The sequence below is a fragment of the Bidens hawaiensis genome, unplaced genomic scaffold, assembly GCF_021521415.1.
Source record: "Bidens hawaiensis isolate Kalapana, Puna unplaced genomic scaffold, B.hawaiensis_p1.1 tig00030159_1, whole genome shotgun sequence".
Classification (NCBI taxonomy): Eukaryota; Viridiplantae; Streptophyta; class Magnoliopsida; order Asterales; family Asteraceae; genus Bidens; species Bidens hawaiensis.
Genome location: NW_027495003.1, coordinates 72277 through 144365, shown reverse-complemented (window position 1 = coordinate 144365; position 72089 = coordinate 72277).

Here is a 72089-nt window from a genome sequence, read left to right as displayed (position 1 = left end):
TCGTGTGTGTTTCGGTGAAATTCCGAAAGACTACTTGTGTAGTGATTGTCATGCGTCATCTAAACCCTAGTTTAAATGTAATGAGATATGCGTTATGGTTCGTATGATATTAAGTTTGAATTAACGGAGTTCGGATTAACGGAGTTAATCTGAAATTGACGAGTGTCACATTAACATTATAGCATACACTTACCACTTAAGGTAAGTGTATTCACACTTCACATCGAGTATGCACACAGCCCCAAAAACATACAAGGAAGTGGGGCTAGAAACTCCCCTGAACTCAGTTACGTTCACTGTTTATGGTTATTCCCTTCTTGAGCTGTGCACGGCTAACTATATAATAATTACATGTATCAATTAACTATCACTACTCACCGTATTTCTAGTTGAATTATATCCCTCAACGGACGGGGGTCCAGGGGAAGCGACCCTGGCAGCCGGGTCTAGGGGTGGCAGTCCCTAGCCGGGTCCAAGGGGCAGAGCCCCTGGCTGGGGTCTAGCTGCCAGGTAAGCTTGGAAACATTTTATTTCTATTAACTGTCTTAACATATTTTTCATTAAGATTTTAAATTATTATTTTATTCACCATCACATTTTCTATAACGAATTAAGCCTAATTCGTTATCAGATCACAGGCTAATTCGTTATCAGATCACAGTCTAATTCGTTATCTAGCACATGAACATATTCGTTATCTTTCCTTAGCTGATTCGTTATACTAGTTCGTCACCTTTCATAACGAATTGGAACTTTATAACGAACTGAACCCTTAACGAACTGGGGGTTCATTCGTCAGTTCTCCCTTAACGAACTGCTTAACAAATTGGACTAGTTTGTCATCATTTCCTTAACGAATTGACATAAGGAACTAAGGCTTGTTCGTCAAACTTCCGCTAAGAATCAAGATCCATTCGTTAAGATCCCGCTAACGAATTAGGTTTAGGTCAGAGAATGTCAGAACATTCTCTGACATAAACCCTAACCTCCTACCAGCCGACTCCCGCGCCGCCTTCGCCAGAAAACCGGGATCTTGTCAGAAAAGCGAGATCTCGCTCGTTTCACCACCATCTTCACCGTTTTTCGTCCCGTTCGATCTAGATCTGAGCTAGGGTGATCTCTAAGCTCATCTTAGGTTCGGTTTATACCCGATTCCACCCGGATCTCATGACTTCAACGGTTTAAAGGTGTCGGCTCATTGTTTCTTGACTACATCTAACGGGTTTGGATCTCTACAATATCATACTATCATTACCTCAGGTCGGGATCGATTCTTCTTCTTGGTTTCGGCTAGAGAGAGAAAGTAGGATGAGAGAGAGCTAAGTGTGTGTTTTGGTGGTGTATGGAATATGTGTGAAAAAATTATAAAATGAGAATTTAAGGTTTATATAATTATGGATCATGGGCTTAAGCCCATGGTCTCTTCCTTCTATCCCAAGTCCATAACCCATATCCATTACCCAACACTAGCCCGACCCATACTAACTCCTACTTATTTAATTATTTCCCATTAACCGGAGTAAACTTTCTCACTGACAATATATAATATAACTAATATTATTTTAGAAATGTCGGGATGTTAGATTTAGGGGTTGTTTGTGCTTCGATTGTAACATGCTTTTTTTTAGTTTTTGAAACCTTTTAGGAATATTAAGGATCAAGTTATGAGACCCTGTTCAAATTTGGTAATTTTTTTCAATAAAAGGTGAATATTTGGCGAATTTATTACCGTTTATTTGAGTTTTATTATGAAAAATATCTAAACTTCGAAAAATTATGAACTTTGGTTTGGAACTCAGAAATGTGATGCTAATATCACTGATAAAATTTGGGATCATTGGAGATGTTTAAGTACAGTTTGTACATTTGCGTTTTAACCGGGTTTTAACAGCCGAAAAATGCGCAAAAGGATATTTTGGCCAAAGAATTAGGTTATGGAAATTTAACAGGGATTATTTTACGGTATTGTTATCACTCAAAAAAATATCAGATTTCAAGAATCGTTTGTTATAAACGGGTTAATTATCGGTTATTTATAACACTTAAAAATGATTTTTATAAATAAATAGCTATGTGTAAAAATGTTGAAAATATTTGTATAAAATTTAATAGATACGATACGCTTTGAGTTTAAACGCAATCGTTAACATAAAAACGAGCATTGTAGCGTCCGTCAATCCGAAAAAGATTTATAGAACACTTATATGACATGTTTTAACCAATATGGGAAAATATTTTGGATTTTATAACCATCTAATATGTTTTTTCATTTTTGCAAAATTAAGCCGAAAAACATTCGTTTTGGCGTTGTTTGTCGCACTTGAACTATTTTTCTCCCGAAAAACCAAACCGAAACTAAACTTTGAACCAAGATCATACCTCAGGCAAGCAACGAGGAATTAAATGTAAAAGGAGGGGCCTAGAAGCCCCTCCCTTTTTACGGCCACCTACCATGGGTATTAACCCCTTAGATATTGTGTTGTATATATTATATGTAACTTGATCTATATCACAATTTTTACCAAAACATAATAAAAGCAGCAGTATTCCTTCTTAGCACAGCCAAAAAATTGAGGTTGACCATTAAATGTTTATTGATTTTAATCATGTTTTAATCAAGTTGTAGTCCTATAAACATGTCTTAATTAGTGATAATCATACTTAACCATACAAAACCTATTAAAATGACCTAAAATCATGTTTTGATCTTAAAAATGATTACTGTAACACCCCGGCCCGGATGGGCTAACGTGTCACAATAACATGGTTTCTGAACAAAAGGAAAAATTTTAAATATTTACTTGTCAAAGGCATAATACATTAGACAAGGAAAACTTAAGGTTAATTTACACACTAGTACGGTTAAAAAATATTTTATTAAGATCCTGATGTTTTATTCCTCGCTCTTAATCCCGCCCAAAGTAACCTGTTAACCTGTATACAAAAAGTTAACGGAATGAGCCAAATGCTCAGTACAGAATAATAGGCTCAAACAATTAATGATTTAATGAACGTAATTTAGATTGAACTTACGGTAAGCGATACGATGCAAAATAACCTTATTAAATAAATTAAATCGTATCATACGGAAGTACCAATGAATAAACATAAAACGTGACAATATATTGGTAGCTACTCCTGCATATTTATCACACGAGATGGCGAGTTGGCATACCCGCTATCCATATCCTTAATATTAATCCTAGGATCGATCCATACGCCTCCTAATAGCCATATGTACCACACTTGTACTTAAGAGACGCCGTGAACTGATCTCACCGTCACGGTTGGTGCACATGTTGTCGATGCCGCAACAACATGCTCGTGGGACACTCCACGAGAAGCGAAACTCAGGGTATCGGAATACAATGGTCTTATTAACATTACACATAGAAAATATATTTTTGTAACATATATCAGAACATGCGATAATGAGTATAAGTAAACATAATAATATCGCATGCCGTCAAGGTAAATTCAATGTCATAGTCAAAATAGGAAATCAACAGTAATTTAAATGAATCAAATATAAAAAGACATGATGAGTTTCCAATGTATATGAAATTATTAATGGGTTTAAAACAATAGAGTATGAAGGAAGAAGTGAGGGTAAGGATCCGTACCTTTAATGTTTCAGTATTACCGATGTGTATTAAATAGGTTGCAAAGATCTACGTACAAGTTGTATACATTTTCTATTAGAATAACATAATATTTAAACTTTGTATTGAACTAGCTTTCTGGAAATGAAAATATATGGTAGTTGTAAACCATCAAGTTTAAATAAACTAATATATATATATATATATATATATATATATATATATATATATATATATATTTCAATTAAAGATGAACTAGTTTATTAATCTTCTTATATTTTTAAAATCATAATTATGTATTACTTTTCGATATTGAAATTTTGATTTAACGGGAAGGGTTTATTTGTAAAATAATATTGTTAATAACATTTTTATTTTTGAAAGGAGTTCATAAACTTACAGAATCAGCTGCTTCATTTAATAGTTTTAAAAAAAATCATGGTTCATAACTTATGGGAGAAACTGAATAAACTAATATTAATTTTCTTGAAATAGTTTACTTACTAAAGTGGTTTAATCATTATATTTAACTTGAATAGTTGAAAATAAAAATAAAATGAAGAGGCAGCAAGGAGTACGCTAGAACACCAGATCATGAATTCATTATGCTATGTGTTTAACCAATTTAATCAAGGTTGGATTTATTTTAAAGCTGAAACAAGATTATAAAGTAACCTTGCTATTACTCTTTCTTCATCTTTACTTCGCCGGAAAATGGTTGGGTTGGCCGGAAAACCGTTTTGAGTCCTACGAGAGGTGGCGAAGTGATAAAAAGTTACTAACAAGGTGAATAAAGATAGCGTGGTTATGTTGTTGATGTTTTAGTTTGTTTTTGGTTCGCCGATGATTGCGAAGTATCGTCGGAAAATTTTAGTAGAATCATAAGTAATCCTATATGAGTATGTGTGTATATACACACACATGTAAGTAAACATAATTAAGTGGTTACCTTATGTTAGACACGAATGAAGGGTTGTCGGTTAACGTCGGTTGTGTTGTGACCTCGATCATCGTGGTTCAGAGGTGGTGGTCGGGCTGGCTATGGATTAGAGAGAGTGAACAAAGGTACTCTTTTGCTGTTTACGTTCATGTCGGCTTACCAGAAAAGGTATAGTGTGATCGGAAGGTCGGTTTGAATTCCATATGACGCTTTTGGATATTTACTCTTCACGAAAATATACCAGTTAGATAGTAGTATAAGTGTCTATTTTGGTATATGAGTGTGTTTGTTTCGATTGAGACACCATCCGATTTTCTTTTATTTGTGTTTCCTATGTTTCTTTTACACAGTATATAACTTGTTACTTAGACTATTTTGTTTGGGACAAGACTTATCAGTTTATTAACTCTCAGTATTTAGATATATCAAAAATGAGTTTTAATTTTTGCTTATTACAATTACAACCCAGGAACATATGGACTTTAGACCAAAAACACGAATTAGAACGTTGATATAATGCTTTTACGGATTAAAAGTTTGGTTTGAAACCCTAACTGAAACCCTAATTAACAAGGCTTGATGATTGATGATTTATGCTTGATTTTATGTTTTATGATTTGTAGATACATTGACTTTGTGACCAAGGACCCTAAAACTCGAACAGAGAGCTTAGCCGATCGGAAATCCGACAAGGTTTACCGGTTTAATTGTTTAGGGGTTGTTTGTGCTTCGATTGTGACATGCTTTTGTTTTTTTAGTTTCTGAAACCTTTCAAGAATATTAGGGATCAAGTTATGAGTCCCTGTTCAAATTTGATAATATTTTTAAATAAAAAGGATAATATTTGGCGAATTTATTACCATTTATTAGAGATTTATTATGAAAAATATCTAAACTTCTTGAAAAATTATGAACTTTGGTTTGGAACTCAGAAATGTGATGTTAATATCACTGATAAAATTTGAGATCATTGGGGATGTTTAAGTACAGTTTGTGCATTTGCGTTTTAATTGGGTTTTAACAGCCGAAAAATACACAAAATGATTTTTTGGCCAAAGAATTAGGTTATGGGAATTTCACAGGGATTATTTTATGGTATTGTTATCAATCAAAAAAAATATCGGATTTTTCAGGAATCGTGTGTTATAAACTGGTTAATTATCGGTTAATTATAACACTTAAGATGATTTTTATAAATAAATAGCTAAGTTTAAAATTCTGAAAATATTTTTATAAAATTCAACAGATACGATACGCTTTGAGTTTAAACGTAATCGTTAACATCAAAACGAGCATTGTAGCGTTTGTCTATCCGAAAAAAGATTTACAGAGCACTTATATGACATGTTTTAAGCAATCCGTGAAAATATTTTGGGTTTTTAACCATCTAACATGTTTTTCTTTGTTTTGCAAAATTAAGCCGAAAAACGTTCGTTTTCGCGTTGTTTGTCTCACTCGAACTATTTTTGATAGAACCTTAGATCTATAGATCTAAGATACGTTAATACTATTATTCGGATCTAGTTCATTGATTACTCTTAATACGATTATAGATTATATATGTTATATATATTTTGTAATAGGTATATTATGTATAGATTAAACGAAGTTTTGATCTAGAGAGAATCAGACAGAGTGTTGTTACTTTAATCCTCAAAAATTAAAATAAACAGAGGTATGAACCTCTATAAATAGAAGATGGATCTAATTCGTTACACATGCCGTAACGAATTAGCATCCACTTCATTACATTACATATCAATAAACAAGACATAACAAATCAACCGATTCGTTATGCCCCATTCGTCAACATTCCATGACGAATGAGAATAAACATCACGAACTACATCCCATTCGTTAAACATCTTTAACGAATGGGAGAATCAATAACTTAAAAGTCTAGTTCGTTAAACATCCTTAACGAACTAGACATACATTAACGAACTAGACTTAATATTAATAACTTTTCATTAATAAATAAAAAAAGGAGAAATACAAAGACTCGAGATGCAAAACCGTGCACTAACAGACACCCCCTCGTCTTGAGCTCTTTGCCTTTAACTTATTTGAAGCGCTTCGTCTGCCAGTCCCGAGAACTGAATTCCATGCTCCCGACATACACGAACAACTCGTTTAAACTGCATTGCTCGGTCATAGTCTTCCCGACGCTCTATCAATATCTTATTCTTGAAGAGCACGTCATTTTCAGTCTGAGTCAAATTCACGAGCCACATTGGATCAATAATCTTAATCAGCTCGGTCTTTAAACCCTTTCCCAAAACAATAATGGCCTCGTCAGTACGATTGTCATAATACCAACGGTTGAAAGATAAATACATATGTTGATTAAGCATCTTGACTGGTACACACTTCATCGTCTTTGGCGGTTTTACTTTAAGCATGAGCTTCCTCCAACCCGTTCTTGGATCAATCTTGTCAATACGTTTACGGGTAGGAATCTACGGCTTAAAGAACGTAAACCCGTGGTTCACCTTGAAAAGCAAATGTTGATGGAACCAATTTGCTTGGTGATTTCCACCACGGTTTATGAAAGGTCGACACGCGAGGGTACGAACATCCCAACGCAGTAATGAGAGAATGTCAGTAATGTTTTCATAGTACTGTACGCCGTTCTCCCATTTGATAATACAAGACTTTAATCATAATCGTAAAGCCATGAGATAATATCACCTCTTACTTTAGACACGGCTTTAAAAGAAGTCATCGGATTGGATTGAGCACGAGCAACAGCTTCCACTTTCAACTCTTTATCAACATACCTGTATGCATCAGTAATCTTACATGCTCTCTTGTCTCTATATGCAAACCATCCTTGAATATCATCAACAGATGGATCAGGCTTCGAATCCAACCTTGTGTCAACTTTCTTGCCCTTAGAGACTTTCTCCAACTGATATTCGGCTGCTTTGATGTTTTCTTCAGTAAATACAGGAGCACCCCGATCAACGTATGATCGTTGAAATAGATCAGGTATTTCTCAGCCATCACGTCCTCAATCTCGACCTCCACATCTTCATAAATAAATGACGTGTTCATTTGGATCGTTGGATCATTCCAAATTTCCTCGTCATTCTCAACCTCCACATAATTCTCGGTCTCTAGCACGTTCAGCTCATCTTCATTCAAACCCAGCAGTATAGAGATCTGTTCTCGAGTTAAGGACCGTTCGACAAACTGTCCCACTTCTATTTCATCAGCATTCACAATGCTTCTGATCACCCCCTCACCATCAATAAATATAACAGTATTAGCCTTTATCGACTCTATTGGCTTAGCATTCGTCGAGTCTTGATAAACAACCAACTGTTTGTCAACAGTACCAGCAACCCTGCTCGTACCTGCACCAGAGGATGAGCCATGAGTTTGTTTCGTCTCACTTCCCCCTGCACCTGACTCATCTGGATCTTCATCGTCATTTCTGAGCTTCTTTAATTCATCTCTTTTACATGTAAGCTGTAGACTCATGTCCTCTTGCTCTTTTATCTTCACCCCCTGAGACGTAACAATCTCACGAAGGGCTTTGGTCTCTTTTTTGGCAAAAAGAGACATAGCTCAACAGCTTTCTTTGATTGTCCATCATATGATCTTGAGTCAAACAGTCAACTGCCATTTGATTTTCATAAAGGTGAAGCAAGCTCAAAAGCATATTCATCTGTTGATCCTGTGACATAACATGAAACGTGGAGGGATCGGCTGGACAGGACCTTGAGGACGATTCAACCGCATAAAAGAAATATCCATATGTGTTGGTGGCATCATCGTCAGTGTTGGTGAAATCACCGATGTTGCAGTCGTAGGCCTTGGAAATGTAGATAAAACAGATTGTGGAATCATGTCAAGCCTAGGATCATATGTAAGTGTGGTCGTCAATCTGAGTTCTGGGGTGCTAGTAGTAAGCGGCACCACCGGTCTTTGAATAATAGACGACCCTGGAGGCTGAACTCAAAAAGAAATACCAGCACCAGCAGTCACCCTACGTTTAGATGACCCTTCACCAGCCACCTCTTTCCCTCTTCGTTTGCGTTGAGCAGCTTCAACAGCAGCTGCCTCAACCTCAACACGACGTTGGTGATCATCTCCACCTTCATCACCATCGTCACCATCATCATCATTGTTCCCACCTTGACCTTCTTCACGCTCAGAATCCGAATCATCATGGATCTAGAGATCATTAGAAGGACATATATAATCAGGATTGGATGCATGACCAATCAAGCGCTTGAATCTTGGTGAAGGATCTTGACGATACAGCTTGATCCTCCTCATTGTATCCGCTTTCATATGTTCCAACTTTAATACATCATTGTGGAGTGTAGGATTGATCACCAAGTCACAAATCGCATCTTGAACAAACAGTTGGATAAATCGAGGATACATTAAGAATTTTTTGCGTTGTTTCTCTACAAGACAATTTTCTTTGAGATGATACAAGATCATCTCAGAAAAGTTGAAAGGTTTATTCAGAATTAACGCGACGAATGCCGATTGAAGCATGATACGACATTCATCAAAACCACCTTTCCGTCCACCAAGGCAATGTATAAGAACATGTAGTAAATACTTGTATGTGGGACACAAGTATGCCTTGTTATACATGTACATCTCAAGATTACCAGAAAAGAATAATCGGCCAAATAACCCTCTAATAAACTCCTTGTGGAACTCACTCGAGACATCCATAGTATATCCAAACCTCAACATCCGCTAGATATCCTCAGTTAATATCACAACCGTTCTTTCATTCACTTCAGCAGCAATGTGATTTTCCGTCTCCATATGTCTAGCAGTATTTCAGAACTGACGGATAATGCTGAACCGAACCTCAGGATTAATTATGACATCATAGTTGATGCGTGAGAGACGGATGAAAGCCAGCATCTCCCCCAAAATATCGTCGTCAGCAATGTTTGTACCAACAAAAGCACAAATGTAATGCCTTTTGTCATACTGGAGCAGTGGAAGATCTTATTCTTGTTGTTGTTGTTGTGGCTCAAGAACAGGAGGATCTTGATCCATATTATCAGCCATAACTGATAATAAATAAACCCGAGATTTAGTAAAATGATTAATAAAAAATATTAATATAAATTATAATTTATAACAATTAAAATATTAATATATAATAATTTATAATGTCATTCATTAAATAGCCTAATTCGTTATAACGAACTAGTGGTTTGTTATGACGAATTGACTAATTCGTTATCAAGTAAATTAAACGAATTAATTATAACGAATCAAGAGTGAAAGGATAACGAATTAAAGGACAAATGGACTTTGATTCGTTATCATTGTTTATGAAAAAGTTAATTCGTTAAGCCTCAATAACTAATTGAACACGAATTAGTTTCAATTCGTTACCATATGACGAATGGTCACTAATAAAACTTATTGTTTGACTAATTAAAGTCAAAGTCAAAATTATTAAGAACACGAACAGTCAAAATACCAATCTGGATTCAATTAGAATAAGATTAACGATGTAAAACCAAATGAATGATCTCAAGGATCTCAGAAACAGATCATTTGATAGTTTGTATTGGCCATTTGGACCAAATCGTGAATTAACTTCGAGAAATAGCAGGTTATATGAATAACTTAAAAACGATTATACAATAGATTAATTAACCATGTAAATGTATATCAAAACTGACGAAAAACATTTCATTTGAATCCTCTTTACCTTGCGATTCAGAATTGATGATCAAAATCAGGTTTCATTAAGGTTGAGTTATTCTGAAAAATTTGGCCAGAGTGCCTTTGCTTAATTGAGAAGAAAGTGAATAGTGAAACGAATGGGTTTCACGAATCCCTATAAGTAACAGCTTGACACAGTTTCCAAGATAACGAATCATCTGATTCGTTTAAATTTGAAATAACGAATCAGTCGATTTGTTATCTTAATTGTGACACGTGGCAAACGAACTTTAATTTATTAAAAATTAACACGAATAAATAAAGAATTGGTCTCAATTCATGCTTAGTTCATTCTTGTAATTTGTTAAACTGTGTATAACGAATTAAGATCATTAATTACAGAGTGGCGGAAGCGAATTAGGTTAACGAATTGAAATTGTAGGTTCCCAGCCGGATCTACACAGGAGTATCTCGTAACATGAGGGTGCAGAATCCCCTACGTATACGATACGAGTGCTAACACGATGAACACGTAAGTCTCACGTAAACACACGAATATAAATGAATACTTGTTATATTGCAGAGACAATAACCAAAGACCAAACACGTAACAACAGAGTGTCACCAAAACTCAGCCTTCAAAATTACATCAAAAGAGCCGAAGTTAGGGTACTTATAACACGACAACTTCTCCTAACATACTAGGCGAAGTTGTCCTAACTTAGTTAACCACCAAGTTCGCTTAAACAGAAACGCAAACTAAAAAGTTCAACACAATAAGAACAGTATAACGATTACAGACACAAATAAACACGAGATAAATGAACTATTGCCAAGGGGGGGTCTGTTGGTGCATGATGCCAGTAGTTCATTTATCTCGTGTTGTGTCTGTAATCGTTATACTGTTCTTATTGTGTTGAACTTTTTAGTTTGCGTTTCTGTTTAAGAGAACTTGGTGGTTAGCGAAGTTAGGACAACTTCACCTAGTATGTTAGGCGAAGTTGTCGTGTTATATGTACCCTAACTTCGGCTCTTTTGATGTAATTTTGACGGCTGAGTTTTGGTGACACTCTGGTGTTACGTGTTTGGTCTTTGGTTATTGTCTTTGAAATATAACAAGTATTCCTTTATATTCGTGTGTCTACGTGAGACTTACGTGTTCATCGTGTTAGCACTCGTATCGTATACGTAGGGGATTCCGCACCCTCGTGTTACGAGATACTCCTGTGTAGATCCGGATGGGAACCTACAATTGGTATCAGAGCATTTTGCTCCTGATTGTGTGGTTCGGGATTATCACACGAGTGTTAAAATTGTTTCATTAGATTTTTCTCGGAATCATTTTACGTTGAAACACCGTTATTTTGCTCGTTTCTCATCAATATACATCACTCGCTCCTTCCCCTTACTCGCACAACCCTACAGTTCTACAGAATCAGACTGAAAAAGCAAGCCGTTCTTCCAGCGAAGTTGCCGTCACTAAAGTTAGGGTTTAAGCGAAGATATAGTTATTAGCGAAGTTACAAGGTCAGCGAAGTTGGGGACAAGGCGAAGTTAGCCAGTAGCGAAGTTCTGATAAGTTCGTTGTTCACTGTTCACAGAATATAGTGTTTGGATTTTAGGTATCGTTTTGTTTAAGTACGACTTCGGTAAACATAATAGAACTGGTAAAGCTGGAAGTTGAAGTTGGTTCAGCAACTAAAGCTCCAAAACTTCTGAAAGGAACTGAGTTTGTTGCATGGAAAGATAGGTTCGAGTAGTATGTGAAGCATCATGATGCAAAAATGTGGGTCTGCATTCAAGATGGGTACATCCCACCAACAGCTATGTTTGAAGGTCGAGAGCAGCTTAAGAAGTACAATAAGATGGAGGATGATGAAAAGAAAATGTATGAGGCTGATAGCAAAGCATTAGCTGCAATCACCATGGCACTACCTCAAGAGATTCTTCATACTTTCAGAAAGTACAAATCGGCCAGAGAATTATGGGAAGCACTAGAGAATCTTTATGAAGGTAATGATGGGATTCGTAACTCAATGTCGAAATTGTTGAAAACTCAATTCTCGGTGTTCAAAGGATTTAAGAATGAGTCACTTGACGACATCATCACAAGATACTATCACTTGATGACAGAACTGAATAAATACTCCTTGAAGTACACAGAGCCTGAAATTGTAGAAAAGCTCCTGGATGCTCTCCCACAAAAATGGGATATATACACAGTTTTGATGAGAGAAGATAAAGAGTTTGAAACTTTTGATTTGAAAACAGTGGTCAATAAGTTGCATAATTACGAGTTAAATATGATAAGGAAAGAGACTCCTACTGATCAGGTTCAGGATCCGGGAATGTATGGTGCAAAAGGGTCTCCAAACTCGAGCTCTAAATCAGAATCAACTACGTATTACTCAGGAGGTGAACCAAACTCTACTCAAGATGGTCACATGGTGATGAATATGGATGGTGACATATGCTTTGTAGCGGCTGGAAGTAGCTCGACAAAACCTCAATCCTCAGCTGGTAGCTCCTCAACCAATGCCTCTAACAAGAATTACTCACTGATGCCTATGAGTCTGAAATCAGCTGAACAACAGTTTGCTCTTTATGCCTCTTTCATCACTTCATATGAGAACTACATCTAGGGAAAGATAGTCGACCCTGCAACCTTGGACGAGGATTATGATTAGATAGATGCTGATGACATGGAAGAAATGGATCTGCAGTGGCAAATGGCAATGATTGTAAGAAGGGTGAAAATGTTTATGAAGAAGACTGGTAGAAAATTCGTTGGTGAGAGATCGGGTTTCGAAAAGTCAAAGGTTCGCTTCTACAACTGTCAACAGAATGGAAACTTTGCTAGAGAATGTACAAATGAGAGAGTGGAACAATGTTAGAACAGGCCTACTCAACAGAATGGAAGTGGTAATGAAATTAAAGCTATGGTGTCTCAACAGAACGATGGGTATAACTAGAATATACAAGTTGAGGAGGTAATTGAACAAGCAAATCTGGTAAACATAGAGAGTGGAAGATGTGACAAAGAGTTAGTGGAGAATCAAGCATACATGGCAGAAGTGAACGATCAGCTCTCAGAGGTATGTTCGGAATCTCAGTGTGAACAATGTGAGAAATTGTCTGAACAATTAAATGCTTTAACTGATCAGTATGTTAACTTGGATAAAGAATTAAAAACGTTAAAAGAGGAGAACCACTTTTCTAAAAATAAAAAAAATAGTTTCTCTATAAAAATAAAAGCTAGTGAAAAAGATATAAGAAGCCTTAAGACCACACTTGCTGAGAAAATCCAAGTCATCGATTTAAGCTATGAAGTCGTGGAAGAAAAGACTAAAATTATAGCTGAAAAGGATAAACAGATAGCTGATTACCAAGTAAAAGTGGTCGAATTAAATAGGAAGCTTGAACAGTTTAGAAATTCATCCATGATGCTTGATCATGCCCTAAGTGTTCAACGTTCCCCTATCAACAAAGGGGGGGATTGGAATATAATGAGGTTCCACCACCTTTTAATAATAATTATACTTATAATCCTTGTAATCAGTCATCTAAGAGTCTTGAAGCTGATCAGACTGTAGCGGGTAATGTGAAAATCAACACGATACCCGTTACAGTCAATAAAAGCAATACTAACGTTAATACTAATGTTAGTAACAAAACTGGTCAGACAAGTTCTCCTGTCACAAGTCAAGGTTCAAATTCTGTCAACTTTGATGATGAAGTTGTGTTACTCAAACGGGGGGAGAGTTATGTTTTTTATGAAAAGAAATCTTCTTTTAACCCTTTCGTTCCCACCTATGTTAGACAACCTGTCAGTAACACAGCCCCATCTTCTGCTACAACTTTTGAAACGAATGTTCAGACGAACACTAGTTGTCCCAACATGAGTTGTTTTAGGTGTAATAAGATAGGACACCTTGTCAATGACTGTCCTTTGAAAAGGAGACATTCTGGAAATATGAGGCCAACTAAAACTGAGAATAAAACACACTTTAAAACTGTTGCTAGTAATAATAATAACGTCTCCGACTTTAATCGTTCGAAAAATTCAAGTTTTCAAAGAAACCAATCTCAGTTTTACAAAATAAACCATAGATCAGGTAATTATGTAAACAAGAAGACTAGATACTCAAGAAGGTTTAATTGGCCTCATAACCAATTTTCTAAATATCCTCCATTCAGCTCAAATAGAAACTTCCCTCAACGGAACTTTAAGCAGTCGAGGAGTTGGATACCATTTAATCGATTTGATCAACCCAAGATCAACAGGTCTTGGGTCCCTTCTTTTTAATTTGTTTCTTTAATTGTGCAGGAACAGTCGAACAGGGCTGTAAACAACATGTGGGTTGTCAACAGTGGCTGTTCCCCGACACATGACAGGTAACAAGAAATTGTTACGTGATTGGAAAAGTTTTCAAGGAGGAAGGGTTAGTTTTGCAGGAGAAAGTAGAGGAAAAATTACTGGAATCGGTATGGTTACAAATGGTAGAATAAAGTTGGAGAAGGTAAATTTCGTGGAGGAGTTGAAGCACGATCTCTTGAGTGTCTCTCAGATATGTGACAAAGAATACACTGTGCATTTTACCAAGGATGAAGCTCTCGTGCTTTATCCCAGTTTTAAGATTCCAGAAACCTGGATTGTGATGAAAGCTCCAAGAGAGAAGAACACATATTTAATGGGCATGCGGTCAACTGAGATCGCAACGGAAGAATCTTGTCTAATGTCAAAAGCATCAGAGTCTGAGTTGGAACTATGGCACCGAAGGATGGGTCATATCCATCTTTGAAAGATGAAGTATATCGCCAAAAATGGACTGGTACTTGGGTTTCCTTTAAAAAGTTTCAATTTTGAAGATCAATGTCTGTCATGCAAGAAAGGAAAACAGCATAAGAAACCACATCACTCCAAAAGGGTTAACTCAATTGTCACTATTCTGGATTTGCTTCACATGGATCTGTTTGGTCCTGTAAATGTCAAAAGTCTAGGTGGCACGTCATATTTCTTGGTTGTGACTGATGATTACTCGCGTTACTCATGGGACTATTTTCTAAAGACAAAAGATGAGACAGTTCAGTTGGTGATCAACTTGATTACCAAAGTAGAAAATATTGTTGGGGGAAAGGTCAAGTTCATCAGGAGTGACAACGGCACAGAATTCAAGAATTATCAAATGGAGATGTTCTGTTTGCAGAAAGGGATTGAACATCAGTTTAGCGCACCATATACTCCGCAACAGAATGGGGTAGCTGAGAGGAAAAATAGAACTCTAATTTAAGGAGCCAGGACTATGCTGGTAGATGCTAAACTTCCCGTGGTGTTCTGGGCTGAGGCTGTTGCCACAGCCTGCTATATCCTTAATCGTGTTTTAACTGTTAAAAGATTGAATAAAACTTGTTATGAAATTATGCATGGTAGAAAGCCTAACTTGAAAGGTCTTGAACCTTTTGGGTCCCCATGTTCGATTTTAAAGACTAACTCAAAGTTCGGTGAGAAGGCTGACGAGGGTATTCTCGTAGGCTACGTTGTTGGGACACCCAATAGAAGAGTCTTTAACCTATCGAACAACAGGGTTGAGGTGGTCTGTAACACTGACATTACCAGTTATAAACCACCAAAGCCAAGTATGGGACCGGTAGAGGCTTTCGACTATGATAAGTTATTTAAATCTTTTAATTTGCCTTACTTGGATTTTGCAGGGACAGAAGAAAGAATGGCCACTCAAATGCTATTCGATGAAGAAGAGACCGTCATACATCATCCAGAATGTAGAGAAAAGCACACTACCACTCCAAATGCCGTTGAATCGCCTGCTATCTCAAATGAAGAAGACTTTTTCAATCAGTTTCACACTCAACACAACTTAGGTGAACTCTCTTCGAATCTTGAAGAAAACTTACAAGTGGATCCCATTCAAACGACTAAGATCCACAAGAATCATCCCCTGGAGAATGTGATCGGTAACCCCTCTGATGGTGTGCGAACCAGAAGAAGTGTGGAGGAAAACACCTGTGTGTATGCAAGCATTAGAGACTCTGGTATTATGAATGAATGCTTGTATGTTAGCTTCATTAGTCTGATTGAACCAAAGAACTATCAGATGGCATTAAAGGATAGCTCGTGGGTAGAAGCCATGCAAGAAGAATTGGCACAGTTTAACAAAATGGAAGTATGGCGGTTGGTAGAAAAACCACGAGATGTGACTGCAATCGGTACTAAATGGGTTTTCAAATGCAAGAGAGATGAGAAAGGGGTAATCATTCGTAACAAGGCAAGATTAGTTGTCAAAGGGTTTAACCAGCAGGAAGGGATAGACTACAATGAAGTCTTTGCTCCCGTGGCAAGATTGGAGGCAATCCGATTGTTCCTGGCCTTTGCTGCACACAAAGAGATGAAAGTGTTTCAGTTGGATGTTAAAAGTGTGTTTCTTAATTGAAAATTCGATGAAGTGGTATATGTCGAGCAACCTCCGGATTTCCCTGAACCAGGCTTTCCTGATCATGTGTACAAGCTCAGCAAAGCATTATATGGACTAGATCAGGCCCCACGAGCTTGGTATGCAACTATGTCAGATTACTTGCTAGAAAATGGATTTGAGAGAGGAAAGATCGACAGTACTTTGTTTATAAAAAGGAATGGGAGTGATTTTTTTCTTATCCAAGTCTATGTGGACGACATCATCTTTGCTGCCTCAAAAATCTCTATGTGTCAGGAGTTTGAAACAGTCATGAAGAAAAGGTTTGAGATGAGCGTCATGGGGGAATTAACTTTCTTTTTTGGGTTAACAGGTAGATCAGAAGAAGGATGGCATGTTCATTCATCAAACTAAATATGTCCACGATGTCCTCAAGCGTTTTAAGATGGACGACTCCACCCCGTTTGACACTCCAATCTGTGTGAATCACAAACTGGGTGATGATTCAGAAAGTGATGACAATGTGGATCCCACTCAGTATCGAGCAATTATAGGTTCTTTAATGTATTTAACTGCTTCTAGACCTGATATTATGTTTGCAGTTTTTCTTTATGCTCGTTTTCAGGAAAACCCCAAGGAATCACACATGAAGGGAGTGAAGAGGATTTTGGTGTATATTAAAGGAAACCCAAGTTGGGTCTCTGGTACCCAAAAAGAGGAGAACTGGATTTTGTAACATACACCGACTCTGACTATGGAGGATGCAATCAGAACAGGAAGTCAACAACCGGTGGATGTCAGTTTCTTGGAGGAAGATTGGTGTCGTGGCAGTGCAAGAAGCAGACCTCTGTAGCCATATCCACCTGCGAAGCAGAATACGTGGCAGCATTGAACTATTGCTCCCAGGTTTTATGGATACAAAAACAAATGCGCGATTATGGTCTGAATTTCACTCAAACTCCTATTTGCATTGATAACACTGCTGCTATCTCAGTAACTAACAATCCCGTTAAACACAGTAAAACTAAACATGTTGACATTCGTCATCATTTCATATGGGATTGTGCTGAGAAGAAATTAATTGTCCTTGAAAAGGTTGATTCACTGGATAAATTTGCCGATCTTTTTACAAAAGCGTTTGACCGATCCCGTTTTCAAAATATTGTTGAGCTTAATGGGATGATCAATCCTGAGTAACCTTGTTTTCCTTGTGTTTTTATTTAAAAAAAACATCACTATCGCTGAAAACTATGTCGGTAGCTTAAGTTTGAAGGAAATATTCCTGAATATGTTTGGTCCTTACATCTACGTGTAGACTATAAGGATAGCCATTAACCTAATAACTGAAAGCGACCGGGGCAGTTATGATGGGTTTTATTCCTTCGCTGAAAATTAGTCGGTCATACCTAGTCGGAAGGACACATATTTATATGTGGTTGGTCCTGCTGATCCACTGGATCTTCGGGATAGCCGTTTACCTAAAGACTTTGACTTGATTGGGGCGTCTGAATTAAAATTTTTTTTTGAGGAAATGATATACTTTTTCAGTCTAACTTCGCAAGAAGTTTCAATATTGGTGTTAAAAGTGAAACTTTTTGATCCACTGGATATTCGGGATAGCCGTTTACCTAAAGACTTTGACTTGATTGGGGCGTCTGAATTAAAATTTTTTTTTGGGGAAATGATATACGTTTTTAGTCTATAACTTCGCAAGAAGTTTCAATATAGGTGTTAAAAGTGAAAACTGATCCAACCTTGGAAAGTGATAGATAAACTGATTTTGTGTGCCTAACCGGTGAAGTTATTAGGCCTAAAAGACTCTAGAACAGTCATTGTTTGTTATGGTAGCTTTCTATGGTGCGTAAAAGCAGAAGTGATACAAACTAAAACTACTCGATTTACTATGGAGAGTCATTTTGAAATGTGCATGTCTCCACATATATCTCTCCGAATGATAGGTAGAAAAGTGATTACCCAGTCATACACGAGCCTGTAAGTGTCTTGATCCCCCACGAAGATTGTTTTAGTTCTCTGCAGTGATCCAGATTCGGGACTTGCAGGCATTCGTTATAGTTAAAAAAAAAATCTTATTATCGTTAAGTCTTACGAATATTATTTGTTCTCAAATATCAAAGACATAGCATCAACCGAGTTTTGTGACAGCAATTTGAAAGTGTCGAAGAGACGACTCGTGCATAATGATTGATCAGACACTACGGGTCGAAGTCAAATCGGGGTGATCTGGGGAAAGCCAAATACGCTTTGAGAATAGATAGGAGGCATCACAATTTCTCAAGTGATGTCCATCTAAAATTTGAGCTTAACTGAACTTAATCCGTATCAGAGAAGCAATGAAAACCATACTAAGTCTTATACCTGCCTACAACCTGTTTCTCTATGTCAAAATAACGCTGAACATGGATCTTTGTGACAGCCTCTTAATCAGTATGATTCCTGTTTGGATCTTTTCTAAAAACATGCTGGGTTTCTGCAAGACTGAAATTTGATCCTGTTCCTTTATTTAATATTGGTTATGATGTTTGAATTATGGTTAATCTTCTTTAAAATCTAGGTTACTCATTTTGATCTTTTTATTTCAAATAGTTTTTACATTAACCTCGCTGTGACGAAGTTATCAAACAGGCGAAGTTACTATAACTTCGCCCCTAGTTTTTTCAGAAAGTATATAAGGAAGACATGGGTCAATGTTGGTCAAACTAAAACTCTAAACCCTCGGCGAACTTATTCCTCTGAATCAACTCTCTAATAATCTGCTTTTTGTCTAATAATAAGGTTCGTCGACATCTATTGATTCATAATTTACCAGTTGCCTTTGTTAATCGGTCCCCTAGTGTCCGATTCTGATCGGGTTTTTGAATAACCCTAAACACATTAATATTCCTTGGTTTTGGTTTGTTTTGATGATACTTGGACCTCCGTAGCCCTAATCTATCACTCCTATATCAGTTTTCTGTCTCTGATTGTTCTCATTTACAACTGAAAAGTATCTGGTGTTAGGCTTTGTTTGTGTAGCGAAGTTGCCTATTAGCGAAGTTATCTCTAACTTCGCTCACTCATTAACTTCGTTGCTTTAAACATATTGATCACAACTTCACGGGTACGCTAACTTCGCTACTCACTTGCTAAGAGAAGTTACAACCTGAGTAAACATATGTCTAACTTAGCTCGTTTGTTGTGCAGATATGGCTGCTGTGGCAGGTGCTGGTGGCATTGGTGGTGATGAAGGCGGAGATGATAAAAGATAATTTTTTCCAGGTCACAACATGTATATCACCTTGGATGCGGATGGTCGTGGAACTAATAACTTTCGTGAGATCATTTTGTTTCTCATTCGCTCACGTATCTTTCATGCCATTACAACTACTCTACCGATATCTCTAACGAACATTGAAGATTTCTGGACGACAGTTGAATATGACTGTCGGGTTGAACCTCCGGTGATGCGTGCTACTGTGAACAATCAAGTGGAACAGTTCTTGGCAAATCAGATCAGGGAAGCCTTGTAGTTCGGGGTTGAAACCACTGAGGATCCTACTGAGTTTTCAGCTTCTTTCAGGACTGGAGCGTTTCTTCGTATGGGTTATTCAGGTCCGTTGGACGATTCTCAAAAAAGAAAGGGGTTTCTATTGGACCAGTGCCGTTTCCTGATGCATGTGATGATTGCGTGCATGTCTGGTCGCAAGGCTGGTACAGATGTTATGGGTGCGAAAATGCAATCTGCAATGGCTGCACTGACTTACAACAAGCCTTATAGTTTCAGTCAGATGGTATTTTATGAGATCGATCGTCAGCGACGAGCATAGGCACGGGAACGGTTCTTGATGTAACCAAGATTCTTACAGATGATTGTCAATCATGTTGCTCCTAATCTTCCACAACATCGTCCTATCTCCAACATTGAAAGTATAAGCAAGAGAATCTTTGCACAGTGTGGGTCATCTAGTGCTCGTAGCAAGCTTGAACTTCGTCCAAGGCACACTGCATTGTTTGGGTATTTAGTGAATCCTGATTATGTTGCTCCTCCAGAAGATGATTTTAATGATCCAGTACCACAACATGCTGATATCCCTCAACCACCTCCTGTGGTTCAACCACCACCCGTGGTACAACAAGCACCTCTTGTTTACCCTGTTGTAGCTCCCGAAGAACAATTTGATCTTGCGTTGCCTTTGAAGGGCAAGGTTTCTTTGATATGGAAAGGGTTAATCCTGCTGCTGAAGTTCAAGCCTTAGTAGTTAATGTTTCTGGTATACATATTCCTATGGTTGATCCATCTGTGGAGGATTCTAAGGGAACTATATCTGATTCCTCCACTGATGACGTTGTTGAAGCACAGCGAGTTCTTGCCAGACAAGAAAGAATCCATGGCAAACGAAAGAAAGACTCAGATGATACTGACTTGGATTATGAGGAGGACATGTATCGTTTGGTATGAAGATCAAACAAGGCAAAAGTTGGTGAAAGTTCAAGGGCTGTCTATTTTTCCCCGCCATCGTTATCTTGTATGTCTATGTTACCTGCTTCTTCGGCTGTTCCATTGTCGGTGACCTCGAGTGTACCTTTGGTGCCCGTATCTTCACCATCTAGTATAGCTCCATCTACGGTACAGATTTCAGCACCGGAGATTGTTTCGTTGCCACCACCTACTCTCACTCCAACTGAAGTGGTAGCTATGTTTGTTGAGTCTATGTTGGTAGCTACCGCCGGGTTGTCTGTTTCGATTTCACCCTGTGCTACTATACAGCCTACTTCTAGTATTCTTGTAAGCTTGGAAATTCCACCACCGTATGCTCAGGATACCTCCCACATGAACTTTGATTTTGATCCAAATTTGTCTGATTCTGAGAGGATTGCGGCTCTTGAAAGGGTGGTTGCTGAACAGTCGAGGGTAAATGTTATTCAGATTCAGGCCATTAATCGTCTGGTGGCAGAGAATCAACTTCAGACTGCACTACTTCTTGAGCATGGTAAGTTGTTTGATCAGCTGAAGCAGTTCTTAGCATCTCAGGGGGAGTCGAGTTACAAGGGTGATGAGTTAAGAACGAAGAAAAGACAGGACAGAGTCTATTGGAGCTTCCACATGGTCGGGCAAAAGTCGTGTATATTATTATATTATTTGTTTAATTTTAGTTTAAATATTATGTGAACTTTGGTACCTCAAGCGTGTTTATGTGTTTCAGGATACTTGACGTTAAGGACGCTTATCAGGATGAATTAAGGGCTTGGAACGAAGATATAGAAGACTCATGATGATTGGCACGCTTTCCTAGGCAAAATAAATGAAGAAAATAAAGAAAATTCGGTCAGACGCCTTTAGCGCGGTGCTAAAGGGTCCTGATGGTGATGTCAGCGTATCTCTAAGATCATCAGAATTTTGAGTCTTTAGCGCGGCGCGAAAATCACACTCCTGGGATGTTAGCGACGAGCTAAGATCCTCCTGACGGGAAAAATAACCCTAACTTTGATATAATCAGTTTTTCAGCCCCCATTCGACCTATCCTTCATTCCTCCAACCAAGTACAAGCCCTAGGACGATTTTCCACCATATCGAAGCCTCTGGTTCGTTCGTTTATCGTATGCTTTCATCCTCTCATCAGATAAGCGAATACTTCGTGATGCCGATGTCAGGCTAAACCATTGTATTCACTTTAGGCTAGGGTTTTGTGTAAACTAACTTTGATCAGATTATATGTTTTGAATGAGTATGAACTTGATTGATTGTTTTTAATCTTGTTTTACATTATGAATTGATTGTTTAAACAGTTTATGATTTTGATTATCAAACTTTGCATCACTTATCTGGTTGTGTTCATCACATGTAGGGTTAGCTCTTATGTCATTGAACCAGTAATCGTTAGTTATTGCATAAAATTAGTTTTCTTACATTAAACTGGTAATTGGGTAACCCGGAGTTCAGTTGTGTCAACAATTCGGTTAGGGTATCGTTTGTCCTCACAACCCAACCGTTAGGTTTAGTAATTACTGCGCAATTAATATTAAAGGATCTGTGATTAGTCGGTTATCACTTTACCTGAACCTGAAGTGAATCTTCTCTCATAATTGTTTAAAGCTTTAAAAGTAATCGTGTGTTCTTATAATCATCTTTACAAACTGCTTGACATCGACTGTCCGCTTTAGTTAATTAATTAATAATCATGAACTTTACTTGCACTTTCCACTGATTCCCTGTGGAGACGACCTTACTTACCCAAACTAGTTATAGGTATTTTAGTTTTATAAATACTTGTTTTTTATTAGAGCACGACATCTACATCAAAATGGCGCCGTTGCCGGGGAATCAACACGCAAAGTGCTAGTTTAGCTTAGTTTTTAGTTTTTGTTTTTAATTTTTCTTCGTTGATTTTACGGGGGGTGTTAGTGTCTTTGTCTTTGCTGGTAACTTCACAAGTTGATGCAGACGAGATATTCCCGTGAGAAGGAGCCGCTCCAGTTTGATCCCGAAATCGAGAAAACAGCAAGACAAAACTGAGCAGCTCGAAAACCCATATTAAACAAAATACCTGAAATCAGAACACCAAAAGAAGAGACTATGAGTACCCGAAACAGAAGGGACCCGAATATGTACCAACCAAATAACCAACCAAATAACCAAGAGCAACCAGTTCCACAGAACCAGAACGTTAACCGTGTCAGAAACCGTAATCTGTTCAACCGAAGAGATGTTAACCGTAATCCCAGAAACATGGATGACAACTTGTCAATCAGATCAGCTCCAGTGAACCGTCAAAGACAGAATTCGTGCACGGGTGGAAAATTGGCACATAGGGGACGATTTTGGTTACGATTCTGAGGATGTGGAGGAGCGTAGAGATGACCGGATGGGTCGATATCAGCAACAAGATCCCCGTGATGAACAAGAAATCAGACAGAATCATCCATAAAATCAGAGAGATCGATCACCCAGACGGCAACAACACCATGAACAACCGTATTATGATTTTGATGATGGAGTTCCAAGGGCATTTATTCCACCGCCAGTCAGAGGCGTTCAAAGTCACTTCATTCCACAAGTGGCTACGAATCCTCTACCAATCATCATTCCAGTCAGACGGGGAAGAACTTTTTCGGTAAGGCAGAACAGTTTAACGGGATTACCAACATTTCATGGAAAGGCTACAGAAGAACCATACTTACACTTGAGTGATTTCAACTCGATATGCGCACTCATCTCGCGTCAAGGTTTTACTACGGAAGAGGTGAAGATGGTAGTTTTCCAGTTCAGTTTGAAAGACGCGGCAAAGCAGTGGTTTTTATCGTTGCCATCAGCCAGTATTTTCACTTAGGGGGATTTGGCACAACAGTTTTTAGATGAGTATTATACCCCCAGAGAACCACAGAGGCCCGCAACAACATTCGAAACTTTCAGCATATCACAGGTGAAACCTTCTATGAATCATTCCAAAGGTTTAAACGATTGTTGAGGACTTGTTCACATCATGGGATTGCCTTATGGGAATTGATAAAGGCGTTCCATGATAGTCTCTCAAATGATGATGTTCGTAATCTCCAAGCCACCACGAATGGATCGTTTCTTGCAAATGATGAAAACGAGGATTGGGGACATTTGGAGAGACACACGAGTAATTCGAAGAGACAAGCACAGTCGAAAAGGATGTCAAAAAGATCAGTGGTAAAAGCAGTTGAAAGTCATGGGTCAGATGATAGAATGGATAGACTGGAAAGGAAGATGGATAGGTTGTTGGTTGCAGGTGTACAAGGAGTCGGAAAGTCGGGTAAAACGTATCCGGTATGTGAAGGTTGTGGTGAATTAGGACACGAGGTTGCGAGTTGTGGGGTTGTGCAAGATGAGGAAATTGAAGAAGAAGAGGTTAACTATGTGCATGGTGAAAGGAAATACAATAATATGAACTTAAATACTTATCATCCGGGCCTCAGGAATCATCCAAACTTCAGTTATGGAAATCCGAACACGCAACAGAACCCGAAATTTCAAGGTAGTTTTCAGAAGACAGGTTATCAGTCAAACCAGAAACAGTATGGTAACAGTTCGGGAAGCGGTGAGAGTGGGTACAATCAAAGAGATTCGGGGGGTTACAATAAATGTTATCAAAAGAGTTATCAACAAGGGCAAGGAAATTCTTCGGTTAACAAAGAGGAGTCACTTAAGGATGTGGTGGAGTTATTGAAACAAATGAAGGCAGATCAAGAGACTCAGAATAAGGCATTGAATTGGAGGTTGGAGCTTTAAGAGAAGGCAAATGCTGCGAGAGATAAACAGGGGAGTCAACTGGCTGAAGAAATGGCGAGCCTAAAGAGAAATCCATCCAAGTTACCGAGTGATACTTTGAAGAAACCTAGCCATCAGAACAACAGTTCTTCAAGTGAGAAGAATACCCACGTTAACCAGGTAAGTACCCTTAGGAATGGTAAGGTTTATGATAACGGGGTAAATCCACCATCCTCCTTTGTTGAAGGAATGGTGGAAGATTTGGGGGAAAATGGGAATAGTGATGATGAGGTGGAAACTGCACCAATAAATACACCGAAAAAGTCTATTAATAAAAATTTAAACGAATCGGTAAAGGAAAAAGAAACACCAAACGCCAAGGAGACGGGTCCCACGGGTAAAACCGTTCCATTTCCTCAGGCATTGGTGAATCCCGCAACATCATCACTGAAAAAGAGGGGCCCACAACAGGAGGAAATGTGGGAAGTCTTTAAACAAGTAAAAATTAATTTACCCCTCATTGATGCTATTAAACAAGTTCCCGCATATGCTAAGTATTTGAAGGACTTGTGTACTCAAAAGCTAACTCATAAAATGCCCAAACAAGTCGATTTAACGGCAAATGTGAGTTCGGTTTTGACGGGAATCCTCCCGCCCAAGCTACAAGACCCGGGAACGTCAATAATACCCATTCAAGTGGGCGATTTTAAAATGATGAGGCCGTTATTGGATCTTGGAGCCGGGGTGAGTATTCTCCCTGGAAGCTTATATGACCAATATGATTTTGGTCCACTTAGAAAAGCTGACACCACCGTGGTGTTGGCTGATTTGACACTTAAGCTTCCTAGGGGAATTGTTACTGATGTAATTGTTATGATTGAGGATTTTTATTACCCGGTTGATTTTTTGGTTCTAGACTATGTCACAGTTGACCCAAAACGGAAACCGAACGTGATTCTCGGTAGGCCCTTTTTGGCAACTGCAAATGCTTTAATAAACTGTAGAACCGGTGTAGTTGACATGGCTTTCGGGAATAAAAATCTTCGGTTAAATGTTTTTTCAAACGTTTCTAACCCTCTGGTGAGTGATGAATGCTTCGCAGCTGAAATCATTAACGGGTTGAATCCTCATGAAAATGAGGAAGATGCCACAGAAGAGTGTGTTATTTGTTGCAGGTCAGCAGTAGAGCATTCACATCAGTTGAAGGAAGAGGAAAGAGCAGTTGAACTTTATGCTGCAAGTATCGGGAAACCACTATGGTCTCAACAGGTGGAGAAACTACCGGACACTATTGACTCCAAATTGAGACCTTCGCTTGAGAGTCCTCCGGTAGTCGAGTTGAAAGAACTCCCAAAACACCTCAAATATGTGTTTTTGGGAGAAAATGATACGTTACCTGCCATCATCGCCTCAAATTTAAAATAAGATCAAAAAAGGGCATTGATGGTGGTGCTGAAAGAACATAAGGCTGCACTTGGGTGGACGATAGCAGACTTGAGGGGAATTAGTCCGTCTATCGTGATGCATAAGATTATCACGGATCCCGAGGTGAAACCCGCACATGATGTACAAAGACGGTAAAATCCGAACATGCTGGAAGTTGTGAAGAAAGAAGTTTTGAAATGGTTGGACGCGGGAATTATTTTCCCGATTTCGGATAGTACTTGGGTGAGTCCAACACAAATGGTTCCGAAGAAAGCGGGTATTCAGATAACCCGTAATGAGAGAGGTGAGGAAATTGCTACCCGACCAGTAACCGGGTGGCGAATTTGTGTTGATTACCGGAAGTTGAATGCTGTGACATCCAAAGACCATTTTCCTTTACCGTTCATTGACCAAATCATCGAAAAATTATCAGATCAGAAATTTTATTTCTTTTCAGATGGCTACTCGGGGTACAATCAAATTGCTATTAACCTCGATGACCAACATAAGACCACTTTCACGTGTCGATACGGTACTTTCGCATTTAGGCGAATGCCTTTCGGCTTGTGTAATGCCCTGGCCACCTTTCAAAGGTGCATGATGAGTATCTTTTCAGATATGGTCGGGGATTCACTTGAAATTCTTATGGATGATTTTTCTATTTTCGGCTCGTCTTTTGAATCATGTTTAAATGAATTAACAAAATTTTTAAAAAGATGTGTGGAAACTAATTTAGTCTTAAGTTGGGAAAAGAGCCATTTTATGGTACAAGAGGGAACGGTTTTGGGGCATGTCATCTCGAGTAGGGGGATTGAGGTTGACCGGGCTAAGGTTAATGTTATATCTAATTTGCCACGTCCTACTAATATTAAGGGAATCAGGTCATTTATAGGACATGCCGGGTTTTACAGACGGTTTATAAAAAATTTTAGTGTCATTACAAAACTGTTGTGTAATATGCTTTTAAAAGATGTAGCATTTGTTTTTGATGAAGATTGCTTAAACGCTTCTAATGTGGTTAAAAACAAACTGGTTGAAGCCCCGATCTTGATGTCACCCAATTGGTCACTTCCGTTTGAAGTTATGTGTGACGCGAGTGACTACGCGGTCGGGGTTGTTTTGGGTCAACGGGTGGCTAAGAAACCCGTTGCCATATACTACGCGAGCAAAACTCTTTCCGATGCTCAAATTAATTACACCACCACGGAAAAGGAGTTGCTAGCGGTAGTATATGCGTTGGATAAATTTCGATCTTATATTTGGGGAAGCAAAGTTGTTGTGTTTTCAGATCATAGTGCAGTGAAATATTTGATGTCAAAGAAGGATGCGAAGCCGCGCTTGATCTGATGGATTTTGCTACTTCAAGAGTTTGATGTGGAGATCAGAGACAAGAAAGAGAGCGAGAATGTGGTCGCGGAGCATTTGTCCACATTAATTGGAGAGGAGGAAGAAGATGCTAGGGACATCAATGAGTCATTTCCGGATGAACAACTATTTTCTGTTTCAACGTTACCTTGGTATGCTGACATTATTAATTTTCTTGTTGCAGATACAGTTCCTGAATTTTAGCCCAAGAAGAAGAAGCAACACTTCTTGTCACACGTAAAGTATTACGTTTGGGAAGACCCGGACCTGTTTCGGGTGGGTGCCGATCAAGTGATGAGAAGGTGCATTCCGGAGGAGGAATTCAAGAGTGTCCTATACCATGCTCATTCGTCACCATGTGGTGGACATTTTAGTGGACAAAAGACGGGGCATCGTGTCTTGACTTGTGGATTCTACTGGCCATCCCTCTTTAAAGACGCAACTGAGTTTGTTAAAAATTGTGTTAAATGCCAACAAATGGGTGGCATTTCAAAGAGAGACGAGATGCCCATGCAACCGATTCTTGTTGTCGACATCTTTGATGTTTGGGGGATTGATTTCATGGGCCCGTTCCAAAATTTTTACGGGAATTTATATATTTTGGTGGCGGTTGACTATGTTTCTAAATGGGTAGAAGCAATCGCCACCAAGACAAAAGACCATACCGTTGTTTGCAAGTTTGTCCAATCAAACATATTTTCACGATTTGGTGTTCCTCGTGTCATAATCAGTGACGGGGGTTCACATTTTAAAATTTTTAATTTTGGCAAATTGCTTAAACGGTATGGCGTTAACCACCGCATTGCCACTCCATATCATCCTCAAACGATTGGCCAAGTGGAGGTTTCCAATAGTCAAATTAAAGAGATTTTTCAAAAGACGGTAAGACCTGATCGTAAAGATTGGTCAAATAAATTAAATGATGCATTATGGGCTTACCGTACGGCTTTTAAAACGCCTATTGGAACCACCCCTATCGGTTGCTTTATGGGAAGGGATGTCATTTACCTATTGAACTTGCCAATCGTGCGTTATGGGCGGTTAAGAATATTAATCTAGATTATGAGTGTGCAGGTAAGCAAAGGAAGTTGAACTTGTGTGAGTTAGAGGAGTTGTGAGACGAAGCATATGAATGTGCATCAGCTTATAAAGACAAGATGAAAAGAGTGCATGATGCTAAGTTTAGGAGAAAGACATTAGAGGAAGGTCAAAGAGTGTGTTTGTGCAACTGACGTTTGAAATTATTCCCGGGAAAATTAAAGAGCAAATGGACGGGACCATATCAAGTCAAACGAGTTGGTAAAAATGGTGAAGTGGAAATCGAAGATTTGATGATCATCTGAGACAGGTTGTTAACGGACATCGATTGAAGCCATATTTAGAAGATACAGACTTGAATAAAGAAGTGCACGAGTCGGAGGTTTGCTTCATTGCAGACGAACCGACGTATTCGGTTGAATAAGAGCCAAGAAGTGTCTAGATATAGACACTAAATTCAGCGCTAACTGGGAGGCAACCCAGCTCTGTAAGTGTATCTTTTTGTATTATGAGTCTTGTTTTTCTAATCGTTTGTCTCAAATGTTCAGTATAATGCAAAGATTGAGTGTGGGGAAGACGCAAAGCAGGGTTTTTCGGGTGTGTTAGTAAGAAAAGTATTAAGTAAACAGAGTGACAGGTAAGTATTTTAAGTTAAAAGGTTAAAAATGGCTAAGGAATTCAAGAAAATGAAAAGTTTTGAAAGATAGAAAAATTTTTCAACATAAAAAAATGGCCAAACTTTCTGTGAAAAGTGCGTTTAGCACGGCGCTAAAGTCACCAGGGTGAGTCCTTAGCACCGCGCTAAGGTCTATTGTTAATTAAAAAAAAATAGATTTTAATAATAATGAGCACAGGTGGGACCCACCACCACCAATACTTTCTTCTTCTTCCCTTTCAAAACAAACGACCACACACACACACACCAAACCCTTCATCATCGCCGGCCACCTTTCCACCACACCACCACTGCCGTTCTCCATCAAACTTTAACCCACCAACACCGCACCACTGTCATATCTCTTTCTCTCCTCCACCACCGGAAATCCCACACCACCTCCACCCCCCCCTGTTCCGACCATCGCACCACCGTCTCCACCCCACCTTCACGCCGCACCACCACCACTATCCTCCGCCATCCTCTGTCACCATCTCCCCCACCCTCCATCTACCTCCGCCATACACTGCCTCACCTACCAAACTTCCGCCGTACACTATCGCCGGCCCTACACCACACCAGCCCCTGCCACCGTTCCTTTTTAATATCTTGTTCAACCGAACCCAGGTAAAAGTGCGAGTCATTATGATTTGATTATGTACTTGTTTTGATTTTTCAGGTTAAATGGGTGTCGAGTGTGAATTGTATTGAATGAAAATTTGTTGATAAGTGAGAACCGGGTTATATGGATTTGTGTGTCGGGACGAGTTTTTAGGTGTAAAAATCATTATTACGGTTCTATGGGTTGGGGTGTCGGGCATGCTCGGGATAAACAAGTGATAAATTAAAGATAAAAACAAGTGTTTGAATGAAATGTGTGTTTTGTCGGGTTTCAAATGAATACGATTATCTCGATTTGTGCGGATTTTTGAATGTGTCGTGACGAATTTTTGAGGTCGGATATTGCCCGGGATGGTAAACTTTTGAATGCAAATATTTGAATGTCGGGACAAAGTTTTGTAAACGTTTGTTTTAGTTCGTTGTCGTGTCGATGGATTGTCGGGAATTATTTTTATTAGTTGAACTTTACACGAGTAAAATGGTTAATCACCCGTACTTAATCTCAATTCGGGTTGATAAAAAGAGTTTTCTAAGCTTATTACTTGCATTCCCGACAATCTTGTTTTATTTATTTTTCTAGCTTTATAATTAATTGTGTATATATATAGTAGTTATGGTTTTATCGTAGTGACAATCGCGACCGAAACGCTATACGGTTGTCAATACGACTACGTGTGACCCGAACTGATTATTGGAATTGTTATTTAGTAGATATGTCACAAAAACAAAGTGGTTCGAGACCCGCGAGGCGAAAGCGACCCTGTAGGCAGCCGGTGTTTGACCCGGTAGCGCAACAATATGGTCGCCGTATTCGTTATGAAGTGGAAGAAATCCCGATTGTGGAGGAGTCGGTTGATGAGATTATGGGTGAAGAGGATACCCCACATATTATATTGAGGTTAAGTTTAAATACCTCGGAGAGGGAAATGTACGATAGGATCTCGGATGTGTCACTATTACGTCATCGTACGTTTGATTGGGATTTGTTGGGAACCTTGGTTCAAGTCGAGAGGGTTAGGACTTTGTTGGGGCCATGTTGGGCCACGATATTGAAGTTCGACAAGGAACAATATGTCGAGTTGGTTCGCGAGTTTTATGCTACATTTCGACACAAGAATGATGATTTCAATGTCGAACATACAGTATCGTTTTCATTGGGGAGACAGTTATTTGTGATGTCTGTGACGAGATTTGCGGTACTTACCGGGTTGTATACTGCGGAGTAGGTGTTGTCGCGTGCTTTTACAGAGAGTGTTCGGGGTTATACTCAGGGGACCCGACGGTATTGTATTACAGCCGCTGATTTGGCTACTTTTTGGTCTACTATTGCTGAGGGCCCGCATTCTAGTAACGCGGACTCATCTGCCATTCGGGATCCCGTTCACAGGTATATTCATAGAGTTATTGCTTCCACTTTCGTTGGACGTCAGTCGAGTCACGAAAAGTGTAGCAACCTGGACTTGTTATGTTTGTATAGCATTATTGGCCAGTATGACGTTAACCTGGCTACCCTTTTATTATCATCTATGAACTAGGGTGCACGTCGTCCTGAGGCTGTGTCGACTAGGTTGTCTTTGGGGCCCATTATCTCACAGATTGCAGCGTTATTGGGGTGTTTGAGAAATATTCTGATGACTATTTGACTTTGGGACCGGACACAGAGGTTGTGAATGTAGCTGATGCACGGAAGGCGGGTATTTGTACGTATGATGATCCTCCACGTCTGGTGGAGGCACGTGTATCAGCTGGGGAAGGCAGTAGTTCACAGAGATATCAGATTGAGAGACCACCTGCTCAGCCCCGCATACAAGCACCACGGCCGACCCGTCTATCACCACAGCCACAACCGTTGACTTTAGAGTATGTGTATGAGAGGCAGCTGGCGATGCATGAAGAGAGTCAGACTTGTTTTCGTGCTTTATTTGATCATTTGCAGGTACCGATTCCAGACTGTTTGAGGCCATCTTCTGACATGGGTGGATCAGGTTATGCTGGGCATGATTCTAAGGCAGGAGGTTCGGGCACCGGCGAGGCCGGTGAAGAGGAGTAGTTGATGATGGAAGCAGTAGCAGTAGCAGCCGGTTAATTTTAGGTTTATCTTTTATTTTTCCCTTATTTTGTTTTTATATCATGATGGGCTGTACTAAACTTAATATACTTAGGGGAAAAGTGACTAAAGGGGTAATCGGCTTGGTAATATATGCATAACTTTTATAACTGCTGTTGTTTATTTGTATTTTTGTGTTGTATTTGAACTTTGTGGGTGTAGTTCATTATAAACCCTCATGAGACCTTACTCATCCACCCGGGCTACCGGGGAGTTTAAAGGGCTTGTTGCATACGCTAAATGCAATCATGATTCCTACGAAAGTGAGTTAGGTTTTTTAACAATTTTTCTAGTTTAACAAATTTAATTATGAAATTTATATAACTTGGCTTGGTAATTAAAATTAACGGTTTTGCAAACGGTTTAAAAGACCTATCCTAATGGTTGTGAGAAGCGTGCTTCTACACGTGTGAGAGTTTGCAGATACTGTTGAGTGAATTGAGGAGCCGGGTTTGTTGAGCGCAACCAAGAGTATATTTGAGTGGCTTATTTTTCTGATCAGGTGATTTTGTTTTCATAATTCTTTTTGTTTTATTAGTTTTATTGTTAAAAGTGTAATTGTATAGTTGTATAATTTCTAAGACCATCACATTAAGCCCGGTTTTAAAATTTTTTGTCGGAAAAATTTTAACCCCGTCCTCGTTAACGTTCTTTTAAATGCTAAATTTTTAACATCGAGGACAATATTAACCTCAAGTGTGGGGATGGGGGAAAAATTAAAATTTTGCCTTATAGTGCCTTGACTGTGCGCAAAAGCCGGAATTGTAAATAATTTATTGCTATTATTAATGCCAAGTAGAGTTCTTTGGTCATGGTCAGTTTTTAAGCTTCTCGAAAGTCTTCCCATGCAAATGTTTTTTCAAAAAGAAAAATAAAATGGACCGTTTAGATGGGGTTGACGAGTCATGGGGACAGGTACACATGTTTTTATCGGCAACCTTATTCCTCTGGTACGTGTGTGAGTTGACCACATATATATAATACACATATAATACATAGTATATACATATGTTATACGAGTGCCATTATAGAGAGTAACCAGTATGTCCATGATATCTAGAACTTGGTTGTCTCATGCATTTCGAGATCTTAATACCACCACCTGTATGGAGAAATAGGACTGTAGAAACTCACATTATAATGGCCTTTACATATAAAAATAAAAAAATAAAATAATACTCCCTACCCTACATTATCCGCTAGGAGCCAACTTTGTGCATTTTCCCTTTCGTTTGTTTAACCCACATTACAAGCCGTGTTTACCTTGGCCTTTATTATTTTTAACCCTGTGGATGAAATTCGGTATATCAAGAGTTGTATATAAGTTGTTTGTCGATCATAGTACACAATGTACGTATGTCTCGATTCAGTGGTTTGTATATATTGATGTTAGTATTTCTATTAAAAAAAATAAAGAAAAAAAAAGTTGGAAAATCAAAGAAAAGCTCAAAAAGAGTCATGTTTGAGTTAGTGTCATCTGTAAATAATAGTGAATGAGTTGTTTGTTTGTTTGTTTGAATAAATTGGGTGTCATCCACCATAAGCTACTAAATAAATTCGCTTCCACACCCTAACCTAAGCCACAGCAAAACCCTTAGTTCTATTCTCTATGCAACCGGTGGATAATGGGTGGAGATATGACTTGCTTCCAAGCTTATTACATTGTGTTCATACTTGGTATAGAGGGCAGAGAGATACTAGCACATTTTTTGCTAGTCCAGATATTAAACCGAGAGGAGAGATGTTATATTATGAGGGGTATGACCACGTGTGCCTTAACTGGAAACAAAGTACACTCGTTTGGGCGGTTCCATAGTTTCAAATTGTAACATTAAATTATTTGGTGGGTTATCAACCTTGACAGTGTCAGTTCTTGGGAATTGGGTATGACCTTATACCTCACTAGTATTAATCGTGGTAATTTATGAATTCTCGATTGAGGTGTATGTGTTGCATGAGAGTTTGCTTGAGGGCAAGCAAAAGATAAGTGTGGGGATGTGATGGTCGGGCAAAAGTCGTGTATATTATTATATTATTTGTTTAATTTTAGTTTAAATATTATGTGAACTTTGGTACTTCAAGCGTGTTTATGTGTTTCAGATACTTGACGTTAAGGACGCTTATCAGGATGAATTACGGGCTTGGAACGAAGATATAGAAGACTCATGATGATTGTCACGCTTTCCTATGCAAAATAAACGAAAAAAATAAAGAAAATTATGTCAGACGCCTTTAGCGCGGTGCTAAAGGGTCCTGATGGTGATGTCAGCGTATCTCTAAAATCATCAGAATTTTGAGTCTTTAGCGCGGCGCGAAAATCACACTCCTTGGATGTTAGCGACGCGCTAAGATCCTCCTGACGGGAAAAATAACCCTAACTTTGATATAATCAGTTTTCAGCCCCCATTCGACCTATCCTTCATTCCTCCAACCAAATATAAGCCCTAGGACGATTTTCCACCATCCCGAAGCCTCCGGTTCGTCCGTTTATCGCATGCTTTCATCCTCTCATCAGATAAGCGAATCCTTCGTGATGCCGATGTCAGGCTAAACCATTGTATTCAATTTAGGCTAGGGTTTTGTGTAAACTAACTTTGATCAGATTCTATGTTTTGAATGAGTATGAACTTGATTGATTGTTTGTAATCTTGTTTTACATTATGAATTGATTGTTTAAACAGTTTATGATTTTGATTATCAAACTTTGCATCACTTATCTGATTGTGTTCATCACATGTAGGGTTAGCTCTTATGTCATTGAACCAGTAATCGTTAGTTATTGCTTAAAATTGGTTTTCATACATTAAACTGGTAATTGGGTAAACCGGAGTTCAGTTGTGTCAACAATTCGGTTAGGGTATCGTTTGTCCTCACAACCCAACTGTTAGGTTTAGTAATTACTGCGCAATTAATATTAAAGAATATGTGATTAGTCGGTTATCACTTTACCTGAACCTGAAGTGAATCTTCTCTCATAATTGTTTACAACTTTAAAAGTAATCGTGTGTTCTTAAAATCATCTTTACAAACTGCTTGACATCGACTGTCCGCTTTAGTTAATTAATTAATAATCATGAACTTTACTTGCACTTTCCACTGATTCCCTGTGGAGACGACCTTACTTACCCATACTAGTTATAGGTATTTAAGTTTTATAAATACTTGTTTTTTATTAGAGCACGACATCTACATCAGTTATGCTGAATCGAAGAAAGGTATTATTTGCTAGTTGTATGATGAACAGTTAAAGTTGTTTGTGATAAAGCGATATGATGGGGTTCAATATTTTGCTAAGGCATTGAGATCGCTTAACACTTTGCTTGAGTGTGAAGTGAAAGATTTGGCTTGGTTGAGATTGATAAATAGAAGTGATGATGACTTTGCGTGATGGGTTGGAAAGATTGTGTAGAAGGAAAGTGTGAAAGATAAAAAGTTTGAGCTTCTGAAACCTAAAAAGGGGAAGCTGATTGAAGATAAGGAACGTGGAATGCGGGCTGATGGCAAGCCCTGGATGGTGATGTACAAGTCGATTCGTTGTTTGAAAGAGGGTCCTATGAAGCTAATGCCCCAGGATGTGTTGAAGGATCTCAAGTGTTGGTATGTTGATTGTCAAACTGCCGAAGCTGTGATGGAAGATGAAGACGAACAAGAGATCCTGAGAGTGTATGAACCAATGCACTTGGTTAATTTGTCTCAAGCTAACTTGCAGGTACTCAATGACAAGAAGATTTTTTATATACCTGCGTGTAAAGACGAAGCAAAGAAGTACCAGAGGGTGGTCTCTGTCTGTGTGAGACAGGGCGTTCATGCTTGAAGACGGTGGGTACGTGATTTTTGGATTACAAGACACGTGAAATATGTTAGAGATATGAAGCTACTGCCAAGGGGGAGTTTGTTGGTGCATGAGGCCAGTAGTTAATCGTTATACTGTTCTTATTGTGTTGAACTTTTTAGGTTGCGTTTTTGTTTAAGCGAACTTGGTGGTTAGCGAAGTTAGGACAACTTCGCCTAGTATGTTAGGCGAAGTTGTCGTGTTATAAGTACCCTAACTTCGGCTCTTTTGATGTAATTTTGACGGCTGAGTTTTGGTGATACTCTGGTGTTACGTGTTTGGTCTTTGGTTATTGTCTTTGCATTATAACAAGTATTCCTTTATATTTATGTGTTTACGTGAGACTTACGTGTTCATCGTGTTAGCACTCGTATCGTATACGTACGGGATTCCGCACCCTCGGGTTACGACATACTCCTGTGTAGATCCGGCTGGGAACCTACAGAAATGTAATTCATTGTAAATGACCCTAATTCGTTATTCATAAATAACGAACTAGATTTATTTAATTTTAAATTGAATAAATAAATCAATTAAATAAAAGAATATTTAAAATAATATATAAATCAACGAAATCCCGTATCCCGATGATCAAATATCTTAAAAACCTTTACCCATGTGGTAAATTGTAATATCTTAACGTGTTTTACGTTCCAAAACACTTAACTTAAAAATGATTAAATAATATGTAAAAGAAAAATAAAGTCTTTTTGGTATTTTGTATTTTTGTTTCATAATATTTACAAGTAAAAATATTCGAAAATAAAACATAAAACAGAAGATAAAATATTTTTGTGTTTTTGTATGTTTTTCAAAAGCAGTACATATTTTTTTTGACGAGTTTAAGCAAAGAATCATATTGACCAAATTGTCCTTTCATCACAGTTTTATATTTCTGCGATATTATGACTAGTGTTAAGTCGGTCATTGATATTGTTGTCCACTTAAATATTACAACAAACTTTCAAGCGTTTCTGTGATATGATTAAATGTTCAATTAGAGCACAGAATATCAGAAACTATCAGCCACTAATCTCGGTTCAAGCTTAATTTGATTTTTACTGTATCACCCCAACTTGACTTAAACCATTATATTGTCGATCAAAATTTGAGTTTATAGAAATTTTTGAGCAATGCATTAAGTTTTCTTTTCTGTGAGTGAGTATGCAAGAGTCCATTTGTTGGCTTACATACATTGTATCCCCTGGGGTCCGTTTCTTACTGGTATTGAGACGCACGCAAGGGAGGAAAAAATGTATGACTAACAGCGGATTTTGATCAAGTCAGTAGTTTAAATTTGTACGAGGTACAACAGTGATCAAGTTTAATGACTTTGGGTTCGCTCTAAAGCGAATGAAATATTCATGCATATGAATACCTAGATGGTTAAGCCACATAAATACTCACAGTGTCCAGAACCCTAATGCTTGTTATTTGCTTTATTTTATTTTTGGTGATCAAACAAATAGAAGGCTTGTATTTCTGCCATCCTTACCAAGATTTTTGTTAGAGACTAACACCTCTTTCAATTTGGCAATTCTTTATGTTTATATCACATACTTTACTATAACAGCTTGTTTAAGACCTATCAATGCACCAGTGCAATTAAGCACTCAGTCTTTTAAGCTTATTTCTTTCTGGACATTGGACCAAAAGTTCAATGTACTATCATTTTCTCTTTTTTGCTTCAAAACTCAATTTTGAGGAGTGTTAAAAATAAAAATTCAATTGCCCCAGTCATATTAGAGATTAACAGATATCCTAACAATCTACAACTAGATAACCGGACCAAAACATGCAAGCATGTTCCACAAACTTCAATAACTTATATATTTTTCAGCGAGAGAATAAAGTAAAGCGTATAACACTCGCCCCAACTACATTTCATTGTCAGGTAAATGACTATCCTAATTTTTTTTCAAGTAAACATCAGGATCAAACATATACACGTATATGTCCTTCAAATGTAAGTAATTGACATAATATTCAGCGAACGTATGCAAAAATCTTTTTGGTTTTTCTCTGTACATACTTAGAACACAATCTTTTTGTGTTTTTTGATTTTTATAAAACACAATAAAACTTCACAATCTTTTTGGTTTTTCGTATTTTTCTATACAAACTGAAAAACACAACATTATTGGTTTCTCAAAATTTTTAATGTTTTTGGATTTTCAAAATATTTTAAACAGGAAAACACAATATTGTTGACTTTTTCAAGTTTTTATAATGTTTTTGGGTTTTATCTATACAAACTAGAAACAAAATACTTTTGTATTTTTCTATTTCACCCCCAAAATCCAAAACAAAATAAAATAAAAGAAAAATAAACCGAAAATAAAGATAATTATCCTTGTTTCAGGATATCAGCAAGGGTGTTTAATCCATTTAAACCAAGCAAAAAGTTAAAACGTGTTTTGGTAAATGCCTTGGTAAATAGATCGTCTTTTTGAAAATCGGTATGTACTTTCTCAAGATCAATTAATTTCTTTTCAAAACAATCCCGTATGAAATAATATCGAATTTCGATATGTTTCGTTTTAGAGTGTTGTACGGGATTTTTAGTGATGCTAATGGCAGCAGAGTTATCAATTAAAATTGGAGTAGTACGAAACTTCAAACCGTAGTCGCGCAGATGTTGTTGGATCAAAAAAACCTGTGAACAGCAACTCGAGGCTACCAGATATTCTGCTTCAGCGGTTGAAGTGGAGACCGTTTTCTGCTTCTTACACTGCCTGAAAACAAGGCGGCTTCCTAAGAATTGACACCCTGCTATATTCGATTTAAAATCAATCTTGAACCCTCCATAGTCTGAGTCAGAAAATGCGGTGAGTTCAAAATTATTGACATTGGGGTACCATAACCCGATGTCAAGATTACCCCTCATATATTGAAGAATACGCTTGACCGTTGCCAGGTGAGTCACTCGGGGACTTGCTTGGTACCTAGCACATAAACAAACTGCAAACATTATGTCAGGTCGAGAAGCAATAAGATACATTAAAGAACCAATCATAGCTCGATAAAGGGTAGGATCGATGGCATCCTCCAATTCATCCGGTGATAAATTGTGACCCACGGGGAGAGGAGTTGAAGGGATTTGTTCGGCAGTTATCTTAAATCGGCTCAAGACATTGTTCACGTACTTAGTCTGGTGAATAAAGATTCCTTTCTCAGACTGATGAACCTGCAACCCTCAAAAGAAGTTCATCTCTCCCATCGAACTCATTTCATACTTGGTTTGCATTGACTTCTAGAATTCCTTACATAACTTGTTATTTGTTGACCCAAAGATAATGTCGTCGACATATATCTGAACGAGGAAAAGATCATAACCAATATTCTTTTAAAATAAAGTGTAGTCGACAGTCCCTTGCTTGAAGCCGTTATCAGTCAGGTGAATGGGCAAGCGTGCCATACCAAGATCTCGGGGCTTGACGTAGACCATACAGGACCTTGTTTAAATAGTAAACTCGGTCTGGATAATCAGGATCTTAGAAGCCAGGAGGTTGTAAAACAAACACTTCCTCGTGTAATTTTTCGTTGAGAAAAACACTTTTCACATCCATTTGATAGACTTTGATATTCTTGTAAGCCGCATAAGCCAGAAAGATTCATATAGCTTCCAATCTTACAACCGGAGCATATACCTCAGTGTAGTCTATACACTCTTGCTGATGGAAACCTTGCACCACTAGCCGTGCTTTGTTTCTCACGATCACTCAACGATCGTCCTTTTTACATTTTAATACCCACTTAGTCGGAATAGGTTTCTTGACTCTTTCAGGTTTATCGATAAGATCCCGTACACCCAGTCGGTTAAACTGTTGCAATTCCTCTTACATTGCTTTTACCCAAGAAGGATCTTCAAGTGCCATACGAGTCGTCATTGGCTCTACTTGGAATAAAAAACAAGTGTATTTGGCAATATTTACAATTCCAAAGGAATGTAAATCCGCATAAGCACATAATACATTAGTCTCACTTGAAGAAGCAACTTGATGACGTGTTTTCACAACCACATCATGTTCCCCAATGAAGTTGTCCTTTGGATGACAATTATGAATTCTAAGAGTGGGATTCTAAGGAACAACAGCGTTGTCTGTTAAATTAGTGAGATTCTTCTCAGCATCATGAGACGATTCACCAATCTCATGTGTTTCAGGAAATGGAGCCGAGGAAGAATCAACAAAATGGCCATCATCAGATGAAATCGAAATCACATCAGATGTATAAGGAAGATCATCTTGTGAAACGTCAACATAAACAGAACTAGAAGATCTTGGAGGTAAGAATTGATCTTCTAAATATGCACGAACCAAATCTTCATCCGGCTGATCCTCCATTTTAGTAAAAGAGTTAAATAAACTCACATAATCAAACATCCAATCCGGACCTTTTCCTTGGGAAGGTGTGGTGTACCGTTGACAATCAACATGGTACCACTCCTCTACACATCCCGAGGTAAAGTTAAATACTCTCTTCTTAGGTGATGCGTAACCCAAGAAATAACCTTCAATAGCTTTTTCTTCGAATTTTCCCGCATCTTTCTTCAACATAGTACAAGGATAACCAAATGGTTCCAAGTACGTTAAATTAGGTTTTCTCTTGTTCAGAAGTTCATAACTCGTCTTTTGAAGCCTTTTCACAGTCAAAACACGTTTGAGTGTATAGCAAGTAGTATTCACAGCCTCGTTCCAGAATTGAACAGGAAGCTTAGAATTTGCAAGCATAGTTCTTGCTGCTTCAATCAAAGTTCTGTTTTTCCTTTCAGCCACCCCATTTTGTTATGGTACATAAGGAGCACTATATTCTCGATGAATTCCCTTTTGAACACAAAAGAAATCCAACACATTTTTTCTGAACTCCGTACCATTATCACTTCGAATTCGTCTCACATTTAATTTACATAGTGATTCGATCTTGGTGATTAAGTTTTGAACCAGAATGGGTGTCTAATCTTTAGAACTCATAAATAAAACCCATGAATATCTTGAATAATCATCAGTGACGACTAAACAATACCAATCCCAGTGATAATCGCACGATTCACAGGACTGAACAAATTCATATGAAGTCGTTCTAATGGAGTGTCAATGGTATTGATTAACTTTGATGGGTGTGACTTCTTCTTCTGTTTGCCATTTTTGCAAGCAACACAGTGGTTGAATAATTTAAAATGTTTCAAGGAAACACCCTCAACCAAGTCATTAGCCATTAAATAATTCATCTTTCTAACACGAATATGTCCCATCCTTCTGTGCCAGAGAATCGTATCCTTTTAAGTTGCCTGAGATACAAAACACGTTTCCACAGAAGTTGATACTTTAGAAGACATGTTTGACACATAAATATCATTCGATCAAGGGGATCGCATGACAACCATGTCCTCGGGAATGACGTATCCTGGTTTCAGAATCAGACATTCTCTATCATTAAATACGGTAGTGTATTTCTTATCACAAATTTGTGACACACTTAATAAATTATGATCAACCTTATCACAATAGTTGACTTTTTCAAACGTGATATGCCCATTTGAAACTTCACCTTCTTGTGTTAACATACCCCCAGAATTCCTAGCAAAAGCAACATACCCTCATTGAATATTTCTAACATTTCTAAGGAGATCAAGATTTCCAGTAATATGACGAGAACATTCACTGTCCATTATCCAGTTCTCACCAGAAATAGTCTTGGATGAACCCTCGTTAATTTTGACCATAAAAGCAAAAGCAGTTGGTTTGCATCTCACATGAATCATCAGAATCAGACTCAGTATCATTGTCAGAAGATAGCTCATTACCCCTTTTCACAGAAGAGATTCTATCTTGACTACGAGGACCAGTATACTCCTTCTTTGGAAAAATGTCCAAACTCTTGACAGTTAAAGCACTTAACTTTCAGCTTATCATAACCAACTTTCTTGTTTAATGATGGAAGATCTTTTCCAGTTCTTTGCATGAACTTCTTCACTTTTCTTACAATCATTGCCATATTCCATTTTTAATCCATGAGCTCCAAATCATCAGGATCAATTTGGTCATAATCTTCATCAATTAACTCACTTGTGGCAATTTTACTACCAACCAGATTCTCATAGGAAGTCATGAAGGCACACAAAAACGCAAAAAAATTTTCAGCATCCTTCATGTTTACATTCGGCGGTGCTGAGAATTGATTTGCAGTAGCCGAATTCCAGAACCCCCAGATGAACCAAAAGCACTAGATGATCCATAACTTCCAGAAGTCAAGAAGCATGCACGTGGATCACTATAAATTTTTGTTGCATTTTCACTTTTATTATGAGTGAGAAATGCAGTGATCGGTGATATTGTTGAACTTAAAGGCATACTTCCATCATAAAAAGTTGGATCTTGACTTTCCTTAGATGACTTTTGACACTAGATCATATTCTCGAGCTTCAATCTTTTGCATAAATTCAGAAGCTGTCAGATCTTCATTTTTGAAATAATTATTCTCTTTCAACACCATTAAGAAAGTTGAGTATGAACTAGGTAAAGCACCTTTACTCGTATCTATCTTATCAGATTCAGAAGGCTCAATCTTTAATTTGTCCATTTCAACAATTAGATGGTTAAAACGAGTTGTCATTTCTTCAATGGTTTCACCTTTAAGTAAATTAAAATTTCTGAATAGAAACTTTAACATAACTTTCTTACTTTTCTCAGTATTACCCATACTTCTCATTTGGACGTGTTGAAACAAAGAAGCACTAATCTTGATGCTACCAACTTGATGAAATATGTTATCAGGTAAAGCCATAGTAAGAGTCGAATACGCTTTTGTTTCAATCTCCAAAGTCTTCTTTTCCTCTTGAGAATATTGTGAGATAGCTTTAGGAGTAAAGCCAGTAGTTTCATCACCTATCATAGGTACAGTATATACCTCATCAAGACAATAAGAACAGTCAGGATAAACAGAACAAAGATGAGCACGAAAACGAGGTTCCCATTTTGCAATGTCACTAAATTTCATCAGTCATGGACATTTGGAATGAGATCCGATATCCGTATCCAATTGTAACATTTGTTGCATGAGTACATTTTGAGAAGCTAATGCATACAAACCAGCCATTGTAAATAACTAGTTCAACGTTAACAATAATTCAAACTTCAAGGACTGAATTTGAAAAATTTATAATGAAATGTGAACAGGAAATATAACGAACTAAAGGAACAGTACCACACGAATTAGTTTATAACGAAGTGATAACAAATTACTAATGAACTGAGTCAACGAATCAGATTAAGTTGACGAATTAATCTCACGAATAAGATTAACGAACCAGAACTCAAAATAACGAATCAGAGTAACGAATCAATGATTCAACTTAACGAATCAAGGTAACGAATCAATGATTCAAGGTGACGAATCAAAGTAACGAATCAATGATTCAAGGTGACGAATCAAGGAGCACGAAGTAGCTACAGTTGATAACGAATCAACTAAAGTTAATTAACGAATCAAGTTGTTAAAACGGTTATAACAAACTTTGCCACGTGGCACAAGTTTGTTAGAGATTATATTAACGAATAAGACCACTTTCTTGACGAATCAGAAAGCACGAATTAAATTTTATGAAGAACTTAATGACGAATTACTTAAAAGTAACGAATCTTCAACAGATGATAAAGATCATCAAATCTTCATCATCAATTTCCAGAAATCTGGAAATTTGATGAACTCACGAAACCAAATCAAATCCGTAATACTTCCTTAATACAACACCAAATCGTCCAACCAATAGCTCAAATTACTCGTACACTCTTCGTGAATCCAAATCGCAACATCTCGTTCACTAACTTAACCAAATCCGAACACATTTGAGCCAAACACACACTCTGTTTCGGACTAACTTAGATCCAAATCATAAACAACTCAGATCCATTCCAATTACCAATTCCACTCAACCACACAATCGTTATACCTTACCGAACACAAATCCACCTTAAATTAATCCATTAACACTCAATTCAGATGTCAATTCAAACCAATTCAAAAGTAAACTAAATAAACACAACCTTATATTGATAATCCGTCAATTATCAATCTATATTACCAGATCAAGAGCAATTCGAACACCGAAAGCTCTTATACCACTTGATAGAACCTTAGATCTAGAGATCCAAGATACGTTAATACTATTATACGGATCTAGTTCATTGATTATTCTTAACACGATTATAGATTATATATGTTATATATTAGTTGTAATAGGTTTATTATGTATAGATTAAACGAAGTTTTGATCGAGAGAGAATCGGACAGAGTGTTGTTACTTTAATCCTCAAAACTTAAATAAACAGAGGTATGAACCTCTATAAATAGAAGATGGATCTAATTCACTACACATGCCGTAACGAATTAGCATCCACTTCGTTACATTACATATCAATAAACAAGACATAACGAATAAACTGATTTGTTATGCCCCATTCGTCAACATTCCATGACGAATGGGAATAAACATAACGAATTACATCCCATTCGTTAAACATCCTTAACGAATGGGAGAATCAATAACTTAACAGTCTAGTTCGTTTAACATCCTTAACGAACTAGACTTAATATTAATAACTATTCATTAATAATTACAAAACGATAGATACAAAGACTCGAGATGCAAAACCGTGCACTAACAACTTTTCTCGTGAAAAACCGAACCTGAACTAAACTTGGAACTAAGATCATACCTCAGGCATGCAAACCGAGGAATTAAATGTAAAAAGAGGGGCCTAGAAGCCCCTCTCTTTTTGCGGCCGCCTACCATGGGTATTAACCCCTTAGATATTTTGTTGTATATATTATATGTAACTTGATCTTTATCACAATTATTACCAAAACATAATAAAAGCAGCAATGTTCTTTCCTAGCACAGCCAAAAAATTGAGCTAGACGATTAAATGTTTATAAATTTTAATCATGTTTTAATCAAGTTATAGTCCTATAAACAAGTCTTGATTAGTGATAATCATGTTTAACCATAAAAAACCTATTAAAATGACCTAAAATCATGTTTTGATCTTAAACATGATTACAATCCAGGAACATATGGATTTTAGACCAAAAACACAGATTAGAACGTTGAAATAACGCTTTTACGAATTAAAAGTTTGGTTTGAAACCCTAACCGAAAACCTAATTAACAAGGATTGATGATGGATGATTTATGCTTTGTTTTATGTTATATGATATATAGATACATTGACTTTGTGACCAAGGACCCGAAAACTCGAACAGAGAACTTAGCTGATCGGAAACCGACAAGGTATTAACGGTTTAATTGTTTAAAGGTTGTTTGTGCTTTGATTGTGGCATGCTTTTTATAGTTTTTGACACCTTTCAGGAATATTAGGGATCAAGTTATGAGTCCCTGTTCAAATTTGGTAATTTTTTTCAATAAAAGGAGAATATTTGGCGAATTTATTATTGTTTATTAGAGTTTTATTATGAAAATATCTAAACTTCTTGAAAAATCATGAACTTTGGTTTGGAAATCAGAAATGTGATGTTAATATCACTGATAAAATTTGGGATCACTAGAGATGTTTAAGTACAGTTTGTGCATTTGCGTTTTAATCGGGGTTTAACAGCCGAAAAATGCGCAAAAGGATATTTTGTCCAAAGAATTAGGTTATGGGAATTTACAGGGATTATTTTATGGTATTTTTATCACTCAAAAAATTTATCGGATTTTCAGGAATCGTTAGTTATAAATGGGTTAATTATCGGTTAATTATAACACTTAAAATGATTTTTATAAATAAATAACTAAGTGTAAAAATTATGAAAATATTTTTATAAAATTCAATAGGTTTTAATTTTTTTTACAAAAATTATCATAATTATTTAATTATATAAATAGTTATTATTATTTAAAGATTTAAACTATATATGTTTTGACAAAACCGGCAGCATTATGTTTAACGAACTGATTGGTATGTCAAAACGCCAAATGTGGTTAAATATCATAGTTTTGAACTAATTTGATAAACAAGAACTTTTTACGAGATTTCCGGACTGTTCAAGTGGATTGTACATGTTTTGTGTAATCAAACCCTTATGAAAACGAAAACGAACCTGACGACCAATTCGTATACCGAAACCTAAACTTTCTTTTATAAAGATCATTTTATCCCACAATATGTTTACTTAAGTTTGTGTGATCTTACCTATTTCTGAAACGCTGTGAACGATCAACTTGGTCAGGCACGGTTGACAATGAAACTGAGCCAAGTGTGTTTTTGAACATTTCTTAACGTACAACGTCACAATCTAAGACTACTGACACGTTCTGCGGGTAACAGCTATACCCAGACTAGATAAACAGCATGATTTAGTTTAAACAGTATACTAGTATTAAAAGTACTATACCGATTAAAGGACTCAAGCTATAATTGAGGCACGCTAGTTACTGATACATATTACCAGTTCGAACTACGATAAGGTGACTTTCACGACCACACTTTCTAAACTTTTTTACAAAATTTTGGGGTGGAAAGCATTTTTACATATACTTATGTAATTGAAAACTTGTAATGATGTGAATTATCTAAGTACTAACACTTGAAAGTCCCCACAAACACAAGTGATTAACTTCGTGCCGGTGACGTGTGGATAGTACTATCGGTTTGACAGACCTAACTGACAAAGCAGGTGGGGTATGCCTGAAAATGTTAAACCAGTTGCACATTGTCATTTAAACTTGTTACATTGTGCTATGTGGTTTTAGACATAGTACCTGTCTGGGGCAAAATGGTTGTTAAATGTCAACGGGAGTGCATGGGCAGGTGTGGCCATGTGTTTTTAGCTCGTTTCGGTTTCACTTGTGGCTTAGTATAAAAACATCATACACATGCATACAGACATACATACATACGGTGAACTTTACAAACATGTATATTGGTTTTTGTTCGTACTCGTGAAACTTGAAATTCACCAACTAGACGTAGTTGACCCATTTTAACATGCTTTTCAGTGAGCCAAAATGATTTGCTTACATTCTCGGTGTTAAGAGTGAAATTGAATTGCTGTAGATAGACACAAATATATAATAAAGAATAAGAAGCCCCAAGAGCTGGTTTTGTGTTTTTCGCTTAGTTTATAAACTCAGTACCAACCAATGTAATATAATGTAAATTAGTTTTAAATTTTCTTTATAACAATGTGGTTGATACCAGAGGTGTCTGTTACATTCCCGTATTACGCTTCCGCAATTACCTAGTCGGGGTGTGACATGATATCGCGAACTTTCTCTTCGAGGGTTCCCTCCCTATGAGGATGTCTCACCAACAAAAGAAGAGATTCTTTCTGACGTAAAATTCTACATCTGGGACAACCCATTTCTTTTTCGTATAGGTGCTGATCAGCTGGTGAGGAGATGTGTGGATGTTGAAGAGGGGTGGCGGATTTTGAGCCACTGTCATCAGGGACCGACATGAGTTCACCATGGTGCTGTCTTACTGCTAAGAAGGTCTTCTATTCTGGATTCTATTGGCTTTCAATTTTCAAAGATGCTCATGCATTCTTACAATTTGCGACCGATGCTAACGTGTCGGTAACATCTAATCTCGAAATGAGATACCCCAAAATGCTATTCAGAGTTGCGAGGTTTTTGACATTTGGGGTATTGATTTTATGGCCATGTTCCCATCGTCTAGAGGGAAAAAGTACATACTCGTGGCAGTTGATTACGTCTCCAAGTGGGTCGAGGCCAGAGTCTTTCCCACTAACGACGCTCGAGTTGTAGTGAAATTTCTAAAAAACCTATTCTCATATTTTTGTGTACCAAAATCATTGATCAGCGATCGAGGTACTTACTTCTGCAATGCAGAGATGGAGAAGGCGTTGCAACGTTATGGGGTCACCCATCGGCTTGCGACTGCCTACCACCCACAGACCAGTGGACAAATAGAGGTGAGTAGGCGGGGCATCAAACGCATCCTCGATAAAACGGTCTGAATTAATCGAAAGGATTGGTCCAACTAATTAGATTATGCTTTGAGGGCTTTCCGTCCAGCATACAAAACTCCAACCAGTTCTACACCGTTCCGGATGATTTATGGGAAATCCTACCATCTGCCTGATAAGTTGGAGCACCGTGATTCTTGGGCACTTCAAACAGTTAACCTCGGTCATTCGACTGCGGGAGTTCTGACATGAGGTCTAAGACTCACTCAAAAATAAACCAAATACAACTAATTAGATATCGGTAAGTGGGTATCGAACACAAGGAGTTTGTGGAAAATTTGTTACTAAGTAACTTTGAAATTTATATATATTAAACTAAGTGCAGAAAATAAATTCAAAGATTTGGTTGTTTGGTTTGATTAACAAAAAGAACTAAAAACAATTTACCGAGTTTAAATCAATACCAGAAAATATGTCTTCCCTCGGTTTTATGTTTCTACGAATGCCAAAATAAATGTTTAACTGAGATGAACGATAAAGATATAGTTCGTGCTTATGCAGAGATTGTGATAATTGAAGACTAAGTACTTGGATTGTAAATGCAAGGTAATCACTCAAATATCAATTAGATTATTTAACCCCGAATCCCTCTCGATTAATCTCGATTGCTTACAGAACCAAGAACTGACGGTTTAGAACACGAACTCAATAAAATAACAATATAACAATCAATTCATAACACCATAATAATGAAATCAATAAGATCAAACTATTATCTCAGAAATTGCATAAACATTCAATCAACATTCATAAAGAAACCTTACAATCAGAGGGGAAAACACAAAGACAATTAGCCAAGCATCATTAGGTTCATCATCCTTTCGATTAAAGTAATCATACGTATCAAAAAACCCAACTAATGATTACCAATACCAAACTATTGTTCTTGCACTCCCAAATTCGTCCCTAGGGTACTCTTGATTGATAGATAGATGAAAAAAAACCCAAAAACGGAATAAAAACAAGGGAATTCGGCTTTTACTATCTCCGGACCGTGGCCTACGGTGCCCACCATGGCCCATGGTCCAGTTATGGTGACCAGGGAAGCCACGGTACGGTGGATTCTGGTGTTTATGAGCTGAGTTGACCGTTGGCCACGGTTTGACCGTGGGCCACGGTGGAACACTTTCTCAATTTCTTGTTTTCTTCATATCTTTCTCGTTTCAACTCCGTTTTCTTTGCCGTTTTTGCCCACGTTCTCGTGATTTCATCCTCTATGTCCTCATACCTGCAATTATATGAGTAACCATAGTAAACTAATTCCATGAAATTAATTGGTTAAGCATATGCCTTTATTCTTTTAGCTCGCTTAACGACTTTCCTACGGTTCACCCGTCACATTCCCACACTTAAATGTTGCTTGCCCCCAAGCAACACCTCAACAACAATTTTTCATTTTTAACTTATAACCACCAAACATACCAACAATTCCGGTTCGGTCAAGGTCCCTAGTCATACCTTATTCCCTCTTTACTATAGGTTTGCACTAGTATCCTTGATATTATATTTAACCATAGAATTCTAACCAAACCTAACATGATTTCGGTTTTTACCCATACATAACACGCCTTCACACATTAACCCTCTTCTTGATGATCATTCACACATTTTCAACTATAACTAATTCTCCCAGCATACGCTAGTACAATCATCAAATCTCCACCTGTATAAATGTTTTGACACAAATTCAACTCAAGAAGGCTTAAAACGGATTATAACGGGGCTAGAAGTAAGGGTATGGAAATGGAATATTGAAAGTATTTCAAACGATCCGATCCGGCTTATTAAAAACAAACTAAGTAAACAATGAAATAAACAACTATATACACTACTAACTTCTCTTTTTCTCTTTTTTTTTCTTTTTCGTATGAGGCCCAACCCCCAAAAACCCACACTCGCACTCATCCAGACGAGGCTTTAACCTAATTGCCTCTATCACTTTTGCACTCATGCCAAGCTAAGGTCTCAAAATGCACTAATTGCACAAGTTCTATCGAAGAATATCAACTTTCTCACCAATCTTTACTTTCTCAATGCACAAGTGTAAATGGACATGTTATGCAGGTTATTGTACCGAAAACATGTTAACCTTGACTAAAACACCTAAAAAGGGACCAAAACCTCACCCCACCATCTTACCACTTTCCAGTTTTCTTTTAAATTCAAAGAAAAACACTTTTTTTTGTTTTTAGAAAAATTTTGAAAAAGAAAATTCCCCCATCCCCACACTTGGGATACGTTTTTCTCAATGTATGGTTTTGAGAAAATAAAAACAAAGACACTAGTAAGTAAAACTCCACTTCCTTCCATGAAAAACCTGGGTTGTTCCCTACACAGTGTCGAAGAGAATTCTATTGAATTTCCCCACACTTGGTTTTTGCTAAGATGATAGCTTAAAATACCACTAATAACAAACAAACTAGAAATTATAATTCAAGATAAAAAATAAAATATATAAAATTTACAATTACCACCTTTTTGAAACTTTTCTAACATTCAAGGTGGGTGACTGGCCCATTCCCGTGCAGCCTTGTCGTTATAAGAACGCTCTTTTTCAAGAAAATGTTGCCAGTCTTTCGGCAAACCAGGGTCAGGCCCGAACATCCTCATCCTCCACAATGGATCATTTAGGTTAGGTGGATATCTCATTTTCGTCTTCCTTGGTCTGCTACCTTTTTCTGCCACCTTCTCACTCAGTTGATGCTCAACTTCTTTCTTCTCAACTAACCTGTCAATCACAAAACACTCCACTTTCGTGTGATCCTTGCTCAAGGATACACACTTGTTAACAAAATCCACCTTCAGGCTTTCCTTGTCAACTAAAGGGCCAGCCCTATTTTCAAATAATAATAACCGTTATCACGATTCCCACACTTTATTCCCAGTGTCCCCTTAGCACAATCAATCACTGCAAGTGAAGTGGCAAGGAAGGGTCTACCCAATATGACTGTGGGTTGCGTGTTAGTTATATTTTTAGCATAATCAAGCATTAAAAAGTCAACTGGGTAACACAAATCCTCCATATGTAACATCACATTATATATCATGCCTCGGGGAAGTGCATGGGTTTGATCTGCTAAAACCACAGTGGTGTTTACTTTTTGTAGCAGACCAAACTCATATTGATCATATAAACTACCAGGCATGATACTAACACAAGCTCCAAGATCTAGCAATGCCCGATCATTTTTAAATTCACCAATTTGGATTGATAAAAGGGGCACTCCTGGTTCTTGAAGTTTATTCGGGAAAGTATTATTATCAACACACTCATCCCTTATTTTGGTTAATTTGTCATTTAAACTTTTATCACAAGAAAAATTTTCACAAAAAGATGTTTCATTCGGTTTTAGTTTAGAGTTATTTTCAAAGATTGTTTCAAAATTAACCACATTTTCAATCTCATCACTAATATCTTCCACCACCCCCTCAACAAACTGTGGTGTTGGATCACTTTGAACACTAGAAATTTCAAAATTAGGTAAAATACTTACCGCATTGATATGCACGTTGTTCCCCTTTTTTAAGCTCGAGCTGTTTTTCTTCAAATTCTCCACATCGGTTGCAAGTTGACCCATTTGAGTGGTCAACGATTGGATGGCTTTGTCACGGACATCATCCTTTTGCATTCGAGCTTCATCAAGTTGATTTCCCCGTTGTATGTCTTGTTGCATCATCTTCAACATGTTCATGACTTCATTTCCACTTGATGAACCGCGTACCCACTTTGACCGCCACCCCCTTGACCTTGGAACCCTTGATTATTCTCGCCATGAAAATTAATTTGATTGTTATATTGTTGGCGAGGAACATAATTTCCTTGATTCCCTTGGAAATTCGGGTTGGATTGAGTAGTCGGATTTCCATAGCGAAAATTTGGGTGATTTCTCAAACCGGGGTGATAAGTATTGGAGTTCATATTGTAATTCCTACCACCTTCCCCTTGAATTGCATTCACCTCTTCCATTTGCATGACCCAACTCGTTACAATTCATACAAACATCAATTACTTGATTAGTTGTTTGTACCCCCCTTCTTCCACGGCTTGTACTTGTGGTCTTCCAATCGTCGGCCTTGCTCTTCTTCCGGTTTGAGCATTTCTCATAGAAGTGATCGCCATTTGTTCCAAATATGCCCAATCATCTTGTTCATAATTGGTACCTGATGTGTTGTAAAACACACTTAATTTCCTTATCGTTTTATCATGATTTAATTGCTTTTTAGTTTAATTATTAAGAGGTTTAGCTTGTTTTTGCTTAATTTTACAAAGATGGATGTTTACTTGTAGGTTATGAGTTTTAATGAATAAAAGTGGCAAGTTTGAAGACTCTAGGGGCTTATTTGAGCAACTTTGAAGACTACAACTCAAGGCCCGACCCAAGCCCACAAGTTAGAAGCCTTACATGCATAATATATTAATTAAACAAAAGAAAAAAGAACCCTAACAGTCCATCAATCCTGAAATCAGCCCCCAACTAGTAAAAAAATAACCCTAAAAGTTCCATTCAAGAGGAAAAATTAGTTTTTTGCAATTCTTGAGCCAAGGGAAGAAGAAGGAGGCTAAGGACAGTTGTGGACAGCAGCTACGGGTCATATACATTCATAATCTCAGCCATATAACCCTAAGTAATCATCCATAAACTTTGTCCTTTGTTCAAGAACCCTAACTTGTTAAGTTTAAGCTTTTTATTGGATTGTTTTGCAAGTAATTTGAAGTTTGACTTGTGTTTGGTTGTTCTTGATCATTGAATGAGTTTTATTATGTTTTGGTTGAGTTATTTGATGTTTATCTTAACTATATGCTGCTGTCCAAAATCAATGTTAGGCTAAACTAGTTAGTTCTACCTAGGTTAGATGATTGTTGTTAGGTTTTAGTAAGTAGTTTGGATTGTTGATGATCATGGCTTAAATTGTTAATGTAAAGTTTGGTTTAACATTGAATTAGGTTGTGTTTAGTGGCTGTGAATTTGTTAATTACACTTATAAACCTCTTGCTTTAATTGATTGAATAAGTTTTGATTGATTGTTGCTTGTTAGGACTCTTTACTTAGTGTTTAGGGTTTGTTTGCGGGTTGATCAACCGTAAGGTTTAAGTGAGTGTTTTAATTGAATATAATCAGCGGGTAGACACCTTCCATGAGACCGAGAGGTGATAGGAAGTAAACTCGTCTCATAGCTTTTACTTGTTAGGATTAGGATCGCGCGAGAGCGGGTTCGGTTCTTGTCGGGTTTGGGTTTGTGAGCGATTAGTTAACCTAGTTTAAGTTAAACTGAATTGTTCCTCTATCCTTGGTTGCGTAGTATTCGTCTCCATTAGGGTAGTGTGTCGGTGAGACCGAGAGGAGAGTCGGCATTAGAGCACGTTAACAATTCGTCACCCGGTTTGTTCTTAAAATCAACTAAGTGTAGGTTAGGGCTTGTTAGTGAGACCGAGAGGTAATCTAGCTTCCTGAGTGAACCTTAGTTATGTCATTCTTTAGGAACCGGTGCCATGAGATTCTACAATCCAATAGCTTACTATACCTTCAATATGATTCTTACCTAGGTAGACGTTTTCTCCGATTGCAGTAAAGTTTCCAAGTTTCGTCAAGAGTTTCATTTAATTAAGTTAAGTTTAGTTAATTAATTTAGTTAAAGTAAGTTAGGTTAAGTAGTTAATTATATTAAAAATCATTTAAATATTATTAGGTGAGTCTTGGTTAGGGTTAAGTATCATATACGTTTTCAAGTGTCCTTGTGTTCGATACTCGGACTTCCTTAGGTCTATACTATTAGTGATCGGTACACTTGCCGGTTGTGTGTGGATTCGTTAGGATTTTCGTTTAATAAATTAAAGCTTAGTTGTGAGTCATTTAGAAAGAGCATCATTATACACACATCAGTATCAAATGTACCATTTGTGATCGACCTCAAATCCCGTTCATCTTCCATACTCAAACCTTCATGAAACGCATTCAATAAATCCCATAATGCAATACCATTATGAAGATAATTTTTAATCATCATGTTACACCTCTCAAATGCCTCATGAAACATCTCCTCCGATTGTTGGTGGAAGGTTCTCAAACTCCTTCTTTCATCATTGGTCTTTTGGGTCGTGTAGAATTTTTCCAAGAATATTTGTTGCATCTCGGCCCAAGTATAGATGGATGCGGAAGGCAATGTGTAAAACCATCTCTTTGCCTTGTCTTCCAACGAAAATTGAAATAAGACCAACTTAACCTCATCCGATGTAAAACCTTGACCCCCAATCGTGTTGAAAATGGAGTCATATGCCTCTAAGTGAAAATAAGGTTCCTCCGTTGCTAGACCCTAATACTTCGGGAGACTTTGAAGGGAATTGACTCTCACCTCAAATGTACTCCCTTTTTTATTATGAGGAATAACCACCGGAGACGGGTTATTAGTAATTATCGGTCGGAAATGAGCTTCAATACCCTTTACCATCTCTCTTGCATGTCTTCTTGGTACCCCCATTGGTACTCTCGGTTGACCCATTTGCTTGTAAATGGGCCTAGGAGGTGCAAATTGTTGAAACTGTGGTTGGGGCATTTGTTGTTGAAATTGTTGATCTTGTGGTTGCCCTTGTTGTGGAGCTTGTAGTTGTTGAATAACCGGTGGCGGGAGAACTTGTTGAACAACTGGTTGTTGTTGAGCTTTCTTTTGAACAACCTGTGGTCGTTGTCTATTAAGCTCTTGCACCGATTCCGGTAGTTGTCATTGACCAGAGGCAAAATTTCCCAGATTTACCCTTTGACTTCCATAACCTCCCGCATAGTAACCTTCCACTTCATACCCCTCAAATTCATTATCAAACCCGTACCCGTAACCGTCACCTTGTGTTCTTGAATGTTGCATGAAAGGTGTGGGTTGATATTGGTAGCTTGATTGTGATTGTTGAAAGGTTTGTTGTTGATTTTGTTAAGATAATCATGCACCAAAGGTAGGAAAAAGGTTGGAAATAGATGGCAATGTGGATGATGTTGAATAGGTGTACTGAACAGTTATGGGTTCGGTTATGTGGGTTGGTAGCAATTCCTTGATGTTGTAGGTATAATAGTAGTGATCGGTGGATGTGGAATTGGTGGAGTTGTGGTTGGGCTTGTTTGACCCGAAGTGGGAGATAGTAAATCCATGGTGCTGTTTGATGCGGTTGGAGAACCAAGAAGCTTGTTATCCCCAAGTAGGACTCAGTTTCTCCGAAGTGTTCTGTCAGTCTCAGGATCGATAACTAGAGGTGATGACCTGTTAGAGCCTCTGGTATGCATACACCTGTAGGTACCAGCACACCAACACAACCAGCGTAAACCCGAAAATAACAAACAAAAACAAATAAAGCTAATACACGTTGCGCACTACTCCCCGGCAACGGCGGCAAAATTTGACGTGAGGTTGAAGACTCACACAAAAATAAACCAAATACAACTAATTAGATAGCGGTAAGTGGGTATCGAACACAAGGAGTTTGTGGAAAATGTGTTACTAAGTAGATTTGCAATTTATATATATTAAACTAAGTGCTATAAATAAATTCAAAGATTTGGTTGTTTGGTTTGATTAACAAAATGAACTGAAAACAATTTAACAAGATTTAAATCAATACGATAAAATATGTCTTCCCTCAGTTTCAGGTTTCTACGAATGCCAAAATAAATGTTTAACTAAGATGACCGATAAAGATATAGTTCGTGCTTATGCAGAGATTGTGATAATTGAAGACTAAGTACTTGGATTGTAAATGCAAGGTAATCACTCAAATATCAATTAGATTATCTAACCCCGAATCCCTCCCGAGTAATCTCGATTGCTTACAGAACCAAGAACTGACGGTAGAACACGAACTCAATAAACTAACAATCAATTCATAACACCATAATAACGAATTCAATAAGATCAAACTATTATCTCAGAAATTGCATAAACATTCAATCAACATTCATAAAGAAACCTTACAATCCGAGGGAAAACACAAAGAAAATTAGCCAAGCATCATTAGGTTCATCATCCTTTCGATTAAAGTAATCATACTTATCACAAAACCCAACTAATGATTACCAATACCAAAATATTGTTCTTGCACTCCTAAATTCGTCCCTAGGGTACTCTTGATTGAAAGATAGATGAAAAAAAACCCAAAAACGGAATAAAAACAAGGGAATTTGGTAGTTACTATCTCTGGATCGTGGCCCAAGGTGCCCATCGTGGCCCATGGTCCAATTATAGTGACCAGAGAAGCCACGGTATGGTGGATTCTGGTGTTTTTGAGTTGAGTCGACTGTGGTCCACGGTGGAACACTTTCTCAATTTCTTGTTTTCTTCATATCTTTCTCGTTTCAACTCCATTTTCTTCGTCGTTTTCGCCCACGTTCCCCTGATTTCATCCTCTATCTCCTCATACCTGGAATTATATGAGTAACCATAGTCAACTAATTCCATGAAATTAATTGGTTAAGGATATGCATTTATACTTTTAGCTCACTTAACGACTTTCCTACGGTTCACCCTTCAAGTTCACCGTTTCCATCAGATACATGAGTTAGAGGAACTCCGCGATCATGCATATGCACATTCGTATAATTATAAGCTGAAGACCTAAGAGCTGCATTATAGGAAGTTGAGAGGCGATAAACAATTCAAGTGTGGGGACGTCGTACTCTTGTTTAATTCCCGAATCAAGTTGCATCCAGTAAAGTTACGTTCTCGACGGTATGTACCATGCATAGTTAAGGAAGTCTTCCCATATGGAGCGATCGAAATTGAAGACAATAATGGGAGCTTCAAAGTTAATGGTCACTGTCTGAATCAGTTTATTGGTGAGAAGGTGAGCATGGAGGAAGGCGAGGTTTTGCGCCTTAAAGCATCTTTGGGTTAGACATGAGAGAGGGATCAGGCTGAGGACCCGTTAAACCAAGCACTCTCGGGAGGCAGCCCGAATTTTTGATTTATCTGTTTTTAATTTTTCTTGTTACTACGGATCCTCCTAATTGAAGTCGCTCGTACTCATTCTCCATTCGAGCAGCTAATTTTGGGGGTATTCTATTTGCTACATATCTTTCTTTAGTTATGTACGCCGCAATATGCGAGCGATTTTGCTCAATTTGGGTTATATCTTTCTGCATGATAGCTCTGGGTGGCGTTTTGGAACTATTCTCCCGAGGTTGCGGCTGCGAATGAAATGCTATACGACCGTTGTTACACATGTTATGAAGACATGCACATAAACCAGGGGAGTATCACGTTCTTTTATTTTATTATTTCCTTTTGTGTCTAGTTTCTTTTATTTTATTTTCTTTTCCTAATGCTCATCGAGGACGATTCGTCGTTCAAGTGTGGGATGGGAGTTTATTTTACTTAGTTGTAGGAAAAAATATATAATAAAAAATAAAAAAATATAGAAAAATTGTTCAAAAATCTAAAAAGATTTTAAAATTTTTTTCCCCTTGTTTTCAACTTTTTTTTTGTATTAAACAGGAAATGATATTAACTACTGATCAATATCATTCTTGAATTCTTAAAAGAAAATCAGAGCATATAATTTAGGATGTGTCGGTGGGTTCAGCTCTTTAGTTGGTATAAACAGTACATGTTTGACTTTAATTGAATCTTAATGTAATTGAACTTTAGCTGGATGAGTTAAAATAATTTTGGGCTGAAAGCATGGGTCATACTCAAGCCTCATGTTTGATTTGATTGCTAAATTTTTATGAAAATCTGAATGCTGAAATACGATGCTTTGGTAGGTTTAACTTTAGGGTATACTAGTTAGCCCATGATAAAAACATAAAAAAATGTACTTCTAGTTTTAGTGGTAGACACTTCACAGGTTTATGGTTTTATAACCTTAAATAATGTATTGGTGGGATGCTCCAGGATTTGGAGACTATGGGTCGGTATACGGTATATCATCTGGGTATTCACATTGCCTAAGTGGATTTGTGAGTATTTAAACAAGCTAAAAATAGCAAACCCGCAATTTATTGCCAAATCATAAGTTATAAAACTTGATCACTCGTGCTTTAAAGTACAAATTATATTACAGACTTGATTAAATCACAATGTTAGCCATATGAGGTCTCCTTGCTCGCGTCCTATAACCATTAAGAAACAGACCACAAGGCTCACATCATATGTAAACCCACAGATGAATTCGTGTATACTCACTGATGGTGATGGTCCTGGGGTGTTGCTTTATAACAGGGGTATGCCATGTAGTGGGGAACACTAGCTAGTTAGTTCGTAATTGCACTTAATTGAGTACCTAAGTGGCTGCCTAGTAGACCTTAATGCTTAAATTTATGTGGATAAACAATATCATTGATCGTCTCAGTAATGCTTAAGAGGTTTGAGTCAACTTAGGGTGGTTCGGGGTCGGTAAAACCAAACAAAAGGAAAAAAAATATATTATTATTTTTTTTGGCTTCCGCTAGTTCATATAAACTTAAAAAACTGGCAAATGTTATTTTTTCTCGTTGCGTATGGAAAAGGACATGGATTTAAAGTGGACCAAAACACTGGAAATCGTTGTTAATGTTTTGATAATGTTTTTGAATATTGAAAGAAGTCAAGAGTTGAGTTGCTATCATCTATCGGTTATGATCTTGTGCATACTTTTTTTATGGAACGAAAAAGGTTTAAGTGTGGGAATGTTTGTTGTGCTATGAAATACACACATATTCGCACTTTTTTGATCGAGTTTTTCATTATGTTTTAGCGTTTATTTATCCATTTTTGATAGTGTTTACATGTTTATGTTTGATGCTTGATCATAAGTGAAGAGAACATGGAAAACAAGTCATAAACTGAAGGATATCAAGGAATTTCATTTGCACGTTTTTTTGTGTTAGAAACTCATGGTGTTTCTCTCTAGGGGAGGCGATTTTTTTCCCCTCTCTAGTCCGCCCCTTTCCTCCATCACATATCTCATCCATGGCTTCCAATCTCCTCTTGAGATTTGGATCTCGAACAACCAGACTTGCTTGCAATCTGTTTTGTTCAATCATGCAATCCATAGCATGATGCCAATCGATCTAGATATGTTCTCCATCGTTACCCAGAATTAGTTTCTGGTGCTAGGCAACCGATGGTGAGATGTGTGAGTATCTCCGGCTTGTATCCCTACAGAGGGTGGGAGGCGAGTTTGATTGGTTCCTTGGAATTACTCGATCATAGTCTTGACTATGATGTCACTCGGCCATTCTTTGGCTGTTACCCAGGTTCAGTTTGCTGAACTTGGTGCTAGACCACCGGAGACAAAGGGATAGGTTCGGAGTTTGAGAGAGACTTATTGTTGCTGGTATTTGTCTTGTATAAAGACCGACAACAATCCTATCTTGCGTAGGATGTCAATCGGCTATGGAGACGTTCAAGGCTGTTACCCAACTATGACGATGGTTGGTGCTTGACAACTTGAGCGAATTATATGAAGAGGTGTTCTTGCTTTTTCATCCGGCTTCACGAGGATCATGGTGTATTATTTGGGAGTCGTGATTTTATGCATGGTATGAACCACTCTTATTCATTGAGTTTTCCTTGATGTTATGCTTGGCCGTCTTTATTTTTTGGTGGTAAGAACTGGAGGCATCACGCATGTGTGGGCTTAATCTGGGTGTCGGAGTATCGGCGCCATGTTGTTCTTTTGCTTGGTTTAAATTGATTGATATGCTAGGTAGTTTTCGTTGGGGATCCTGGTTTGATTGGGTTTTGGTTGCATATTATGTTGTTTATCAAGGGATTATGTTTCTTGTTCATCGTTAATCCAGATTAACTAGGCTGACGTTCTTATTTTACGATCAAATCCATTGTGGCTTGGCTTTCGACCACTTATAGTTGCTTTTGGTTTTTCCTGGATTTAGTTATTGGTGTTCATATGATAATGCCCTCTTGATCTTATGTTCTTTGGATCTGCAAGTAGTCTATTTCTAGCTATGAGATTTGGTTGACTTTACTGCTTTGATCATCTGTGAGCAATGTAAGGGTTTCGGATCTTGTTTATGGATCCGGGTTGGATGGTGTAGGTTGGAGTTGATTTGGTTGTTTATCCCACCATTGATGCAAGAATTGAATTTCCTTAGTTTTTGGGATTGAGGATATTTGAATTTTTTGCATCATGTCTTGATCTGATTTGGATGCTCTAAGATTTGGTTTGTGTCCTGCTATGACTTTCCAATCTAGCTCTGGGCGTTTGTGATTATTGGGCCTGGTGGAATGTGGGATAGCTCTAGCAGGGGAAAGACGTGGGCCAAGTCACGAGTGATGGTTTTCTTTGAACTTGGCTTTGGAACATGCAAGGCAAGGGGTTGGGCCTGGCCCAATTCAGTTTAATGCACATTTGCTTTCTTGGGCGTGGCTTTGGGGCATGATCTAGCTTTGTTACTCGGATGGCGTGTTGCTTTAAATGGAGGGTTTTTGGGTCTCTCATGCTTGATGAACTAATGCCTAAGTAAGTAACATATTTCAGTGTTCTCTAGAAATGGAGTGAAATATATTTGGGAGTGGGACCAAATTAGCATCTAGTACTGTTGAGGAACGTGTTAGTTAACTGCTTGGTATCAGTATTCTATCCCGTTTATGTGCCTTAGAAATGGGACCGGGGTTGGATCCATTTATGAGAATGGATTGGTAACTAGTAATTGGGTGAGGCTCCTTTACATCTATTTTCCTTGCCGGGGTGGGCCGTATATTTGATCTGGTCAGCTTCTACGCTTGTCTGGAGGATGATTTGGAGATTGTTGGGCTTATTCGGTTATGTTTCTATAATGTATGAGTTTGAGTTGGATATGAAAGGTGATTTTGATATGGATATGGAATTGGTTTGGGCTGCAGAGTTTGCATGGGATCCTTTGCTGGGCTTCTGGTTGACAGGACTTCGCCCCACTTGTTATGGGCTGCAGGTTAAATTATTTGGGCTTGTGGGGCGTGGCCCCGTGCAAAGTTTCATCTAGCCGATATGTAACACTCTTGGTTTTGGGCCTTTTTTTGGTTCAAGATGGGCTGAGCTTATCTGTTGGAGGGGGATCTGGATGCTTATCCGATTAGTTTAGGCCTAGTCAAATGTTTGGTTTAGCTTTATGTCTCAAATTGTATGCCTTCGGGCTGAGTATTATGTTTTCATTTGTGGTCTGCCCACTCAAATGTCCAGGAGGGGGGAGATGCACTAGTCTGTAATCATTTTTATTTCTTTAGTAAATTTTACCAAGGGAAATGCCCTTTTACCAAAAAAAGTGAAGGATATCGTTCACCCGAGGATCGAACCAAAGACGATGCGCGTATACGAGTTTTAACGAGTAAAATAAACGAAAAACGAAGAATAGGACGTCCAAGAACCTGGCCGCACTACGCGACCAGGTCAACCTTGAAGCCCACGCTATGCAACGTACTACATTAGCCCAGCTGCCCAAAATCATCATGGCCTGTCTGTTTTGTCCTCTAGTGAGCTGGTCCGACCGGGTTTTTATTATATTGGCTTTATTAACAAGTTTAAGTCGTATATATATATATATATATATATATATATATATATATATATATATAACCCTATAACGAATACATTAACATTCCAGCCACCAAAGAAGCCTGAGGGACGATGAATTAAAGAGGAGAAGTTGTCGGTTTGTTGTTTGATCATTTTCTGTACGGTTTGGAGTATTTTAATGTTTGTAAGTTCGTTTTGAAGTTTTAAACCTTAAGACGAGTTTCAATCAGTTATATTTGAACATGTTTATCATTTATATCAATATTATCTGTTGGTAGTTTAATATGATTGGTTAAACTTGCTTGAATCACCTAGGTTTGATGTTTAACGGTTAAAATTAACTAGTTTGGGGTTACTTAACAAGTGGTTGATTGTTTTTCTAATGTCAAGTTCATATTTTATGATTTAATCCCATTTATATATGTTGCCCTAGATGTGTTTCAGGTTGCATGTTTCCCTTGTGATTGATTATTACATGAATAGTTATATATAGTCGTTAATTGCATAGTTCGGTTAATACTTTGTGTGTTGATTGAATGTGATATATGTATCATTACGGTTTATGTTACTTGATTCATTTAAATCAGCAGATTAACCACCTTTGAGTTGGACCAAAACCTTATGTGTCGGCTTATCTTGCTTGTTAGTTGATCGGGTTAGTTGTTGCGAGACCACGTGCGGTTTCTCCCACTGTCAGCTAGGTTAAGTTTGTAAGTTGAGTTGTTTTATCCTTAGTGTTGAATTACCCTTTTTCTTGTAAGGCCCCGTCACCGGTGCCCTACATTTCATGTCGGATTTACTCATAAACATAGTTCTACAAATCAGAGTTAATTAAAACTTTCGCGGAAACGTTAACTTCAGTTATTCGATACAAGATATAAAACTTCTCTTTAAAACCATAACATAAAACATCATATTTAAAACACCATTTCTTTCATCTTCTGATGCCAACCGTTCAGTCCATGCCATGTGTCATCCTCATGCTTGCTTGTTAAACCTATTTACCTGCGTGCATACTAAAAGTAAGCTACGCTGAGTGAGTTCTAGTTAATCATGCAACATACAATTCACTCTCATACAATTTTTCCCATATCCGAAGATACGTATTATTACCTTATCCTTGTATAAATATCCATAAGAGGAACGTCACGTAATATCTATAAGGGGCCATTACTATTACCCATACTATATATATTTTCCATAGGAGGAACTCTCTATATACTTTCCATAGAAGGAACACTATACTATCCATAGAAGGAACACTACACTATCCATGGAAGGAACACTATGCTATCCATAGAAGAAACACTACGCTATCCATAGAAGGAACATTATACATTATCCATAGAAGGAACTCTATATATTATCCATAGAAGGAACACTGTATATAAGTTATTATTTAATGTCCATGCAAGGAGCTAATCACTTCCCTTGACAATCCGTGAAATATCCGAAGATTGTTCACGTACCGATAAGCAATCATTCGTATCTATCACATATATCATACATGGAATACACTTACCACTTAAGGTAATTGTATTAAAATTTCACATTGAGTATGCACCCAACCCCGAAAATATAACAAGGAAATGGGGCTAGAAACTCACCTGAACTCGATTACGTTCACCGTTAATGGTTATTCCTTTCTTGAGCTGTGCACGGCTAACTGTATAACAATTACATGTACCGATTAACTATCACTACCCATATCATGTTTCTAGTCTAACTATAACCCACAATGAACAGGGGTCCGGGGTCAGTGCCCCTGGAAACAGGGTTCTAGGGGCGGCAGCCCCTAGCAGGGTCCAAGGTCATCTTGGAAAAATTTTATTTCCATTAACTGTCTTAACACATTTTCCATAAGGATTTTAAATTATCGTCTAATTCGTTAACTCGATCGCTATAACAAGTTAAGTCTAATTCGTTATCTGAACACAGCCTAATTCATTATCTGCGCGTGATCTCATTCGTTATGAATTTTCCTCCATTCGTTATATGGTTTGGTCCGTCATCTGGTTCGTTATCTTTAACATAGCGAATTGGGTAAGTAACCAATCATTTGATTCGTTATAGCAAACTGGATGAGTAACGAATCACTTGATTCGTTATCTTATCATAACGAACTTAGTGAGCTAATTCGCTACCTTGACATAACGAACTGGGTGAGTAACGAATCACTTGATTCGTTATCTTGATCCGTTCATCATAATGAATTAGCATCTATTCTTATCCAAACTTTGACTAAGGGGTCAAAGTCAAAATTGATAAGAACAGACGCAGTCAACCCTCATAGATATGCAATTAAACCTTTAATTCTTAACGAAACAACACAAATATGGTACCATTGAACTCACATTCCAAGTGCCTACAAACCTCAAACCATCAATCATCCAAATATTAGGTGTACATGGTGCGGTTTACACACATATATATACGGATTTTTAAACAATAGATTAACCTATCAAATATTAACGAATTTAAGTGGGGTTTGTTGCGTTGGATTCGTTCTTACCATACTCAAATAGATCTATGATTTCTACACTAAATCCGAACTTAAACGTAAAAGTTCTCGATATAAACATACCTTAAATGAGTCGGTTTACGAACACGGTCTAGTATTGATGTTGTTTTGTTCGTCATAACGTTCTAGCACCAACAAGCTCGGGTTTTCAGCATCGGATCTTGGCTCGGGTTATAGGATAATGTATGTGTGTATTTTTCAAGGTGTAGGCTATGGTGTAGAAATGGATAATAGTGGAAATGATTAGGGTTTAAGGAGTATTTATAATCCCTTAAGCCCATGGACCTAAGGCCTATCTTTCCTTTTTGGTCCATATTAATTACCATTCAATTAGCTTACTTAACCTTCCATCTCTATTATTTTATTAATGCTCTACTAAATCAAGTAAACTTTTCCATCATAGATAAATAATATATAAAATATTATTCTTTGAAATTTCGGGATGTTACATTTCTCCAAGGTTTATAATAACTTTCCTTAGCGATTCTTGTAGCTTAAACATGGACCAAGTGTTAAGCTATTAGGGTGCTTAGAATAAACAACCAAGAATTAAAAGTTAACTAGACGTCGTTAGGGTTTTCTGGTAAAACTGACCGTAGGGACCTAGTTACCTTAGCCTTTCCTATGTTAGCTCATCTTTAGAGCCCTGGTTTCAATCACGATTTAGCACCTGAGCCATTCTACATGTAACGCCCCGTTCCCGGTGCCCTACTTTGGCGTTGGATTTACTCATAAACATAGTTCTACAAATCAGAGTTAATTAAAGCTTTCGCGGAATATATAGAACTTCAATAAACGTTTCATGTCATTACAACAACTTGACTTAAACAAACATCTTCTATCTTTCGTAAATAAACATCATTCATAAATATTTCGTAAATCCTCGGATGCCAGCTTCTAATTCACTTGCCATGTGTCCTCTTCAAGCTAGCCGCCTCATCCTACTCACCTGCGTGCATACTAAAAGTCAGCTACGCTGAGTGAGTTCTAGTTAATTAGACAACATACAATTCATTCACATACTTACGTAATTATATATCCAAAGATACATAACTTCATATTTACTTACATACTTACATACATACATACATTCATACTTTCTTTAACTCTTACATACATACACACTTTCAATCATACATATACGTTTTAAAGAGCATTCCGCCCTATAGCCTTCGCATATATTATTAGGGTATGTTCCCTACATTTGCCTATATTATTGGGGTCGGTTCCCTACATTCGCCGATGTTATTGGGGTCAGTTCCCTACATTCGCCGATATTATTAGGGTCGGTTCCCTACATTCGCCGATATTATTAGGATCGGTTCCCTTTTTAACCATACCTCTCATTCGTCATATAATCATACATACCTTTCTTTATATAATCATACTTTCATATATACTCATTTCATTACATACTTTCATACATACATATTATATACTAGGCATACTACATATTACTTTTCCTATCGATTCGTGCAATATCCGAAGATCGTTCACGCACCGACAAGCATTCATTCATAACATTCATACATACTATCACATTAATCATTATAACATATGCTTACCTATTAAGGTAAGCGTATTAACGTTCACATTGAGTATGCACAAAGCCCCGAAAACATAACAAGGAAGTGGGGCTAGAAACTCACCTGTCTCCTGTTTCTTTCTAAGTTAATAGTGATTCCTTTCTTTAACTGGGCTCGGCTAACTGTATATCAATTATATATGTCAATTATCTAATCCTATACTCTTCATTTAAGTTTCACAAGAAATGGTTAAGTTTGGTAGATTCTAATGGCCTTGTAAGGCATTGTATTTGAATGGGCGTGTATTCGAATATAACTTGTATTCGAATACCCATGTATTCGAATAGGGTTGCATTCCAAATATCAATGGGATTGTATTCGAATGGTAATCTATTCGACTACATCATGTATTCTAATGGTCATATATTCGTATACACATGTATTCGAATGGGCATCTATTCGAATACATCATGTATGCGAATGGACCTTTATTCGAATACAACATGTATTCGAATGGCTCATCTCATTTGAACACTCTCGTATACGAACACCACTATATTCAAACACCCCTTGTATTCGAATAGAACTTGATTGGAACTTGTATTCGAATTGCCCTCATTTGTACACCCTTGTATTCTAATACTCTTGTATTCGAATAGAAGAGACTTGTGTCTTTCTGTCTGTCTTTCTTACGTTTCTTTCAAACATTGACAAAGTGTGTTTGTACTCAAATATTACCCACATTTGAACACACCCATTGTGGTCTTGCATTCGAATGGTTGCCATTCGATTACGCCCACTGTGGCATTGTATTGGAATGGTAGCATATTCGAATACAACCACTATAGGTGGTTATCACCTTTATTTAAACATCCATTCGCATATATAAGTGCCGTATAACCTTCTAACGTTTTCCTTTCCGTTCCAGACCAAGATCTAGCTTTATTAGCAATAAAGTTTAGACCTTTATTGATTTCAACCCGTTTTAGCTAGATCTAGGGTTTCTAAGTGAACCGTATATACTCACGAGTTCATTTAGTATACTTTAATCAACAAGTACATTTTTATCACATAATAAGGTCCGATTTACTATTCTGCTAAGTTTCATGCAAAACCGACTTCGTTTACCCGTTCTTTTCACAAACCGAACACTACTCGTTTTACCTAAAACGAACCAAATAACCCGTTTACTATCAAGTTCATTACTTTATCAATAATCATGACCCGATATATCATCCTACCAAGTTTCATGCAAATCAGTGCACGAAAAGAAAGCTTTTTTTAACAAAAACGTACCTTTGAGGTTTTTGTCTGAAATCACTCGAGAAGCCCAAAACCATATCAAATGAACTCCAAGTTGAGTGATTCAAGCGGACACGGAACTGTCTCGCTGAGATCTACCAGCTCCGCCTACCGCCGTTGCCGGAAGCCACCGCTACAGTCACCGGAAAACAGAAACAGTTGCCGGAATCTTCATTTTTTTGCTTTTACGGTTTTGCTGACAAAATCCAGACTTCTCGACCTCTGATCGAATATCTGATCACTGAGAATCTTCCTTTATATTCCATGAACACTCAGTTAAACTTTGAGACCGATCCGACGGTTAGATCTCCTGGAATTGTCATGTATTTGTGAGTGGTTTTTCTTAAAAACGGGAATTGAAGAAGTGTGTGTTTTTTATGGTGTAGGCTATGGTGTAGAGATTGATGAAAATGGAAAGGATTAGGGTTTAAGGGGTATTTATACATCCTCAAGCCCGTGGACCTTAGGCCCATCTTTCATTTTTGGTTCATAATTAATTCCATCCAATTAGCCTACGTATCCTTCCATCTTAATTATTTTATTATTTCTCTACTAATTAAAGTAAACTTTTCCACCATAAATAAATAATATATTAATTATTTATTCTTAGAAATTTCGGGATGTTACACTGCATCCGTTAGATCATCCTACCTATGTGATTCGCTTTCCTATTATCATTAAATCCCGTTAAGTCTTCCAGTTAGTTTTGTTAAGTTAAGTTAAGTTAAGTTAGTATATACTAATTAGAATAAAACATATTAATATAAAATCAATTAAGTATTAATAGGTGGGACATGTATTAGGGTTTATAATCTGAGTCGTTCTCGCGTGTGTTTGAGTTCAATATCCGTACTTTCCTTGTCTTTGCTATACGCGACCGGTACACTTGTCTTTTGTGTGAACTAGGATAGATTGTTTGGTTTTAAAGCTTAGTTGTGATTCGTGTTTATTATATATATATTGTTTCGCACATCAAAGGATCGTTTCATCTCTTTTCTTCATATGTCTTCCAACAGCTTGATTGTTGTCTGTTCCTTCAGTAGGAACATAAGGACCTTTTCTGATCGAGTTCCATAATTTAGTGTCGTTGTAGCAAACAACAGCCTCATACAGTACCTTCCACTTTATATAATTTTCTTGACCCTACAATCTTAGAAACATGTTAGTAGACACTTCTTTTTTATCCATTTGTTTGAAAATATATTTGGAATTTTTAATAAGCTTTTGAGATTAAGGTTACTGAAAAATATTTAGATTTGAGGATTAAATCCCTGAATCTGACGAAAAGATATGGATTAAACCAAGACCTAGACTCGAAACAAAACAAAGTCAATATAAAACTGATATTAGAATACTTTTAAACCTAAAATGATTGTAGATCTGAAGAATGAAGAACAGAACAACTGACGTTACTATTCAATGTAACAAATCCGCTTACGTCATCATCTTCAACCTTAAATCAAAATCGATTCAGCAAAAGCTTCACAATCAGTCTTCAAAGCAAAATGATGATCTTCACAAGAGCTAACATAAGCATTGATACCACTTGTCAGGATCGAATTTCTCACTATCAAACTCGTAACCCACAAATAAATGTTGACAAGACGGATTATGAAATAACTAACTTGAAAACCCCTTGATTATTAAAGGCGGAATCAATAATAATCAGGATGTTGCTTTTAATAACACAATTCTAACAAACACGCCATAAACTCAAAAGATTTCCATTCGTAGTAATCAATGAAAATACAAACGAAATATCTTTAGGGGTTCTAGGTGGTAAGTCAGGTACGACTGCTTTTCATACAAAATATTTTGTCTACTTAGAAAAGTGTGTAATCAGCCGTTGTCATAAATATGACATAGTATTTCCTTATATAGCCACACATGAGACCTTCTAGAAACCCTAATGACGGTTAAAACGTATTCAAATGTATTCCAAATTATTACAAGTGTCAAATAGGTCTTCGAGTAAGCTTTGTCTTTATCGAGCAGACCTAGTAATCTATAAGTGTGCTTGAACAGACTTCAATCAGACTTCAATCTTCATGATATAATTAAACTTTTCTCAAGAATATCCCACGAGCAAACTTGTTCTTCATGGTCTCTTCAACCTTTTGTCAAAGCCTTACTCTAGCAAACTTAGTATGCTTGGGTGCTGTAGCTAGCTCGAGATTGAACCTTGCTCGTAGTAGTCCTTATAATAGTTCCTTTAACTTCCAACAAGTGTGCTTGAGATCATATTATTGGATCCTTGCTTGATCAACCAAATTACTTTGTTTATGCTTGGATAAGTCAAGGGTTTGCTCTAAGACAAACCTTGCTCGACTGAAGAACAACATTGCTTGATGAAGTGTAGTTTGCTCGAACTAAACACTTAGAAGAATTCCAGAAGATAACCTTACTCGAAATAAGACACCTTGCTTGAATAAGTATAAGATTGCTCGAATGGTCTGGTTTGCTCGGATTCCATACGTAGCATAAATCTGAGGAAGTTGAGAAGATTCGAATCTTCCTTGATCTTCTTTTAGGCCCAACACATGGGAGAAGGAGTTGACATTCAGTTTTTTATTATAATTCACTAATTTGTTGAAGAAAGTTTGCAAACCAATTGTTGAAATTCATGGTCCACCATGGCTGGAGATGGTTTTCAAGTTTTTCATTTGTTAAATTATTTTTAAAAATTATGTAATATTTTTATTCCGTCACCTCAATTATAGTGTTATATAATTCATAAGATTGTTGCATACTGTTTGTACACAGTTTTGGTCATATCGAGTCTTTGTAATCGTTTGTAATTCATTATTATTATTATTATTATTATTATTATTATTATTATTATTATTACTATTACTATTACTATTACTATTACTATTACTATTATGTAAGCGTATTTTGGTAATTACCAAGCCATTCGCTAAGTTAAGAAATGCTCATTCGTTAAGCATTTTAACGAATGAGAGCTTAAACTATTATACGTGTCCATTCGTTAAGGATGTTTAGCGAATGCACCTTAATCGTTATTGTTATGTACCCAATCGTCATGGAATGTTGACGAATGGGGTATAGTGAATGAGTCATTCGCTATACCATTATGTTACTTTTGTAATGAAGACGAATGAGGCCATTCATTACGGCATGTGTAACGAATGACATTCGTCTTCTATAAATAGGTTGTTCATGCCTAAGTAATTCAACAAGTGTTTAAGCTATCTCTCACAAGTTGTTACTCTGACCAATTGTTTACTCATACACTTTGTTCTCTAATGTATTACTCACATACGCATATCAGATAATTAGATCCGTAGTTTAATCGATATGAATTGATCAATCGAATTGAAGCTCTATAGATGTTTAAATTCAATTTCTATAACTTGATGAGGCTTAATAATTGAATAATGTTACGATGTTTTGTTCATACATGGTTTATTATTGTTCATCTTCATACAGAGTGTGTTATTGTTCTTTGATGATGTATGTTTAGTTCAGCTTCATCTTCATACAAATATGTTATTGTTCATCTTCATGTAGTATTTTAGTTCATACAATAAAGATGTTATTCTTGAGTATTTTAATTATGCTTGGCTCAAGGCTAAATTATAGAAATTGATTATAACCTACTTGACCACCATGCCCTTTTAAAGTAGAAAACACAATGTTATAACATGACACACCATGAGTTTTGGTAACTTTCAATCTTAGCCACTAATCTCTAGATCTAAGGGTTCATATTTATTCATATCCTTTTTAGACACATTGGTCTTTTAGAATAACCTCACCCTATAGAGAACTAATAAAAAAATATTTTTAAGTTAATTAAAAAAACATTTTTAAACTTTTTTTTCTTTCATCCATTTTATATGTTGTTATTCTTCACCACAAAAAATATAAAAAAATTAAAAACAAATAAAAAAATTTTAAAAAAAACTCTTCGTAATGCATATATGCAATACATCGACTTTTTTAATAATCCATATGTGCAATTTTGTGTATTTTGATGTGTGAGATAGTGTTGAATAGCATATAGGCAGTTGTTTGTATTGTATATTTGCAATAGTGCTATATTATATAGAAAAATAAAAAAAATCGATATAGTACATATGTGCATTAGTGTTGTATGACAAACATGCGAAAGTGTGTATTGCATATAATTATTATTGTTGTATTTTCATATATTCAATAGTGTATATTATATAATGCAATTGTGTTGTATTATATGCAATAAAATACTATTGTGTATATGCAATATGCATTAGTGCACATATGCACTACATCGACAATTTTTTTAACAATATCATCTAATTAGAAGGAGGAAAGAAAAAAATCATGAAATATTTTTAAAAAAATAATTAAAAATTATTTTTCTTTACTAGTTCTCTAGTTTTCTCTTTAAGAGGACTTCACTCTAGATCTCACCCCTATATAAGAGGAAAAAATTATTTTCAAATTTTCGTTTCTTCCATTCTTCTTATATTTTGTTACACTCTTCACTAGAAAAAAACAAAAAAAACGTTGTAATGCAAATACGTATTACTTGTGAGATATTGTTTTGTTATACATGTATAATACAGTGTATTTTATGTTCAATAGTGTTTAATTGCATATATTCAATATTTGTGCATTGTATATATGCATTAGTGTTGTATTATATGCAAAAAATATTAAAAAATAATAATAATAATAATAATAATAATAATAATAAAAGTCTATGTAGTGCACATGTGCATTAGTGTTCCATTATACATACGTACTAATGTGTATTCGATGTGTGCATTAATCTTATAGTGCATATATACAATAGTGTGTATCAAATATGTGCAATAGTATTGTATATTATGCAATATAACACTCTTGCATATATGCACTACACCGACGAGGTTACCGATAAGTTTTTTATTTTAACAGTATCAACATATAAGAATAATGGGGAAAAAAAACTACAAAAAAATAAAAAAAAAGTTTAAAAATAATTCTTCATGAGTTTTAAGTTTTCTCTTTAAAGGGAGTTTTCATTTGATCACACCCCTATATATATATACATGAGAATACTAGAATGAAAACCAAGTTATATGAGAAAACTAGGAAAACTGATCTAATGGATCTTAAAATGCTACATATTTAGCTGAATATATTGATCAAGGGGTATTTTCATAAACTAACCCTAACACATCAATCTATACATATCAATATCCTGACATTCACTTTTCTCATCTCTCTTACTCACTTTCTACATATCTCTCTCTCTCTCTCTTATTTCTTAACATATTCAACATATAAAAATATGATTTGATGAGATGCATAGATCTCGACATCAAACCCGTCAACCAGGCGGATTATTGGTGGGTGACGACGCTATGGAGATTATCCGGCTATT